Source organism: Callospermophilus lateralis, chromosome 14, assembly GCF_048772815.1.
Source record: "Callospermophilus lateralis isolate mCalLat2 chromosome 14, mCalLat2.hap1, whole genome shotgun sequence".
In the NCBI taxonomy this organism is placed as follows: domain Eukaryota; kingdom Metazoa; phylum Chordata; class Mammalia; order Rodentia; family Sciuridae; genus Callospermophilus; species Callospermophilus lateralis.
In genome coordinates this window covers 64,068,638-64,140,726 of record NC_135318.1, presented here as the reverse complement: position 1 = coordinate 64,140,726, position 72,089 = coordinate 64,068,638, and positions in this window count along the sequence as shown.

The following is a 72,089-nucleotide window of genomic DNA, read 5'->3' as shown; positions in this document are numbered from 1 at the left end:
ACAATTTGTATGTCTTATTTTGAGAAATATCTACTTAGACCATTTGTTCATTTTTAGTTAGGTTGTTTTCTTATATGGATATTGAGCCTTTATCAGGTAGTTTATAAATATTTTCTCCATCTTGTAAGTGGGCTTTCACTCTGTTGATTGCCTCGTTGGTTGTGCAGAAGGTTTTCATTTGTTTGTTTTTTAAAATTTGATCTATCCCATTTGTCTATTTGATCTTTTGTTTCTGGTGCTTTTGAGGTCTTATCCAAAAAGTCATTATTCACAACAAAGTAATGGAGTTTTCTTCTAGTAGTTTTTCAGGTTCACGTTTTATGTCTTTAATCCATTTTCAATTGAATTTTGTATATAGTATGAGTCTAATTTCACTCTTCAGCATGTGGATATCCACTTTTCCCAACACCATTTATTTCAGAAACTGTCTCTTCCCCACGTGTGTTTTGGCACCTCTGTCAAAACTGTTAATTGTAAATGTGAGACTTCATTTCTGGTTTCTTTGTTTACTTCTCTATGTTTATATATCTGTGTACATATCAGTTCATGCTGTTTGTATTACTATAGCTTTGTAGGATATTTAAAATCACAGAGAGATGCTTCTAACTTGGTTCTTTCTGCTCAAAATCACTTTGGCTATTTGGAGTACTTTGTGAGTGTTCCCTTTCTCCCTTACATCTCTATCTGTGCCCCCCTGCAAGCTACACACTGAATCAAAGAGGACAGTTTTCCCTCCCTGGTCTTTTGTTAAGGACATGAAAGTAGCTATTCTTTCCTGCTAAAGCTCCAAGCAAACCTTCAGATTCCTTTTTTCACTTGATTGTCCTCCATCTGCTGCGTGGATGCAGAGAACAGTAGTGGAGGCAGAACCAAATATCAGGGATTCCAAAGTCCCTAAACTATCACAGGAGAAAAGCCTTCTGCTGACATTTGTATTGGCCCCAAATAGAAATCCACTTAGTTTGTATTAAGATGTGAAAAATTTTTATTATATTTGTTTTATAAGTCAGCAGTTATTTCACAACTATTTCTCAAATGCTAGGAAACTTCTGACATGGCTGAGTTAATCTACAGTAATTCTACATTAAATGATAATGTTACAGGAACTCCTTGGTAGTTTCTGACTTACCTGCTGGGCCAGACAAATATCAGAAACTTAACACTCAAAGTAAGCTGAGAAGTATAGATTATTCTTGCTAAAAGTTCTTGGAATATGGAAGAAGGATCATATTTTCCTTTGTCCGAAAACTTTTTAAAAATTGCTTAGGCATGCCACTCCTGATATCTACTCTTAACATGGCAATGATCTTATCTCTCCTCTCTCTTGCTGACCCATCTCTCTTTGACTACTTTGCTGCTTGACTTTCCTTAGCCATGAGTTTCTTTTCATTTTTCTAAACCTATCCACCAGTTCTCAAGCTTGATACCATTGGAAGTTTTGACTTTTAGAGAATATAACTGAGACTGAGCTTGTAGGGTGGGTACTTCTTTGTTGTGAAGATCTATTCTGTGCATTGTAAGAGGTATATCAGCATCTCTGCCCTCTACCCACTAGAAGCCAGTGGCTCTCCCCAGTGTAACAACCAAAATGTCTATAGACATTGTCAAAATTTGCCTAGGGCACCAAATAGCCTTGGCCTATTAGGCAAAGCACTTTAGACCTCCTGCCTTCTCTCTCCTCCTTGTCAAATTACATTTCCATTCATCAAAAAGAGTTCTCATTTTTTTCAAGATGCATCTTTGTTCTGGAAATGAAAGAATCATAGATTCAAACAATCTAAAATGAAAGCTCAGTCTTCAAAACCATAATACACACACACACACACACACACACACACACACACACACACACACACGTGTATATACCTATACATACACATATTTGTGATGTTGTGATATACTTATATATCATAATAAAAATATGATATATAACAAAATAAAGTACACAAAAAATTGCTGGACATGTGAGAGTATATATAAAATTAAAGATTAATTGAAAGAAATAAGTTAAAAAGTTTACAAATACAACTTACTCAAAGAAACAAATGAAAACTCAGAAAGGCACTAATTTATAGCAAAAGAAAATTTCATCTATGACCTAGGGCCAGAAGTTACATTGTGAGGTTGGTGGTGCTGAGGTATCTTTACAGAGTTATTTTGATTCAGACAGTGGATTAGAGACAGACAGAAATAAATGATGAGAGTCAAGACAGAAACCAAAGATGCACATTTGTTTACATCACCATATAGAATGATGTAAAATAATCTATAGATAGAAATTGTTTGGATTGAAAAATTAGTAATATAAGAAAAAATACAAAGAAAAAATTTCAAGAAAAGGGAAAAAAATAAAGGAGTTGAGAAGAAAATGATGTCACTTCAATGTATCACTATATGTTGTAACCAAAACATCATTTTCCTTGGAAAACTACAAAGAAAGCATTTGAGTTCCAATCCCACACCATTTCCCTCTTCCCCCCTGCTAAGACAATTTTAAACTAAGCATGTGCTCTTTGTTTTAATTTTTCTATTTCTTTTTCTTAAATATAACAAAGGTATGTGTTTTAGTTTTTTCATTGCTGAGACCAAAAGACCTAAAATGAACAATTTTATTTAATTTTTATTTTTTTTTATTTGTTCCTTTTAGATATACATGTCAGTAGAGTGTAATTTGACATATTATACATATATGGAGTATTATTTATTCTAATGAGGATCCCATCCTTTCTATTTTACATGGTATGGAGTTTGGTTGTGTATTTACATATAAACATAGGAAAGTTATGTCTGATTCCTTCTACTGTCTTTCTTATTCCTATCCCCTGTCCCTTCCATTTATTCTCCTTTGTTTAATCCAGTAAACTTCTATTCTTCCTTACCCCCATCTTTATTGTGGGTTGGCATCCACATATCACAGAACATTTGGCCTTTGGTTTTTTGGAACTAACTTATTTCACTTAGCATAATAGTCTCCAGTTCCATCCATTTACAGGAAGGTGACATAATTTTATTCTTCTTTATAGCTGAGAATATTCCATTGTGTATATATACCACGTCTTCTTCATCCATTCATCTGTTGAAGTGCACCTAGGTTGGTTCCATAGCTTAGCTATGGAATTGAGCTACTATTAACATTGATATGGCTGTGTCACTGTAATATGTTGATTTTAAGTCTTGGGGTATATACCAAGTCATGGGATAACTGAGTCAAATACAAATGACTAAAACACATATGAAAAAATGTCCGACATCTCTAGCAATTAGGGAAATGCAAATTAAAACTACCCTGAGATTCCATCTCACTCCACTCAGAATGGCAATTATCAAGAATACTAGTACCAGTAAATGTTGGCAAGGATGTGAGGGAAAAGGTACACTTACACACTGCTAGTAGAACTGCAACTTGATGCAATCACTGTGGAAAGCAGTATGGAGATTCCTCAGAAAACAAGAACAATTTTAGAGGAAGAAAAGCTTTCTGGGGGCTCACATTTCCAGAAGTCCTCAGTCCATAGAAGGCTGAATCCATTGCTCTGGTCCTAAATGAGGAAGAATATCAGGGCAGAAGGGTATAATGGAGGAAAGCATCACAGAAATGGAGAGGTAGCTCCCCTCACAAAATGTAAATTCCAAACAATTCCCCTCCCCCAGCAATTCATCTCTCCAGCAACCTACATTTACCACCCAGTTAATCCATTCAAGTGGATTAATTCACTGATTAGATTAAGGCTTTCAGAACTCAATCTTTTTACCTCTAAACTTTCTTGCATTTTCTCACACATGACCTTTGTGTGTGTGTGAGAAAATCTAAATCATTACAGAATGACTGGGGCTAAATCATGGTAACGAGATCACTATAGTTCTTCCACATCAATAGAGTATACTTCTCCCTTGTTGGCCTTTTGCTTTTCACTCATGAGTGGACCTTTATCCCTTGCCTTTGTACCATTTTGCTGGCGTGGCTAAAGGCTAGCATATTGGTATTTACAACTGCTTATTTCTACATTTAAATCCTCCTGGGTTCTTGTATTTCCTTTTTACTATCTCCCTGGCTTTCATTTTTGACTGAGTGATTTTGAAAAAGCCAAAAAAAATTTTCCTCAGCTCTGGTTTCCTCAACCATAAAATGAGAATGATAATAAAGCTTGTTCAACAGTTTTGTTTTATCAGTCACTTATAATAATTCTTTGTAAAATACTGCCCAAATATTGGTTATTTTCAGTATGTCAGGATATCTTAGTATACTCTGCCCTGTGGTTACCAGGCACAATCACTGAGCTATTATCAATAAATTACCAACAACAATTCAGTACAGCTCTGAAGTTTCACCTGAATAGTTTTCAAATTATAAAACATTAGAATTTTAAAAGGGAGAAAAATAAAATACAGAATGATACCAACTTACTCAACTTTAGATATATATCTGCACCTCATATGAAAGCAAATCAGTTGTTACTTCAATTCCAGAGCACTTGTTTGCATTTATACATACACATTCAAGTTGCTAAAGAGTAAATATGGCATATTACCAAATATTATCTGTATGTACCATGGACAAAATTTTTGCATTTTTAAATAAGACAAGGAACCAGATTAAAGTTTTATCTAAACTACTGATGAATCTAATCTTGTGTATACCACTGATTCACTGTAGGTATGTATCTGCGTGTGTGTGTGTGTGCGCGTGCGCTAATGCAGGGGGCTAAGGGATACCTGGTGGGAGCTAAAACCACAGAAAGGGACTACCTAGCAGAAATGAATTCACAGCCCATACTCTGTTAAAAACAAAGAAAGACAATAGAAAAATCCGCATGACTTTTTCATGCCCCTCCATTTCTCCATTATCCCTTCAATGCCTCCAATATACCCAGCCTGACTGAATTCCAGAGAAAAAAGGAGCCTGGGAATTTACATCAGTGAGGGTCTGTTCCTTGTGTTAAAAAAGCAAACCAGGAGAAGAGCATGGGAAAAACAGGCCAATGGGGAATCAGAGACAACAGGGAGATGACTGACACAGGGCACAGAGGAGGTCGGAAACAGAGGCAATTTTAGTCAGCTTTTTCACTCCTGTGACCAAAAGACCTGACAAGAATAATTGCAAAGGAGGAAGAGTTTATTTGGGGACTCATGGTTCCAGAGGTATCAACCCATCGACAGCTGGCTCCATTCCTTGGGGCCCGAAGTGAGGCTGAACATCAGGGGAAGAAGAATGTGGTGGAAAGAAACAGTTGAAGACATTACATTAGGAAGCAGAGAGACTCCACTAGCCAAATATGAAATATATACACCAAGGGCACACCTTTAATGCCCACGTCCTCTACCCACACTCTACCTGTCCCCAGTTACCACTCAGTTAATCACTATTAATGGGGATTGATAAATGCATTGATTGGGTTAAGGCTTTCATAGCCCAATCGTTTCACCTTAAAACCTTCCTGCATTGTCTCACACATGAGCTTTCTGGGACCACCTCATATTTAAATCATAGCAGAGGTAGAAATAATAAATAATAAAGTGAGGGATAAGTCTATCATAGATTAAGGCTACCAGCGTACCATGAACTGAGTGACTTCAAGTATCTGAAATAAGTGATAAAAGGAATGTAATATTATAAATAATAAAATAGCAGTGAAGTGAAAACTTTATACAATAAAGGTTTTCAAATTTACCAGTGTGCTATGATACATAATTAATTATTTTAAATATGATCTGTGGGATATCTGAGAAGTAATTATTCTGCATTTTGATAAATCCACAGTATATCCATAACATCACATTATTTCTGGTGAGCATAGAATCTTCTCAAGATAAATGTAAAATTTCAGGGATTTGGATGATAAAATTAGTTTGACATTTTGAAAATATTAATCATTTCTTTAAGCAAAGAAAATATCAGAACCCAGATATTTATTTGCTTAAAGACAGAAAATGGTAAAAGATAAATACATATCTAGTGCTCAGTATTAGTCAGGCCCCACCTTGTCTGTTTACTTATTTATTTGTCTCAACAGCTCTATGAGGAATGTGCCCATAGTAGCCTATTTTACAGATGAGGAAGTTGAGGAGTGGAATGGTTTAAATATTGCCTATAGCACACTTTTAAATGGTAGATCCAGAATTCAAACTCACTCTCCATGTAAGGTGAGTTAAATACAAAATTTAACAATGGATAAGTGACTCTTGTCTTTCTAAATTTGACCTCCTCTTTGGTCCAAATTAATTGCCTTGGTCACATTCCAAAAATTCTAAGAAATAATATTCTCTCTTGGCTTAGATTGGAACCAATCTGGTTTTTATCAGTCTTTACCAGGGTCCAAAATGACTTCCCAAAGGAAGGGAAGCCCCAACCACAGTAGAGGGAGGCTCCAAACAGTTCCTACCTTAGCCTACAAGGGACACTGGGTTCAGGATAAATCAGAAAGAAACCAGAGAATATAGGTTATTTACTTCACATCCATATATCCATATATATGTCCTTTACTCTTTTCTCCATAGCCATTAAGTCCCACCAGCACCTATCTTTGTACCTTGGTATTCTATTTGTTTCCTTTATATCTATCAGATGGTATTTTCATTTTAGATGCCTTGAAGATGAGCACCAATTTGTCCCCTTGTCTGAAGGAATGAGATATGGAAACAAAGCTATCATAATTTAAAATGCCCATTACCATATATGTGTCTGAATGAGAAAAACAATAGACTAATAAGTTAAAGTCAATCAATTGTTTAAAAAGAAATTAAAATATCCACCCTTTCAGACTTTGTTAATGATTATCTGATTGTCTATGACACATCGAACTTCAGTGAATTTGGTCTTCATTCAGCTATAAATATGTTCTCTTGATTAACGTAGATTGTAGGCTGAGCTTTTCAGTAAATCTAAACTTTACTTGCTTCTATTTTGGATTATTCTAAGCAGGAAGGTAACACCCTAGTACAGAAAGATCATTCTGGAAAGAAGCATAAGATTTAGTTCTGCAACAGTTTCTCAGGAAAAAATCAACATGGTCTTCCTCTGATTTCAGGATCTCCTTCTCATGCTTTATTAAATGACAGTAATTCAGACTTTGAATTTCTTGAGGAAAATAAATTTAAATGTCAGGCTCAAGACCAGCAATTACAAAGAGGTGAGGTCAAGGTGAGGAATCTTAAATCCCCTAAAACGAATCTCTATAGAATCAAAATGTAACTGAGAATTCTGAAAGAATTGTGTTGTTTGGGGAGATTTTAAGTTGTCAAGATGATGTAAAATAGAAAACTCACAGTGCTGTTCTCCAATTCCTTTGCTTGTCAGTAGCATGGATCAAAACTGAAATGGCAGAGGTGACATTGGCAGAAAGACGGTCAGTGTGAATAAGTCTCTCAGGTGTGTGCCCAGAGAAACAGGCATCGATCTGACTGGGCACACGTGGTGCTACCATCTGAATATTTACTCGTCAAATATATATATAAATGTGTGTGAATATATATATATATATATACACATATATGTGTTGTGTGTGTATATATATATATCTTAACCCCCAATGTGAGGATATGAGGTATGAGGAGATAAGGTATTTGGGAGCCATTACCAATGGGATTAGTGTCTTTTTAAGGGACTGAAGAGACCAGAGTTTTTACTTTCTGCTATGTGAGGACACACGAAATGATACCATCCATTAGCTAGGAATGGGCTCTCACAAGCTAGTTTATCTACCAGGCTCTAGAACCATGAGAAATACATTTCTATTGTTTACAAGCTATAGAGTTTATGGTCTTCTGTTGGAGTTTATAAAGTCTGAGAGGAAATAAGGAGGGGCTAAAGAAGTTTCATCACATACAGTTGCAATTTATTCCACTTATTATCACAAAAAAATAAGTTTTCTTTCCAGTTCTTCACAAACATAACTGTTGTGTGTGATCACTGAGTTAATATTAATATTAGATTACTAAATAATTTCTTGTACACATAATATTTTCAAATAAGAAAAGGGTAAGTTAAATGTTCAACAAAGAAGCAAGTCTAAGTTTCACAGAGTAGCAGATTCCATTGAATTTGTGTTTCCACCTCTGGGATCTATTTTCCTTTCATCTGCACCATCAATCTATGCTAACAGTGTTAACACATGCTCCAGAATAGGCTCTGACAGATCTTTTTCCCATCACATAGACAACTTATCTTTAAAGTTGCTTAAATTATTTATATAATAATATATTTAATAATTATAAAATACTACTTTAAGATTACACACACCTGTGCATCCATACTCATGTACACTCATACACACACATACATATATATATGTATCTGTATAAAATGTGTTACTGTGCATTTTTTTTTACTTCATGTTATATTGTTAATATTTTTTTACAATGTCAAATGTTTCTTGAAATCATTATTTACAACTTTATTTAATATAGCAGCATATAGATATAGCACAGTGTATTTAACTGTGGCCCTAATATTGGACATGTACATTTCTTTCTGAAGTCACTTATATCTAATGGGCAACATAGAATTGCAAGAACCCTTTCTCTAATATGTAATTTGCTGTCTATTATGGATGAGTTGTTTTCCAGTTTTACATTTACCAAAGTAATTGAAGATTCCATTTGTAGGCAAAAATACAATGTGTATGTGTATTTTTTTTTTCTTTTCTTTTTAGGTCTGACTTCAGGCAATTATAAGACTTCACCTGGAAGATTTCATAGGCGAAACCTTCACTCCCTTCCTACACCAAATTCGGTGCACTGCAGGGCATGAAGATGTTCTGGAAGGAGTTGGAGTCAGGCTCAGGACTCCTTGCCTTGCTCATATGCAGATCTGCATTACTAACCCAGGATCCCCCACACAGACCTTCCTAGCAGGGTGCTGCTTTGGGGGCCAATTTAATTCAGTGCTTTTCCACTCCTGTCTACCCCCTGTTCTTACTCTGCATCTTAGCATCTTGTGTTCAGAAAAAGATGCTAGCCTTTCATTTTGTGTTCCTAGGCAATGGGACAATCTCCTCTGTGCACACGGTGTACACTGACCCTGCCAGTGCTGTTCCATGAGGAAAATGGAATATTAGGAAGCCTGCATCTATTTTTGCCTCTTGATTACATTACAATAAGTGAGTAAAGGTGCCCTTGTTACTTTCAGTTTGGCTCACGGTCTCCTCTGAAGACCTGAACACCTGGCAACTGAACCCTGACAAATATTTTCTTTTTTTCTGTCTTTCAGATTTACAGTTAAAGACGCAGCTCTGTCTCACCTTTTATTTCTTTTTCCTCCAGTCTGCGGAGGGAAGAGAGGAAAAAACAAGTAATATAAAAGTAAAAAAAGAATGGAATAAATTAATATTTGCAGAGTAACTTGTCTTTGGGAAGAACTGATCCAGTCAATTTTCAAAGTCAGTTTACATTTACCTTCTGGTGTAGCCTCCCCCTCATGTTATAGGGGACAGATGAGGCAAGTCACCAAAGATAGCAGGAAAGAGTTTTATTTGGCTGCAGCCAGGCTCAGAGGGTACAGCTTTCAGTGTAATCATTTAATCCCCTGAACCCTGAGTTCACGTCATTTCAGAACTTTATACCCAGCATGTAAGTGGAGGGGCTCAGAATTTTACAGTCTGCAGAAGTTTACATAAAAGCAGCTTTTTCTTTCACTGTTCTGAGCAAGTTAACGCTTCAAGGACAACACCTGAGAAGCAGACAGTGTCTTCTCCCCTTTCTTTCCTCCCCCTGCCAGCTGTTACCATGGAGCCCAATTGGTAAATTCTCTCATCTTAGAAATGTAGACATCTCTGTGAAGCTCCAGCTCAAGGCCAGAGGCCTTGTTAAAGGATTTGTCTCTTTATTATCACATTTTGCATTTGTAAACACACTTCTACAAACTACTATACTGGATAAATGTTTGTGAGAGACTAGTAAAGGGGCATTCAGCACCTGGAGTGCTGATTTCTTCCAGGCCAAAGACCACGTAAATTAGAACAACTGGGAAATACAAAGTTTACCTACATTGAACGTTTTTGTAGAGACTTTTTTTGCTGGTAGTCCAAAAATCAGTTATGATGAAGATTCTTAGAGAAACTTAGTTAAGATTTTCAGTGGAAGGGTGGGGGTGCCATTACAATAAGGGAGGTTTATCTATCCATTTCTCAGGTAAGAAAATTCAGATGCCATTCAAACTAATTACCTCTTAAAAATATTCAACTTTCTCTCTCTAGCAATAAAACAAACAAACAAAAATTCTATTGGTGGACAGAAAGTTTTATGCTTTTGGAATAGGTAAAGTCTATATTTCTCATATTTAAAGACAGTATGAACAAACAAATACTGAAGGTAAACACACATCTGTTTCAAGTTCAGTATGCCAAGTAAAACATCATTCACCTTGATGTTTCCTCAGAAATATGTTTTTGCCCTTGGGGAGACAAGATTTCTAAGGGAAGTAAAAGTAAAATTCTGACTTTCATTCTTAGCACTGTTCCCTCCTCTGGTTGGAAATGATTGTCAGGAGAACTTTATTTCTCCCAGGAAATAAAGCATATTTAATTCCTGCCAAGGTAAACTCCAAAGCTGGGAACTATGGAAAAGAACACTGCACAGCAATGTAAGATAGGCACCTGCTTCCCAGTCTCCTGTGAGTTGCCATTTTCAATTATTTACCCAGTAGAAAATAAAATGCCAATAAGAAGATGTAACTTTATTATGCCAGAGGGAAAAAGAAAGGCAAAATAAGACATGATTTTCATCCCATTCCCTTTAGAAAAATGCTTTAAAAAGGCAAAACAGAAATTTGGAGCTTGAGTTTTGAAGAGGCCAGTGAGAAAATATAAAATAGTTGAATTAATTATGGGCAGACATGTTTACTAGTCTGCAGCTCTAAAAAATGTTCATCTGTATGCTGCATCTTTAAGCTCATTTTTTCTATTTTAGAGATTTATATTTGGTAGCATCTCAGAAAAATGACATAGAAAATGATTTTTATAACTGTTACTAAAGGGAAATCAGTGTAGATACATAAATTAGACATGTACCCCATATTTCATTAATTGATTAAATAAGTTTCTTTGCTTATCAGTGATAGTTAGAATTTGCTTTATTTAAGTATGAGTTAGACATTTCAGGATCTTAGAGGACTAAATAATTTATCTATTTTTTTAATTTTTTGACAATCAGCATTAGCTACATATTGAGCTAACCTCTAGGATTTATCTAGCAATAAGAGTGGTAAGGAAGCCAACTTCTAGTAATTGAATTTGTATGTAAAATCAAACATTAGAGCAGATAGCAAGAAAATAAGAAATAGAAACCAATGTTTTTAACTTTTCAGAGTAGCCTGCTATGGGATAAAATATGGCAAAATCAAGAGTGTTTAGATAAGAAGAATAAAATGGGGGAAAAATAAAATAGTATGAAACAAGAAAAACCATCTTCAACACACTTTCTCAACATGTAGACATTTAGAAGACATTTATCATAAAATCTATATCTGATGCTCAAAGATAAAATGTTAGTTATATCTGTTACAAATGACATAAAACTGCTTATAGCTGAAATATCAAGGTTCATTATGTAGTACTTCAAATATGCTTACAAATGCATTGGTTGATAAAATGTATTTGAATTCTCATGAGTGCATTTGCATTACACATATTTTATACTTCATTGGAAGAACTGATGCTCAGTCAGTATGATATATGCTGATTTTCGAAATTGATAATGCTTGAATGTGATGTTGATTACTGATGTTGATTACAAAATGGTGTCAACATGAGCCTCTTTTAAAACACTAGCCCTATAGTTTGGTCTGGTGATTTTTTTCTTTTCAATACCAGGCATTTTAGAGTAATTATGAGGGGAAAATCAATTAGTATACTTTATTATTTCTTCTAATGCCCTAAAATCTCAAGGTAAAAGCTCTCATAAATTGAATGTCTTTCTCAGTCACAACTAGCAGTGATACTTCTATGGGTCTTGGCTATATTGACCTTTGATTTTTTTGTTACTTGGATTATTTTTATGTAAAAAGTGCCTGGGATTTCTGGTGGCTCTTAAGCCATCTTTGACAAAGACAGATATGCCCTGTAGCATAACCAGTCCCTGACTGACAGAAGCTTCTTTTAGGACTCCAGTAATTCAAAATAGGGTGATTGATCATATGGTTTTGACTCAAAGCCATCACATTAAAAATTGAATCCTTTTCTTCAATAGCTTATTTTTTTTTCCTGATATATAGTTGAAACAGAGAGAGGTTTGGCCTAATGCCTTACATTGAAGTAAGGATATTTTCATAGTACCAGAAATTAAAATATTTTAACATTTAAATTATACCAATCAAGACACTGTTATATTACTCAAGAGTATGTTTTATACTAACTTAACATCTGATGTCATTATAGTGGCTTATTCTATTTTATTCAGAATAAAATTCTTGTGTGTTAGGAAAATATCCAAAACATGGGCTTTCAGATTTTTGATCCCAAATCAGAAATTTCCACATATTCCTCATAAACTTCTTTGATATAAATTATTATTTAGATATAAACTATTTCTAAAATGCATTTGATTTTTTTTTCACTGCATAAGTGGACAATAAATATTAACCATAAGATGAATGAATGGTGGTAACAATTATATGACTAGTAAACAGCATGATTTTTCACAAAGAAAGTTTTAGAAAAGGATATTCTTAGAACTAAAAACAGAAATGCAGAATTTCAAAGCATCAAAACTTCTTAAGGCATCAAAGTTACTAAAATTTTGCAAGAAGAGCAGTTACAAAATTGGTAAGAGTAATTTTATTATTATTAGGTAACTTTGTAACTTTTAGATTCTTTGACAGTGCTCATATATAAAATACATTGTAATTTAGCTGTTATTGATATCAGGCTGAACATGTTTAATAAAAGACACATTAAGAAAATTTAATAAAAATGTATGTATTTTTACTTTTAGATGAAAACCAAAAATATCATTATGCGTGTCTATGCATGAGAGTTTGTGTTATCTTCCCTTTTTGAATTTTTTTTTCTCCTTTCTTAATCTTCTACATCTCTAGGAGAAAATAAAAATTTAATCTTATGTCATAATTATTCTGGGACTTCTTATTTGATCTTTAATTTTTTAACTATTATTATTAAGATTATAACTCCCATCACTTTGCCTTGGTAGTGTATTGCAAAGATTAATGATATCACGCTATCACACTTGGTAAAATTACAATTATTAAAATTTCCTATGCTCTTACAAGGTAAAAGCAATAAAAATATGTTGTTAGTCTTTCTTATTATCAACATTACTAAAATTGGAATTGAGAGGCAGACTCACTATTAAAAGAGATGTCACTTCTATGTGGATGAAATTTCTCTTGCAAAATATTACTCTAAGATAAAATTATTCTAAACTATGCAAAAACATGTCACCTAGAATCTCCTATGTTTTATTATTTTTATTACTTATATTCATTTCTGAAATGAAGATCAGCTATGTGTTTTATTTTTTATGACACTTTAGTTTATCAAGCATAATATAAATTCTAAATGTTTACTAATAATATTAATATGGACCTCTCAAAGATGAAAGTACTTTAGATCATATATTCCTGTAAGGCCATCAGTGAGTTTTATGCTACAGTGAAATAATCTTCCTGGTATGTTGCCTGAAAAGTGAACTCTCTTTTAAATCATCTCAATTTAGGTTTTCTCCCCCCCTCCCTCCCTCTGGAATGCATTTTATATCAGCAACAAATAAATAGTAATGATTTGTGCTTTTGTTGTGCATGCAAATCTTATACGTGACACAGAGAAGAAAGAATTCTAATGATTCATCACAACATATTCAGAGAGATACAAATGCTCACAACAGTCTTTCTAATCTATAGTATTGACTCACAGAGAAATCACTAGAAGAGTAAAACTTGGCTTTAAAAAAGAAGAAAGCTGAACTGTAATGCAGCGAATCACTTTGTAGTACTGATGGGAAGGAGAAGGGACAAGAGTCCATATTGAACATTTATTGAGTGACAAACAGAATCACACAGATCAATTTTAAGTATACAGTAGAGGAAAGGAAGTGTGGTGCATAATTTAAATGACAAAGCATAGCCCTATTAATGTGGAAATTCTCATCATAGAATCTTAAAGTGTGAAAAATAGCAAACATACAAAATCAGAGGATGGGAGAAGGGGCAGGAAGAAGTATCAGTACATCGATTTTATAATTTCAGGGCAAGAAGTTAGTATTGAAATAGTGGAAATGTTGGAAAGACCAGAAAAAATTGATAAAAAATTGAACCACAACAAGTCCAATATTTGAGGTACTGTAGAACCCCTCATGTCAGAATAGATTTCAAAGAAGCATTTTCTCCTAATAAACTATTGGCCTTAAATTCAGTAAAATGTCTCCTTTCATTGCAGGTCCATTTTCTTCTATTAAATCCATGTGAACATTAATACATTAAACTAAAAATGTTACAAAATACAAAAATATATTTTCACTATCTACCCATATATGTGTCTACCTTTTCTATTGGTGCATTGATACAAATATGTTGTGAACAATTTCTACCTATGGTTCATATTTCCCCTTAATATTATTACTTATTTCTATCTAAAGTAAATATAATGCCTTATTAATTAATTTGTTATTTCCTACATTTAACTGTTATTGAATACTGTACTAAAAACCATTAGGTGGTCAAATTAAAATATAATTAATTTTTAGTTACCTAAATCCCACTAGGCTGATACTTTTGACATTTCAAAGGAAGTTCTATATCTCATTTATCACTAAGAAATGCAGAAAAATAAGGCACAAATTCCTTAAAATGTTAATCATCCCAGTGAAATGGAAATATAAATTAATAAATGGATGAAAATTACTAATCATAGAAAACATGTTTAAAGATAATTATTACAGTTGTAAGATTCAGAAGAAAATAATAGAATAAACATTATCAGTGTTTTCTCCTCTTAATTAAAAGATATACATACCTGTGGCACATTCTAAAGTGTCTTTTTTTTTTTTTTCTTTTCAGTCATGGAAAATAAATCTAATATTTCTGGCTTAGTTTCATACTGACAAGATAATAGTCAAAAAATGTTTTTTTTTAAATTTGTCTCACCTTTTTTCAAGATTCCATGGCTTTTAAAGAAGGTGACCAGGTTTTCTTCCATAATTAATATTATTGAGGACAAAATGTAACATATAATAATCAACCCACTCTTGAGTGTGTTTTCAATGTGCCTATCTCCTTTTGCTGGATATAATGAGACTACCTGTGCACATTCTTCAGTAGCTGCTTCTAGAATCCTAGTAGAAAAGATCTCTGTGTATAGTCAGCTGAATGCATAAAAGGGCTTTGAACTTTTGGAGCAGAATTTTTTTGTTGTTGAGCTCCTCTCTCTTGCTTCAACTTGAAGCCATTCTGTGTACTTTTCATAGTATTAGAAAGTTTCGGTATGCTGAGGTAGAGAGTGAATTTCAGAGGCCTTCATAGAGATCACACATGATGATCCATGGAAATTCAGTTTAAGTACCAATGAACTGTAGGGCAGCTATTAAAAACCGTTGATAACTGGATGAGAAAACATCCCAGCATTTACCCCAAGCTAAGAAAGAGAGGTAGGAAGAACTATGTAACTAACCAGACAAAAAAGATTCTTTCTTAAAAGATGAAAGTATGAAAAAAATACACTAGGATGTAATCATAAAAAAAAAAAAATAAATAAGGAATGAGTAGTTTTGAGCAATATAGTGAAAAATGTTCACTGTCCACATAATATTGAGGTAAACACCCTCAGATTAACATTATTTTACTTAATCAAATGCCTTTTCAGTTGCTGCCAAGTTGGGAGAAATCAGCAGAATCCTGAGGGGCATAATGAAACCTCCAGGGTACATTAAGCAGGGATTATCTAGAAGGAGCCTGGGAACTGGATCCTTCCTATGTGGTTCAGGAAGGAAGTGAGAATGATGGAAGAGCCTCAGTTCTTTCTCCATTGGCACTCTAAACTGGCCCCACACCCGACACTTTTCTGTTTCCAAGACCCAATTGCTCTCCTTTTTTCCTGCATTTTTGCTTTCTAGTGATTAAATATTGTTTGCAATTATCTGAGATCACTTTTTCCTTCTTCCCATAAGTGCTTGGACATCTAGAAGTTTTTCAACATTTGAAACAGTGGCTGAGGAGACTCCTCCCATGGAGTGTGACAGCCAGAAAGTGACTGCATGCAAAGAGTGGTAAGACTGTTGACTACATAGCCAAAATGTTGGGGGCATGGATTGACTAGGAGGACCATAAATGCAAGGGATCTACCTTAAAAGGCAATATATCTCAATGTATTCAGGTATTTGTTTCTCCATTCATATTTATTTATCATTTTGTACCAAGAATTGAACCCAGGGGTGCTTAGCCACTGAGCCACAGGCCTTTTTAGTTTTTGAGACACAGTCTTGATATGTTGCTTACGGCCTTTCCAAACTGCTGAGGCTAGCTTTGAATGTGCCATCCTCCTGCCTCAGCCTCCAGAGCTCCTGAGATCATAGGCGTGCACTACTACCCCTTCAGGGTTTTAAATGAACAAAATTTAAAATGATTACAAGAGTTTAGCACCTGATATCATGTTCCGTAGGGACAAAAGCAATAGGTATCCTTATTCCTGCCTGTCAGACAAGAACATGGGATGTGGATAATCTGAGTGAATTTTCTGAAGGCAATGAAAATTTGAGGAGCTTAAGGTAAGATTTTCAACAAGGTATTCAGATTAATTCTCCTTTGTACCCAATGCTGTTTCATTATAACTTATCCTTCAATTACATAGTTTATTTTGAGTAGTAATTTTATAAGTTCTTTGCAGCCAAAGATAACACGCATGTTTTCTCTGTCAAAATGCCTACTGGAGAGTTCAAAGCCAGCCACAGCAAAAGCTAGGCCCTAAGCAACTCAGTGAGACCCTGTCTCTAAATAAAATACAAAAAGGGCTGGGGATGTGGCTCAGTGGTTGAGTGCCCTTGAGTTCAATTCCTGGTTTTCAAAAAAAAAAAAAAAAAAAAAATGCCTACAGGTCAAATAAATAAATAAAAGAGGTGGATTCTTAAAGATAATCCCTCAGTGCTTGTTTTTTTGCATTATCAAAACTGAAGAATCCACACATAATGAAAACATTTAAAAAGCAAAACTTTTAACAAATAATTTTTATCTTTAGTTTTATTTCCATTGTAACAATCTAGAAAAGAAAAGAATGAAAGAAAAAGCAATGCTACATTTAAGTCAGAGTGGAAGTGAAGTTAAATAAGTAAAAAAAAATGGGTTTTTATGTTTTGTTTTAATATGTTAAAACCTGTGGATCCTAGTGACTGACATAATTTCTGAGAAAGAAGAAATTGATTAGGGGCTGGGGCTGTGGCTCAGTGGTAGAGCACTTGCCTAGCACATGTGAGGCACTGGGTTCGATCCTCAGCACCTCATAAAAATAAAATAAAGGTATTGTGTTCACTTACAACTAAAAATATATACATTTTTTTTAAAAAAGAAGACATTGATTAAATCAAGATATATGTTACTTTTGAAAATTTAAACTAAAGAGTATCAAGAAATTAGAGAAATTTTTAATAAAGTAGGTCAGCACAATTATGTATATCTATATATTTTCCCTAACCCACCATAGGGATCAAAAAATAATGTCACATTTTACCTAATTTTCAATGCAAGGAAAAAAATTAAGATGGAGTTTATCATCAAAAATCAATTGGCAACAGCTAGATGAACACCAGCTACCTTGTACTGGGGAGTAATAAACAAGGCTGTGTAAAGAATGAATCATGTCAGATTAATCTAATTTCCTTATATGTCAGAGTGACTTAGGAGATCAAGGAGAAGCAATAGATTAAATATATCTTGATGTTAACAAGATTTTCAATGCTGTTCCATTTAACACCATCAATCATTAACAAACAAGGAAAAATGTGGCTGAGTTTGCATTTAATAGACAAGTTGGCACATATTTGTAAGGTGTTCAACATATATCAATGGTGACAGAGATACAAAACTGAGGTCCCACCAATTCCTACTCTACTCCATGATGGCCTAACATGATGCAGATATCTTAAATCAGTTGTTTTTTTCTTAATAGATTAATGTTGGTGTAATAATTAAAGATCATATATAATGCTCGTCACAGTGCTTGGCATATAGTAACACTGCAAGAAATGGTACCTACTACAACTGATGTTAATATTATGTCCATCAGTATGACTTGAAGGTTTTAAAACATGAGGTTTACTTGCATATTCTTTTTACTTTGTTCAGTGGGCCACCTGTGTGATGGTTCCATTTTATATGGTTCAGAAACCTCAGAGATTGGAAAAAAACTCGTCAGTATATTATTACAAATAATAACTCATAAAACTTTTATACATTTAAGGTGAATTATTTTCTATCTTTCTATATTTTCTATATTCCTGAATACTGAAATCGTTTTTTCAAAAATTAAAAAATAGGAGCTGGGGATGTGACTCAAGTGGTAGCACACCCGCCTGACATGCGTGGGGTGCTGGGTTCCGTCCTTAGCACCATATAAAAATAAAATAAAGATGTTGTGTCCACCGAAAACTAAAAATAAATATTAAAAAAAGTTCTCTCTCTCTTTAAAAAACATTAAAAAATAAAAGAGAGTTATAATTTTACATATTATTATTAAGAAAATTATATTGATTTGGTCCTAATTCTAATAGGGTTTAACAGACCTATCCTTCCTCTATTTATTAGAATTGTTTCACAGGTTTATATTTCTGGATACATGTGAAAGTTGTCAATATTTAATTTAATCTTCTTTAAGTAGTCTGATTATTTTAGTTAAATACTCTATAACATAAAATAATTTTTGTTCATAATTTGTTTGAAACTAACCCACACTCAAAAATTTTTTCTTCTTTCTGAGCCTAATTTCAACTTCAAAATCTCTTTGTAGATACATATGATAAAATGCTATTATTCATGAAGGTGAATTATTTAATATGAATTTTTTCATACTTTTATTTTTTAGTTACATATTTAAGTGAAAATAGCTATAACTTAAATATTTTCATAGATTCAGGGAAACAAAATATACAAAATTTCTTTCTATATTTTCTGTAGTGTACTTATGTCTTATTCCATTCAAGTTGCTCTAACAAAATACAACAAACTGGGTAACTTATAAATAATGGAATTTATTTCTCACTGTTCTGGAATTTGGAAGTCCAAAATCAAGGTGCCTGCAGACTTAGTGTCCAATGAAGGTCAACTTCCTTAGAGATAATAATCTTCTCACTCAAACCCAAAATGGTAGGAGGGGCGAGGGAGTTCTCTAGGACATTTCTTTATAAAGCAAAGAATTCCAGAAGGCCCCACCTCCAGAATTTAATCACCTTCAAAGGGTTGAGGACCTATTAATACCATCACTTTGGAAGTCAAGATGTCAACATATGAATTTTGGGGGTGAAACATTTAGATCATAGCACCCTCCAAGCCAGACTCTCCTACCGAAATTCAGCAAGTAATGTTTTCCTGATGATTCCTGGAAATGAAGCTCTAGTTCTACCAAGGCTTCCTCTCTATGCAGGACTTTGCCTGCCTGGGTTCAGCTGCCTTGCCACAAGTTTATCCAAAATCCTAAAATGGAATCTTCTTCCTGCCCTTAAGGAGTTCAGACCATATCTAAATCATATCAAGTTCATAAGAGCATTGAAAAGTATTTTATCCTTCCATCCTACTTTCTTTTCTTCGCATTCACTATAAAAGTCTAGAAACACTTCCTCATAAGCAGTTTCCACTCTTGCTTGCTATCCGTACCTACCTCTGTCTTAGTGGGACTTTGGCTACAAACTTCTTGCTTTATTGAATATCACACTGTCACCTGTTTATACTGAATTTCTTTTCAGTTAGAAGGAAACCTACAGAAATTATTTCATACAGGAGTGTGAATCACCAACTGAAACTTCTAAGACCTTGTTCAAGGATATTGGTATTGTGCCCTACCCCTCAATGGTTTTGATAACGGTTTGATAAATGAAGTCAGCTGAAAAGAATTTTGACTTTTTACTGCAGTTTGGAAATGTAGTTTGTGTAAGAGTATTTCTTCAGTTTATCTTCTATTTTATTCTCATCCATTGGATGAATTTAATTAACATGTATGTATGAGTCATGTTTCCTTACAATTCCTTGTCAGCTACCGATATCCTCATTTCCTCCTTTCCCTCTGATGAGTGAGTTAGACTAAACCTGTGACGATCAAACCAAGGATTTTGTCAGCTCAAAAGAAGCATGTTGCCAAAAGAGCAGTCACTGAAGTATGTTTTAAGTATGAGTTTCATTTATTTTCTCAGATGATAATAAGGGATACAGGTTGTAATTCTTGAATTCCCATTTTGACTATGAAATATATAAATTATTTGCTTTTAATGACAGAAATGACTTTAGAAATCAGTGTGGCACAGAAGAGATTATTTTTCTGATGAATAAAAATTTGTGAAGCGACTTGGCCTAAGCATCTCTATTAATGGTCAAGGGAGGTTTGGCTCCAAATCATGTTCTCTTTCCATTATGCTCTGCTAATTTCTCAGGATCATGGCAGATGATCAGTAAAAGGTAATCTATTTATGGGTAATTGGTTCCTTTAAATTCTTATAATTATTACAAAAAGAGAGTTGCTTGAAACAGCTCTGGCATTTCGGTCATTTAAAGAAAAAAAAAAAAATTGTACCACAAGCATTAAAGGCTTTCCCAACTAGGGAGAATGGTCAATGAATTGATGTAGATCTGGAAATTGTGTATCTTTATTTCAGGTCAACTCCCGCCATGCATAATCACTTTGTTAATTGGGAGGCAGATATTTTCTAAACCTAACTCCCCAATGTAGCACCTAACAGAAACTCATTTCACAATTCTCATAGAGCTGTTGTCAGGAATGGCTAATGACTGCTGAGCATTTTAGAAAAATATGCCATATAAATAGTTTATAACCAATCTCGTATTCCAAGTACATCCATAATATTTAGACCTAATAAGTACAATCCTTTCACCAGTCATTCCATGGCTACACTATGGAGCATTTGTGCCGGGAGTCAGCAGTTTTTCCAGTCCATAAGCAAAGACAAGTATTTACTGCATTTTTATATTATGTTCATTTGTTCCTTGTCAAAATTCTAAGGGAAGTTGGTCTTTAGGTTGAATAGTTGCTATTTAGTTTGAAAAATGAATACTCACTATTGCATTTTGAAAACAGGCGGAATGAGCATTCACAAAAATGGATATTTATTTGACTGTCCAGAAGCTATTCATAGCAATGGAAAGTACAATGCTAGGCTTAATAACGTAGGTATATTTCAGTCAACAGAGTTTTATTAAAATAAAATCTTTTCCAAAAATCAGAATCTCTAGAAGAAATGAACTATAAGTGACCGGTGTCATCCCCAAAACACTATCCATACTGGTCCTACTCTGTTATTTTATCAGGCCAAAAGAAGCAGCTCAGAATTATATATATTTTTGTTCACCTTTAACCCCTTTTAGTAGGAGCTGTGCCGTGTCTTCTTGCTGACACATTAGCCAAATGAACCCGCTGGCAGTTTGTCTATTTCTTCTCATTACACTAATATGGAAAATTAACTAGGAAGCATGCCTTCTCTCCTGTTAGACCAGTGACACATTTATAAGGACATCATTGAGACTGTTCCTTTTATTCCGGCCCCAGGTTCTCTCTGGGTACTTGCAGCTCTCAAACCACTTGTAATTTCTCTTCATTATCCTGCAATATGAGACTATAGAGAGTCTTTTGTTGCAAGTGGCTATAGACATGGCTGTCATTTTGTCCATTATTAGGTCAGTGGTGTGAGTTTTGAGAACAAAGGCAATGGACATAGTAGTTGGTGTGAGATATTAAAGTCACTAAATTACCACAGAGGATCCAGAGAGGAAGGAGATCATTGCCCTTATTTTAACAGATCATAAACAGATACCCAATGACTTTGCAAGGTCAAGAAAAACAACAGTAGGAAGAGAGAAGATTAAAACAACGTAAGCCTATAGCAGCATATTTTATAAGGATAGAGGGGCAAACTTCTTTCATTCTTCTTTATTCTCTAAAGATCCTCCCAGGTAGACTATGGGCTGATTTTTCTCCTCCTTTAATATCAAGTTACATTTTTAATATTGAATGCCTTATTTCCTCTTTATATGCTGACACTTCTTTTATTTCATTTCTTTAACCAGAAAACCTATTTTTCCTTGAGTTATTCTCCTTGAAAGGGGTTTTGGAGAAAACCTCCCACTACTGTTTTAAAAACTTGTTGATAAAAGAAGTGACTTAAATAATATTGTTTCTTTATTTCTTTTATTCTGAAATTAATGCATCTAATGCTTGTAAATAAGAGAGCCTTATGTTTCTGTGACCTTGGACCACAATCAAGATTTGAATGATGAGAAAGATGGGCAAGATTTCAAGACTATGCACACCATCCTTGTCCTTGTTTTTCATGATGTTTCTGGAGCCGGAGTGTCAAGCCCACACCTTAAGGCCTTGCTTGAGCTGCCTGAAATAGTATTTCTCCAGTCACCTGTTTGGTTTACTCTCACCCCCTCAGTCTTTCCTCAATCTCTTTCCAGGGCCCTGACTGCTATACTCAACACTGTACCTAACTCTGCCCTCCCACGGTCAGACCTCTATGCCTCCTGGCCCTGCCCTACCTAGTCATGAAGTCCTCAGAATTCTAACATGGTATATATTTATTGTCTGTTTACCTAGCATATTTTTATTTTATTCTCACTTCCCCAGGCTGGAGTTTGATTTCTTGAGAGTGGCATTCTGTTTTTGTTTTTTTTTTACTGAAATATCCACAATGTCTGACCAGTTGACCCGACAACCCATCGCTGAAACATAGAACACGGAACATGGGTGGTGCTCAATGAATATTTGCTAAAGGAAAGAAATATTTGGGTCTGGTTCTACCACTCTTTTGTGACTTTAAGGGAGTTCTTTTTTAACTTTTCCGATTCTAAATATTTTTCAGATAAAGTGCTACTTACTAATATTGCTATTAAGAGTAAACAGACATGGCAGTGGCACGTGCCTGTAATCCCAGTGGCCCGGGAGGATGAGGCAGGAGGATGGTGAGTTCAAAACCAGCCTCAGCAAAAAGCAAGGTGCTAAGGCATTCAGTGAGACTCTGTCTCTAAATAAAATACAAAATAGGGCTGGGGATGGGGCTCAGGGGTCGAGTGCCCCTGAGTTCAATTCCTAGTACCAAAAAAAAAAAAAAAAAAAAAAACAGTAAACAGACAGGGACTGGAGTTGTGATTTAGTGGTAGAGCACTTGCTTGCATGTGTGAGGCCCTGGGTTTAATCCTCAGCACAGCATATAAATAAATTAATTAATTAATTAAAGGTCCATTGACAAGTAAAAAAATAAAATAAAAGATGAAACAGACAACCTTCAAACACAGTGTTCAGAGGTTATGTTTTTCTTTTTGTTAATTTATAACTGCATATGATATATTTCTAAAACTTGGGCAAAAAAGGGTGTACAGTGAAAATTGCCATTTCCTCTTTCATTTGTTGGTGTTCAGTTTCACTGTGGAGACATAGGGATAAATTTTGCACATTACTTTTAGAATTAGTTCATTTTAATTTAATAATACATGAAGAAATATGTCCATGTCACAAAATGGTACAATGTTAAATACCAAGGTTGGAACTTCTTTTTCATATATTTTTATTTTTGCACTTAACAATATGTCTCAGAAATGATTTCTTAAAATACGTAGAAAGCAGAGGATCCAAGATGGTGGGGTAGAGGAAGGCTGCATTCTGTGTCACTCCATGACCTGGGATTCAAGTAGTGGGAATACTGTTTCACTGTGAGTTGTTAGAGGACCCCCAATAGCTGCTCCAGCACAGGAATCCCAACCGCTGTGCCTGCACAGGTATCCAGGCCTCAGCATCAGTGCAGGATCTCTGGGCTGCCACCCGGAGGTAGACACCCATCTACCAATATGGGGCTCCCCCAATTGCCTCCATCTTGGAACACTTCAACCACTGCCATACTCCACTATACATGGTAGCCTGCACCTGGGGACACTGCACAGGGTTTGGAGACACCTTCTAGTTACACATTGCACAGAGCTGCAAATCTGAATACACCACCCAATGCTACTACCAGGCCCCCCTGACCCGACATCTCATCACTGAAAGCAGTTGCCTCCATCTTGGAACACTTTTGTCGCCATCTTTAGTTGGGGCAAATCCCAGCTTGGGACACCAGCTGAGGTCTAGAAGCAATATCAAGGTACCTGTTGAAAGGAAAGTGAGAACGTGAGAGACAGGCAAGTGAGAAATGAAGGACAGTGACCAGGCAGAAATCCACACAAAGGTTTATTTGTCAAAGTTGACAAATAAAGGCCATACTTCTGTAGAGTGGAGAGAGGTGCCCACAATGTTCGGGAATCCAGCTGTTTTGGGGTAGGGGTTGGGAGTTATAGTTGTAGCCCTAGAGTACTTGTGTCAGAACTAGGCGGGTGGGGAATAGCATGAGGTTGGCTTATGTCGATGGCATCATGGGGCTTTCCAGAGTCAAGAAGTCATGTCCTTCTGGAATTGGCTTAGGATTATGGTGCCATGGGGTAGGTCACTAATGGGGGTGGGGGAGTTCAGGTTAGAGGAAGTACAGGAAAGCAAAACTTATAAGGTGGCAGTTAACATTTAAGATGGCTGCTCAGATGTTAAATCAAGACCCTATACCTACAGTCCCCAATTCCCCCCTTTCCCTGTCAGCCACTAACCCGGCACACTGCTTTATGCAGCCAGCCTGTAGCTTGTAAAGCCTGGTCCCGAACTGTCCAATACTAAACAGCTCTCCACGAGATGTGCAGCCCCCAAAGCACAACCCACAAGACCTCCATAGAGAGAAAGATTCCTGATTCCTAAGTAGAAAGGGATGATATGAGTGAGATACAGTTTAGACTAAATTAGAGACCAGGAATTTTGAGGTCTATAGGCAATATAAGGAGATAAGATCAGGCTCCCACATCACATGAGAGAACCCCAAAGGAGATCCTTGGGGTTCAGTCTACCATTGGGGACCAGCAAGTGCCATACCCACCTCCAGTAGCTCTGCCCCCAAAACCAACCCTCCCACCCTAATGACATTCACCATCCTGAGGGTGAAGATACCAGCAAACAACAGACAACCCTACCTACTGGATGAAAAGGGAAGCAGGAAAGATACTGATCTCAAAAAAAAACAAAACAAAAAAAAAAAAAAACACAAAACAACAACAATAACAAAAACCAACCAACAATCCTTGTATTTTCCGTCAAGATTTTTTGTTTTCTCTTTTCTCTCTCTTGCTCTCTTCTCTGGTCCTCACATCCCCAACATTTGTGAAACTAAGTACTTTTCATGAATAGGCTACTAAAGTCTGGGATATCTGAATTGTATATTACAATTGTGTTGTATACTCCTTTTTCTCTTCATTTTACATTTTTAAATTTTTCTTAATATTTATGTGTTTTTTTTCTTGTACTCTATTGTCTTCCCACTTACTTGTGTCCCCAAAATCACTTTCTTTCTCATCTCTTGCTACTAACCAACTTCTTCAGTTTCCTCTTTCATGCTTTCTAAGATCTAATAACTCTACATCCTCAACTCCCACCTTTTTAACCTCGTTCCTGGTTCTCTGTTTGTCCACCATCAGAAACTGTACACTCTTTTGAAAACATATTGTTTATATTGTAGATAATAATTGAACTCACCATTTCTGTATATTGTGACAAAACCATAAATGCCTTAATAGCAGCTATTCGGTTTAAGGCTGTATATTGTTTGTATTTGGATCAGTTAATAGTATCTTCACTCTTAAAGAAGAGATATTGGAACACAGCAGGGACACTATAAGCCTATAGGATAATACCTTGGATCCACAGAGCTAAAAGGAAAAACACATGAATAACATAAAAAAACAAGGGAGGAAAATGCCCCCAACAAACCAAAATACTGCATTATTAAAATCCATGGCCAGCACAACAGAGAAATGACAGAGAAGAAACAGGTTCAGGATGTACATAATTAAAATGATCTGTGAACTAAAAGATGATATAAGAGAGCAAATACAGGCAGCAAGATATCATTTCAATAAACAGCTACATAAGCAAATACAGGAAGCAAAAGATTACTTCAATAAGGAGATAGAGGTTCTGGGGGGAAAAAACAGAAATTCTTGAAATGAAAGAAACAATAAACCAAAATAAAAACTCAATAGAAAGCACCACCAACAGATTAGATCACTTGGAAGACAGGACCTCAGACAATGATCACAAAATATATAATCTTGAAAAGAACATTGACCACACAGTAACGATAGTAAGAAACCATGATCAAAACATTCAAGAGTCATGGGATAACACAGAAAGACCAAATTTGAAAATTATTGGGATAGAGTAAGGCATAGTGTTATAAACCAAAGGAATGAACAATCTATTCAATGAAATATTATCAGAAAATGTTCAAAACCTAAAACAAATAAATTGGAAAATCAAATACAAGAGTCTTACAAGTCACCAAATGTGCAAAATCACAACAGATCCACACCAAGGCACATTATGATGACAATGCTTGGCATACAGAATAAAGAGAGAATTTTAAAGCCACAATGTAAAGAAATCAGATTATATGTATGGGGAAATCAACTGGGATATCTGCAGATTTTTCAACCCAAACCTGAAAACTAGAAGACCCTGGAACAACATACATCAAACTCTGAAAGAATATGGATGCCAACGAAGAATCTTATATCCAACAAAATTAAGCTTTAGATTTGATGTCAAAATAAAAACCTTTCATGATAAACAAAAGTTAAAAGAATTGACAACTAGAAAGCCTGCACTACAGAACATCCTTAGCAAAAATATTACATGAGAAGGAAATAAAAAACAACATGCAAAATCATCAAAGGGATGTATTACAATAAAGAAAAAAACAATCAAAGGAGAAACCCAGTCAAATTAAATACAAAAATATAAACAAAAATGACTGGGAATACAAATCATGTCTTAATAGTAACTTTGAATGTTAATGCCCTAAACTCACCAATCAAAAGACATACACTGGCAGATTGCATTAAAAAGAAAAGACCAAATACATGCTGCCTTCAAGACTCATCTCATAGGCAAAGACACCCACAGACTGAAGGTGAAAAGTTTGGAAAAAACATACCACTCACACGAACTTCAGAAACCAGCAGAAGTTTCCATCCTCATATCAAATAAAGTAGACTTCAAACCAAAGTTACTCAAATGGGATAAAGAAGGATATTTCATACTACTTAAGGGAACGATATACCAACAAGTCAGAACAATCATATATACCCCAATCAATGGAGCATCTATGTTCATCAAACAAACTCTTCTCAAGTTGAAGAATTAAATAGACCACAATACAATAATTATGGATGACTTTAACATACCTCTTTCACCCCAGGATAGATCTTCCAAACAAAAGCTAAACAAAGAAACTATAGAACTCAGTAATACAATCAATAACTTAGACTTAACAGACATATATAGAATATGTATACATCAACAAGTGAATACACTTTCTTCTCAGCAACACATAGACCCTTCCCTAAAATAGACCATATGTTATATCACAAAGCATCTCCTGGAAAATACAAAAAAGTAGAGATATTACCCTGCATTTTACCAGATCATAATGGAATGAAATTAGAAATCAATTATAAAATAAAAAATTAGAAACTATTCAAACATCTGGAGACTAAATAATATGCTGCTGAATGAACAATGGGTTGCAAAACACATCAAAGAGGATATTAAAAATTCTTGGAGGTAAATGAGAACACTGATACAACATATCAAAGTCTCTGGGACACTAAGAAGGCAGAACTAATAGGAAAGTTCATTGCATGGAGTTTATTCCTTAAAAGAATAAAAAGTCAAGAAATAAATGACTTAACATTATATCTCAAAGATCTAGAAAAAGAAGAACAAATCAATACCAAAAGCAGAAGACAGGAAATAATTAAAATCAGAGCTGAAATCAATGAAAGTGAAACAAAAGAAACATTGAAAAAATTGACAAAATAAAAGTTGGTTCTTTGAAAAAATAAACAAAATTGATAAACCCTTAGTCATGCTAATGAAGGGAAGAGAAACTTAAATTACTAACATCCGTTATGAAAAAGGAAATATCACAACAGACACTACAGAAATACAGAAGATAATTAGAAATTATTTTGAAAATTTGCACTCCAAGAAAATAGAAAATACTGAAGGCATCAACAAATTTCTAGAGTCATATGATTTTCCCAAACTGAATCATAATGATACACACAAGTTAAACAGATAAATTTCAAGCAATGAAATAGAAGATACTATCAGAAGCATACCAACCAAGAAATCCCAGGACCAGATAGATACACAGCTGAGTTCTATAAGACCTCCAAAAAATAACTAATACCAATACTCCTCAAATAGTTCATGAAATAGAAGAAGAGGGAGCACTTCTAAACTCATTCTACTAAGCTAATATGAGGCCAGAAGCAGACAAGGACATATTAAGAAAAGAAAATTACAGACCAATATCTCTAATGAACACAGATGCAAAAATTATCAATAAAATTCTGGCAAATTGAATACAAAAACATATCAAAAAGAGAGTACATCATGATCAAGTGGGGTTCATTTCAGGAATGGAAGGTTGATTCAACATATAGAAATCAATAAATGTAATTCATCACATCATTAGACTTAAAGATAAGAACCATATAATCATCTCAATAGATTCAGAAAAAGAATCTGACAATATACAGCACCCCTTCATGTTCAAACAATAACATATCTCAACATCATAAAAGCTACCTATGCTAACTCCCAGGTCAACATCATTCTAAATGGAGAAAAATTGAAAGCTTTCCCTCTAAAAACTACTTCTATTTAACATAGTTCTTGAAACTCTAGCCTGAGTAGTTAGACAAATAAAAGAAATTAAAGGATATAGATAGGAAAAGAAGAACTTAAACTATCACTATTTGCTGACGACATGATTCTATAACTGGAAGATCAAAAAAAAAAATCCCACAAGAAAACTTCTAGAACTAATAAATGAATGCAGCAAAGTAGCAGGATATAAAATCAACACCCATGAATGGAAGGCATTTCTGTACATCAGTGACAAATCCTCTGAAAGAGAAACTAGGAAAACTACCCTGTTTACAGTAGCCTAATAATAATAATAATAATAATAATAATAATAATAATAATAAAATACTTGGAAATCAACTTAACAAAAGAGTTAAAAGACCTCTACAATGAAAACTACAGAACGTCAAAGAAAAAAAATAAAGAAGACCTTAGAAGATGGAAAGATCTCCCTTGTTCTTGGACAGACAGAATTAATATTGTTAAAATGATCATACTAGCAAAAGCACTATACAGACTTAATATAATTCAAATCAAAATCCCAATGATATTCCTCATAGAAATAGAAAAACCAGTCATGAAATTTATCTGGAAAAATAAGAGACCCAGAATAGTCAAAGCAATACTTAGCAAGAAGAGTGAAACAGGTGGCATCACATACCAGACCTTAAACTGAATTACAGAGCAATATAAAAAAAAATGGCATGGTATTGACACCAAAATAAACTTGTATTCCAATTTTTACAGAATAGAGGACACAGAGACAAACCCACATAAATACCATTATCTCATATTAGACAAAGATGCCAAAAATATATATTTGAGAAAAGACAGCCTCTTCAACAAATGGTACTGGGAAAACTGGAAATCACATGCAGCAAAATGAAATTAAACCCCTAACTCTCATTATGCACAAAACTCAACTCTAAGTGGATCAAGGACCTAAGAATTAAACCAGAGACCCTGTGCCTAAGAGAAGGAAAATGTAGGCCCAAACCTTTATCATGTTGGATTAGGCCCTGACTTCCTTAATAAGATTCCTATAGTGCAAGAAATAAAATCAAGAATCAGTAAGTAGGATGGATTCAATCTAAAAAGCTTCTTCTCAGCAAAAGAAGAAACCAGTGACATCAATAGAGAGCCTACAGAATGGGAGCAAATGTTTACCACATGCACATCAGATAGAACACTAGTCTGTAGGATATATAAAGAACTCAAAAATCTTAACACCAAAAAAACAAATAACCCAATTAATAAATGGGCTAAGGAACTGAATAGATACTTCTCAGAAGAGGACCTACAATCAATCAACAAAAATATGAAAAAATATTCAACATCGCTAGCAATTAGAGAAATGCAAATCAAAACTACTCTAAGATTTCATCTCATGGAAGCTATTAAGAATAGAAACAACAATAAGTGTTGGAGAGGATGTGGGGGAAAGCCACACTCATACATTGCTGGTGGGACTGCAAATTGCAATCTTGAAAGCAGTATGGAAATTTTTTGGAGAACTTGGAATGCAGCCACCATTTGACCCAGCTATCCCACTCCTCAAAGGACTTTAAATACCCAAAGGACTTAAAAACAGCATACTACAGTGACACAGCCACATCAATGTTTATAGCAGCACAGTTCAAATAGCTAAACTATGAAATCTACCTAGATGCCCTTCACTAGATTAATGGATAAAGAAAACACACACACACACACACACACACACACACACACACACACAGGAATATCTCTCAGCATTAAAAGAGAATTAAAATCATGGCATTTGCAGGTAAATGGATGGAGATGGAAGAGTATGCTAAGTGAAGTATGCCAATTTCAAAAAATCAAATGGTGAATGTTTTCTGTGATATGTGGATGCTGATCCATAATGGAGATGGTGAGGGGAACATAGGAGGAATGAAGGAACTTTAGATAGGGCAAAGGGGAGGGAGGGAAAGGGAGGGGTCATGAGGGTAGGAAAGATGGTGGAATGAGATGGACATTACTACTCTGAGTACATGTATGAAGATACGCATGATGTGACTCTACTTTGTGGACAGCCAGAGACATGAAAAGTCATGCTGCATATGTGTAGTATGAATTGAAATGCATTCTCCTGTAATGTATAACAAATTAGAATAAATTTTTTAAAAATTACCTATAAGCACTGAATTAATGAATTCTGAACTAGTGATCCAAATGCTCCAAATATGGGAACTTTGAAAAATAAGTATAGACTATAATCACTTTCATGGGTCAGGAATAAAATTCAGCATGTTTGATGTTGACATATTTTCAGTGTGGACACCAACTTAATGCAATATTATCTGGATTGCTAAGGGGAAGCAAGAAAAATAATCTGCAGAGGAAGTTCAGGTTGATTCATGAATGCTCTCTGACTAGCAGAAATGTAATTTTTTTCTTTAAGTAATAATAGTTATTACTTAATGCTATAGAATGAAACATATTCTTTAAAGCATGAGGAGTACAAATAGTTAATTGATGATAACCTGCATTTCCAACAATTAGAAAATAAATGATTAAAAGTGAAAAACTACTTAGAAAGCATACTCATTTATTATAAAGTACTTAAGGCAAAAATAGAAAAATATAATAACAAAGTACAAAGTACAAAGATTAAAGAAATGTACACCTAAGATTTACTACATGATGTAAGAAATTGAATACTGTTGATAAAAATAAAAATCCTGTCAAATAAATAAAATCCTCTGACTGAAAATCTTATCGTGTATTTATACACTTTTCCAGAGGGGAAATCAAAGACCCTTGTGAATTTTATATTTGGCATTTCTCTATTTTTTTTTTTTTTTTGCACTGAACAATATATGCCTTACCCTTAAAGTTACATCCATATTTTAAAATTTTATGTAACTAAGGTTATAACATGCATAGTGTTGTGTGACTTTTTATAAATTATTTTATTTCTGGTTTCATTAAAGTTTATGTGAAATTATTTCAAGTATTGGTCTGCCGCATTGTGTCCTGTTGTGGAAAACAAGTTGTTTATTGGTTCTCCTGTTTAATGGATGTTTACATTGTCTCTATTTTTTTTTTTTTTTTTTTGGTGTTCAAGCATGGCTACAGTCTTCACCATATGAATGCTACTTAGTGCACATATAAAAGACTTTCTCTGGACTATATTCTTAGGAAGTGAAGTGCAGAGATTTTATGATATACATGACTTCAATTTTATTAGACAATACCCAGTTTCTATAGCTATAATAAAGGTTTACATATCCTCCAGAAGTAGATAGGAATTCTAGATTAGTGTAAGACCTTCTCCAAACTTAGTGAACTTTTCATATTTGCCAGCCTGCTTTCGCTTCAGTGGAATGTTTACGTGGATTTAAATGTCTGGATTTCATGAATTCTAATCGTATTTTATGTGTTTCCATCTTTATTGGCCAATTTGTGAAATAATACCTACCCATATCTTCTGCTCACTTTCTACTAAATTGCTTTCCTTTTTTTTTCCTTAAAAAATAGTGGAGGTTTTGTTTTTTTATTTTTAAAAATATACTGTCATTTTAACATTTTTTTTTCCCAATATGTGGGGCTCATGTTTCTTATTTCAGCTTAGGGTTCCTATGAACAATTCTTTGAAATGTCTTGACATTTAAAACTTTGAGGTTTTTTTTTTTTTAATTAACTTACTTACTTATAGGGTTTATATTTTGTATGATTTGATTAATAATTCTGTGTGGATTCAAATTTATAAGATATTCCTAGTTTTTATAACTTCTGGATTCAATCTAGAGTTATTATATATCATTGTAAGAAATATTCCAATTTTTCCCTAATATTGCATATTCTCTATTACATATAACTCTTCTAAAATCATATAGGTATTTATATACTATAGGAATGCATGTTTACATAAAACATTAAATTTACCTTCAGGGCTCTCAACTCTATTATTCTGGTCTGCAGGAATCTCTATTTCCTCCATAAAAATCCATAGAAGTTTTGCTTATCCATATACATTTTAGAAGTAACTTGTCAAGTTCCAGTTTAAAAAAAAAAAAAAGACTTTCATTGTATTTTTGGTAGAAACTTTATTGATTCAATATAGCAATTTGGTGCAAACCAATATATTTAAAATATAGGTGTCATTTTATTCTGTATCATAATATAACTTTCTTCTTAATAATCTGGTCCAGGGATATAGCTCAGTAGTAGGATGTTTGTCTAACATGTGTGAAACTGTGGGTTTGACCCCCAACACCATGAAAACAAAAACAACAGAAAATTCTTAGCACAGTAAAGGGTAAGTTAGTAAGTAGTAGATCTCTAGTAAAGTGCTTAATGGGATGGTGTTAGTAGCATTCTTGCCTTAGTCTTTATTTTAAGAAGAATGCTTCTAACACTTTCACTAAATATGATTTGCTATAGGTTATGATAAATATCTTTGATCAGGCAATGGAAATTCTGTACTATTGTTTCTTTTTTTTTTTTTTAAATCAGAAATTGGTGTATAGTCTTACCAAAAAAAGAAAAAACATTTCTTTTTTACATTGCTAAGATGATCATTTGGCTTTTCTTTTTTGATATAAGAATTTCTAATATTACCCTCCTTCTTTGCATTTACTCTATGTGGTTACATATATTGTATTTTTAAATCTTTGATATATTTACTTTTATCAATATTGTAGGTAAAAATTAATCATAGATGCTTAAATTAATTAATCATAGAACAAGTAACTTGAATCCATTTAAACCAACATGATATTATTTTCTTCCAGTTTAATACTGGAGTGTTACTATGATTTTGAGAAATCAATTGTATTTCCTTAATCTTTGTTAACTTTTGTACAGCACATATACATGCACATGGATTAAAGTGTATGGGAACCTGCATCATGTTTCTATAACTAGATAGAATAAGTAAAGTCTTTATTGTTATTTAGTTGTATTCATTTAGATAAGTTTTTTGTAAGTAGTTTTCAGGAAATTACTCAACCCCTTGAAATAAAATTTCTTCTTCTGGACTTTGTTATGCCTTTGTGATATGAGCATTTTGAAGATTAAATCATATATTTGTGTCTAATAAATAGTAATATATTTTTGTCTTTCCTTCACTCCATCTGCATAAGCAATAACTGAGATTTATAATTTTAAAACTTTGGCAACGATTATGGAATTGCACATGCGAGTATTCAATTAATGAAGACCAGTCTACGGAGACATGTCTCAACTTAAAGTACTTTGACTTAAATTAGTGTGAAATTAAAAAGCTTCTAAATTAGAAATTTTAAAAAGCAAGCCCTTCATTCATCTCTTATTTTGGAATTAATTCCTCTGAAAGTTCACTCAGGTCAAGTTTAATCAGTTGCCATCTGGGATGCTTATATTATAACAGAAGGCCATCTTGTGATTTTATGTTTGTGGAATTACACCAAGTGGATGTCCCACCTCCAGGGATAGTATTCCCAGATGTGACTTCTTCCTCTGTGTCTCCATGGTGCATTGTTTGTAACCCTAACCATGGAGCTAAGTTTGTGCTGTGATTTTTATTCCTTTTCTTATTCATAACTTCTTTGGTTGGGATGTCTCATCTGTATTGCTTTGCTTGGTGGTTTTGTTGTTGTTGTTGTTGTTGTTGTTGTTTGCAGTTCTCAAAGCCTGTTGAGTGATAATAATTGCTAATGCTGATATACCATTTTCCCTGAATCATTTACTCCTTCAGATCTTCATATTATTAATTCACTAAAAATTCTTAACAATTCTACAAGGTATTATTGGTATCTTATTTTTTTACAAATGAATAATTAATGAGCAAGTGTATGATCAATGCCATTCTTATTTGCTGTACTTTTTTCATAAGCACTAATGTGTAGAAAATAGGGTCATAAGTGTGGTTCTCCTTGCCTGGGTGGTTAATAACTATCTATTGAAAATAATTCTGCAATACTTTTCCTTTTTCAACATGTGCTGTGTCCCTAAACATGATGGTTTATGTTGTTTTGACACCTTTTTATGTCCTCTTCATTTCTATGCAAGGCCATCTGTGCATTCTTAAAAAGCCCTAGTCAGTTTCTCCAAAACGACTACAACTTATTTGGTTTGTTGTAGCTCTTGGATACCCCCACTCTCCAAAGTTTGCTATCACTTCCCCAAAATCTACCTCACCTCACTCTAAATTGCTTAATACCCTCCTTTCATAGGAATCAACCTGCCCTCAATTTTGTCAGCCTCTGAGTATATAATCTTTGACCTCTTGGAAATCTTGTACTTTATCTCTATTCTTTAGGCCCTGTGCAGAACAGACCTATATCTCAGATTCATCTCAAGTAGAAGGGGATAGGATAATATGCATGATAGCAGGCAGCCCTGCAGGTTCCAACTATGATGGGAAATGTTTCATCAGCTGACACAGAAGTTCCATTCAAGCCCTTACTTCTAAACTTGTTTGTATATGGAGTTAGAACAGATCTTGGGATTCATTTTACACTTTTGCATAACTATTGCCCCTTTCTTCCTTATACCTCCATTATAGCCCATTCTTACTCTTGAGAATTTTTCTAATAGTAAACCAGATAAATGTTTTCTTTGATGCTTAAAATTTGTATATGAGAGATTGAACATAAAATTCAACAATGGCTAGATCATATATGGTGACAGATCTCTGACTTACAACCCCCACAGAAATAAGACCAGAATAATCAGGACTTGGTCAATAACTGTTAATTTTGTTGTTATTGTTGTTGTTGCTGTTATTGTTGTTTTGTTTTGTTGGTTGGTTTGACCCCATCACTAATTCAGAACTGACTAGAGGATTAAGATATTCTCCAAACTAATTATGTAAAATCTAATAATATGTAAAATCTAACTAATTATGAAAGGGGCAATAGTTATGCAAAAGTGTAAAATGAATGCCAAGATCTGTTCTAACTCCATATACAAACAAGTTTAGAAGTAAGGGCTTGAATGGAACTTCTGTGTCAGCTGTTGAAACATTTCCCATCATAGTTGGAACCTGCAGGGCTGCCTGCTATCATACATATTATCCTATCCCCTTCTACTTGAGATGAATCTGAGGCTGCCTCCATCACCCCCATGCAAACAATTTCCAATTACAGCCTGATGGTAGCATTCCCTTGTCTTATTGATAAAGCTTTCCCACTCTTCTACCTGCCTTTGAGTTTCTACTAGATGCATGTGATAGCTGCTAACTCCACAAGCTCCAAATAAATAGACTCTGTTTGGTCTGGTTTTGGTTGACTTCAGTTATTTCCACATCTTTATGAAAAACCCTTAGGATCCCTGTCTTTAGATAAATTAGAAAGTTATATTGTTTCCAGCCTAGAAAAAGACATGGAAAATTGGTATTTTATCCCTTGAAGATGGCATAATCTTCCTTATGCCTCTGAGACATATAATTGTTAAGCTCACCTGTCCCAAAAGACCCATTAGCATTTTTCATATTTTTTGAAATGTCCAGAGTTGAAATCTCATTATTATTCAATTCTGCCTTTCCATTTGGAAACAAGAGTTAAATAAGCTGCCTTAATTTTCCTAACATTAGAAACCTTTAAAAAAGAGGAGATAATTTCCATTCTCGTTGCAGATGAAGATATTATTGTAATGTTCTAATTCTATCCTTGCTATTCTAACAAATTTTTCTGCTTTGGCATGTTCTAGCTCTATTGTCTCTTGTTCCCCTGGTCTGTCTAGTATCTATGGTGAGGTTGAGAGGAAAATATTAGATACAGTAGTTAAAAATCTCACTGTGGAATCCAACATGCCACCAGTGTATAATGTTCATTTTGGCTAGGTGCTAGCTGTTTGATATTTGGCAAATTCTTTGTCAAATTACTTGCACTTTCTCTGCATCCTCAGCTTCAAAAATGAAAATAAGAATCTCATCTAAAGAATATGGTTGTGAGCCAGCTGCAGTGGTGCATGCCTGTAGTCTCAGTGACTGGGGATACTGAGGCAAGGAGGATTGCAAGGTCAAAGACGAGCGTCAACAACTTAGGAAGATCCTGTATCGAAATAAAAATAAAAAGGGCTCAGAATATAGCTCAGTGGGGAAAAAAAAAAAAAAAAAGAACAGAAAGAAAACAAAGAATATGGTCCTGGTGAGAATTAAATATGCAAATTTATGTGAATATTTGAAAAGACAGGCTTTCAAATAAGCCCTAAGTGAGTTTGATGATAACAATGATGATGCTTTTTATTCCTGGTTAGGGTCAATTATAGCAATGGAATAAAAGTCACCAAACATCAGAAAAGATATGCTGAAGTAGCTGGCACCCCAGGTAGCAATGTCTGATTGCTATAATCTACAAATTTTGAGACAAAATAGAAGTATGTTGTCTTTGTCAATTTGACCTCAATATTTATTTATGTGACCCCCATATAAGTGTTATCAGTCTACAAAATATTTATGAAAGATGTGCTCTAGGTGCTGCATACATGGAATAGCCGCCTGTGGCTCATATGACATCATCCTTTGTTGAGAGCGCTGTCCTGCTGTGTAGACTTATTTAGTAAGGATCAATTTCTGATGTGAATACCCCCCTTCTGATTTTTTGATGTAATTGATGTTGACACTGGCAAACAGACCCAACTGCCTTTTTCTCTCTTCTAGTTCAAAGACCATGAGATCATGTGATTAGCAAAGAGGACAATACCTGTCTTTCTGTTTGCTTTAGCAAATAGATCAGCATTTAATTGGTCTAATCGCTTTTAAACAATGTGAGATAATGAGTAAAGGAAGGACAGTCTTAGCATCGCCCAGAATAGCAATTTATCTGCCATACCAACTTGCCTAATTTTTTTTCCAGTAATGTTTGGATCTGGACTTTGCTTGGAATATAAGCATTGCATTAATATTAATGTACATCAAAATTACATTTTGGGGAATTGTGCAATATGTTGACTTTTTAAATTATATTTAGAGGGACTATTAATAGGCAAATCTTCTAGTTTATGCATGATTCCTTATGTTTGCACCCAATTCCTCAAGGCTTTAACATCAATGTTCTGTTTTCTGTTTGTTTGTTTGTTTGCTTTGGTCCTTGTTCCTTTTACCTGCATTTCTTTTTGCTCTACCCAGGCTTCTTGTCAGATTCATTTGCTTTCATATTTTGAGAATTTGTCTATGGGAAATGACTGGAAGATTTTCTTTGCCCTCAACATGAATAGTATTTTTCAGCGTTAACATTCACAGCATTCTAAAGAAAAATATAGTAGTGATTTTTATAAAACAAATAAAAGGACAGTAATGATAACTTGATAATAATAATAATAATAATAATAACTATTATATACTGAAAGTAGTGATTTTAAAAACTAAATACCTGACTATGGCAACAACCGTGATTCGAGCTACCATCACTATGGAGCAGACACCATATTTTAAATGCTTTGCAAGGATTTTTTTAAATTGAATGCATAATACAGTTTAGAGAATGTGATATAATTCTCACTTTAAACATAAAGAAACTGAGGCATAGTAAGGATAAATAACCTGTTTGACCAGGGATTGGAAAACTAAAGCCCTTAGACCAAATATATCATAAATAGTGTTTTTATACAGACTGTGATTTTTACATGTGTAAAAGGTTATAGCATACATTATAAAGAAAACATGACAGAAACCGTTTTTAGTTCACAAAGCTTAAAATATTTCCACAAAGCTTAAAATATTTCCTATCTGTTTCTGTGTTATAAAACTTTGTGGATCCTTCCTTAGACCACCAAGTTGGTGATAAATTAAACTGGTCTTTTGTTCAGGTCATTTACACTACAAAGTCATGCCCTTGACCATTACACAATACCTAACTTCAAAATTATTATATTAGCATTATCCACATATTCTCACTTTCTCACTACAACCACACATCTATTAAATTAAATTAAACTTGGAGCTGGGCACGGTGCACGCCTGTAATCCCAGTGGCTTGGAGGCTGAGACTGGAGAATTTCAAGTTCAAAACCAGCTTTAGCAAAAGCCAGGTGCGAAGTAACTCAGTGAGAACCTGTCTCTAAACAAAATACAAAATAGGGCTGGGGATGTGGCTCAGTGGTTGAGTGCCCTGAGTTTAATACCCAGGACTCCCTAAAAAAAAAAAAAAAAAAAAAAAAAAAAAAAAAAAAAACAAAATTGGATTCAATATTTAGTTATTTAGCATTACACTATTTTTACTTTTACTCTTATGACTTTAGGAAAGTACACTCTCAAATTTTGATTAAGAGCCACATATTGTCTTTGGTAAACCTACTCAATTTACAATCCTTTTACACTTTATATAATCTGAGATTATTTTCAGGCAAAAGAATCTTCTTTGCAGTTTGAAAGAAATTTACTAATCATCTAGTCTGCCTATACATTAGGTTGTCCCTGTGTTCTGAATCTCTGTGGGGATTCATTTTACTTGATTGTTTAATGTAAATGTAATTAGGGTTCCTTGAATTTGTCCCACCGCTCTTTGATATCTATTTTTCTCATAACCTTGATTGCCTATTAGCTTGGTGTATAAATGCCTTCTGTAGGAAATAGGCTGCCATTTACAATGAGTTACAGATCCCTGGGAAGGCGTGCTCATGGTTACTTACATGAGTTCCATTCCAGGACATTAATGTCCATTTGTATTGAGAACAGCTCCTTTCACCTTCCTTTTTATAAGTATTTAAAGTAATTAAATTCTGCAAAGTTATTATTCTAAGCTAATGACTTACATGTAGTGCTCCTTTCTGGGCTTGCCAAGGAGCAAAAGACTCCAGGATCCCACTGCATCAGTTATCAGGCAATGATGTCCACTGTGAGCCAGCAGAACTTCCCTGTTCATGCGCAGCTCTGGCACTTAATTGCTATTGTTAGCTTGCTCCTGTCACTAAAAAAGTGTGCCTTCTTACTGAACTTGCCACAGATTTGTATCCCAGACTCCTCTTATCTGCATAAAATCTCCATTAAAAAAAAAAAAGAATTATGATGCAATAAAAACTACAAAAGCAAACAAAACAAAACAAAGTGGGCTTTCTGGGAAAGAATCATCATTACAAGTGGAGGTAAAACACAGAACATCAAAGAAAAATACATGATAAATTTTAAAAGGTAATAGTAAGCCTCCTTTCTCATATTTTCATTCTCTCACTCTCTCTCCGTTCCTCTCCCATCAGATCTAAGACCATCTATTCTCATCATGAGACTATCACCTTGCTTCTTGTAAAGGTTATTAGGTCCTATGTGATTCTTTACTCAATATAATTTTAAAATATTGAGCTAGCTGTTATCTAGGATTCTATAAAATTTTAGTAGGTCTGCATATTGTACCCACACATCCTCAAGCAACCACTTATTGGCACAGTAGATTCAAAGAAAGATATACAAAGGAGTAATTTCATTTTGTTTATTCCTGCAGAGCAGAGTTTCTCAATTTTTTTATTATATCACTCAAGAAGCCTTTTTTTTTTCCTAATGGCTCTTCCATTAAATTTATTACCAGAAATATACTGTGTATCTCTTTATGTAGTGTATGCATAACAATGTTTTATGTATGAACAAGTAGAGTATTTTTTAGCTCAAAAAAACAATTTTTATCCCTGTGGATACTGAAAATGCAAACTCTATCCAGAAAATAGTGTTCTGGTGATTGAGAGTAGACTACAAATACCCAGAATACTGGACTGAATAGTATTGCCAGCATCTTACTCTTTAAAAATATGTATATTCTTTGTAAATATGTTCTCTGTACCTCAATTTATCTCAAATTTGATAGGGAATATATTTCCCAGAGATAAATCAGAATAACTAGAGTGCTTTACCAACTCACACAATGCAGACACATATACTCACACACACACACACACACACACACACCCACAAACATCATGTTATGTATATTAAATATATACAATAAAAAGTCACAATGTCTCATGCCTACCTACTACAACAAGGGTTATTAGGCCATTTTTGCGTGCGTGTTTGTAATATCTCTGAGTTTAATATTTAAGACAAGGGAGAACTAACTGTAGTGTATGTGAGAGTGTATGTAGGGGTGTATGTATGTGTTAAAAAAAACCCGAAAATCTCTTTAATATATGTATGTGGATCTACTAGAGGGTTGTCTATTCTATTCTGTTGATCTATGTGTCTATCCTCCACCAATACCACACTGTCTTTATGACTGACTGTTATTGTACAATAAATCTTGAAATTGGGTAAATTGATCCTTTTTACTTTGTTCTCATTTTTCAAATGTTTTTCACTATTATAGCTAGTTTACCTTTACATATAAAGTTTATAATTCTCTTGTCTATAACTGCAAAAATCTTGTGTGGTGTATGATAGAAATTGTATTAAAATGGAGTATTAATATTGGAAGAATCAATATCTTTATGTGTTTCTAATCCATGAATATATTATGTTTCTCCATTTTATACAGATTTTCTTTAAATTGTTTCAAAAGCAGTTTGCAGTTGCTAGTATGTAAATACTCTAAATGTGTAGTAGACTTTATACCAAAATGCTGCTTTTTAACTGTATATTTAATTTGACTACTCACATGTTAATTTACAGTGTATAGAAAGGCAATTTAGTTTGGGATTTTTACATTCTATCTGATGATGTTGCTGAAATCACTTATTCTAGTAGGTTTTTTTTTTTTTTTTTTTGGTAGATTCTCTGGGAGTTTCTATGTAAGTGATCATTTCATATACAAATAGGGACAGATTGATTCCTTCCATTACAATTTTATTTTGTTTTGCTGTCTTATTGCACTGGTTAGAACTTCAGTAATTATACTGAATAAAAGTGATGGTGTCTTAATATTAGGTATCTTAATATTACTCTAATATTACTCCTAATTAGGGGAAAAGATTCTGCTCTTTCACCATTAAGTATAATGTTGCCAGTAGGCTTTTGTGATATTTAATAAACAGAGAAATTCCTCTTTTATTCTTATTTTGTCAAAAATTTATATCATGCTGTATTTTGTCAAAAATATTTTTCTACATTGATATAATATTGTTTTTCTTCTTCATATAGTTGTACTACACTGTTTACCTTCTAATATTAAAGTGACCCGAATCACGGCAGTATAACCCACTTTGTCATGGGTTTTATGTGCGCACATATGTATGCAATTCTATTTTGTTAAGGATTTTTACATCTATATTCATGAGGGACATGGGTCTTCCATTTTCTTGTATTATATTATTGTCTACTTTGGGGCAAAGCAGCATATCATAGATTAAATTCAATTGTTTAGAGGAGTTATATTGAATCAATGTACTTTTTTTTTAATGACTGATAGAATTAATACCAAAATAGCCAACTGGTATTAGGGATGATTTTTCCCCCCCTGTGGAATTTTTTGAATGGAATATTATTTAATTATTTCATATTTGAGTCTCCATAATGAAGAGTTAAAAATATACAATACCTTTAATTAACTCTACCTCATAAAATTCTGGTGTGTCACCTCCCCCATCAACGATTTCACTGAGTCCCACAGATAAATTGAATCCAAACAAAATTAATTTCCTTTATTTCTCCCTAGGGATAAATTTAGGAACAGAATATTGACAAAACATCTCATCTCCCTCATTTTTTACTAATTAGACTTAGCCCTAATTAAAAGGATCTCACTGGGATCACAGAGGGGATGCAAATTGCTCTCCAGGGTAGCCCTCTTCAGTAACTGATATATATCTTTAAAGATCATTCCAGTCTTCTAAAGTTCCTGAATAATAACAGAAAACATTCCAAGCATACAGCTCTTAAATACTGCTTTCCCACACAAATTCATGCTCCCAATATATAATTTTATAAAACATTGAAGTACACTAATATTATCAGATTTACAGCCAACGTTAGGTTATTTGGGATCAAAAAAAAAATAGACTGAATAAATATGAGAAAAGAAGGAAAAGTGTGTTTGTTTTTAACTTGACCAGGTAAGATAATCCATGCTGGTTCAGTCAAAGATCAATACCTAGGAACATAACACTCAACAGGAAGTAGTCTATCAAAAGAGGAATTTGACACTATGCTTCTGAAATTCTGTGGGGAAAAAAAAATACACCAGTTAGACTGTCTCTTCTTTATAAGACAGAGCATGTCAGCTGCATCTCAGGTTTTTTGTTGTTTTGTTGTTGTTGTTCTTTTTGCATTTTATTGTTTCTGTGTTTGCTTTGTAAAACTTATAAATTAAAAATTTTATGCCCTATCACCTAAGTATTTATAGAAATCACTTCCTTTTTTCCAATATTTGTGTCTAAAATTTAAAACCACCACTTTCTTTCAAAACTTTCAGTTGATCCCTGTGTTTCTCAGACCTTAATGTTGAATAATGAACTTCAGCTAGTGAAACAATATTCATTCTCTATGCAGATAGGATTTCATATAGAAATGCCTTATAGAAATTACAATTCATACCAGTCATAGGCAGTTCTTCAAGCAAATGTCTTAATACTAAATAGTTCACAGTCCCTGTTTCTGCCCTTATCTCAGTATTTTTTCCTTCTCTAGAAATAGTGCAGAGACTATAGTCTCTGTGCCTTCATGTTCCCCTTGTAGGTTACTATTTCTGCATCCACTCCTGGAATTCTTTGAGTCTCAGGATCCTGTCTTTAAGCTTATTGTATCTCTATTCTCTCAGTTCTCCAAAAGATAGCTGAATGGGAACTATTGGTTCTATAAGAGAAAATATCATTGAGTTGGAATACTAAAAAATCCTATATCCTGTACCACGTGCTCCTTCTTCAAACCATCTTTGAGAACTTTGGAATTCTTCAACCCATAAAAAATCCTTCTCTTGCTGCTCTTTCTTTTCTGTGGTTCATTTCCATCTTTCTTTTAATGCCACCAAATATTTTTCAAATTAGTTCAAATTAATCTCATTCCTTTTCTATTATATGTTGGTATTCACTTTGTTAAGGAAATTGTTGTTCTTTTTTCTTCCTAATTTCATTTAAGTTTCAACATCAGAAATCCCTTTAATCCAATCCTATTTCTCTCTGGTTTTCTCATGTCCAAACCCCAGGGAACTATTATCATGACATACCTAATCTTGAAGTCTTTCTTATCTTTTCACTGCTATTTTTCCCCTTGTTTCTTACCCAGAGTGTGCCCAAATTCTTAAAATGTGAATGTTTTCAAATTCCTAAAAGTTTATTAGTTCTCTCTCTGAATTGTTTCATGCCCATTTAGATCTATTTTTTTTCTCTGCAATTCAAGAAGAGAAAACATCCTCTATCCACTCATGCTATACAAGGAAGGAAACAATCTTATTCCTTTTTAGTTCCCTGCTCACAAAGTCACTAGAGTCAAGCAATATCCCAAGTTTTCATAATTCAAAACTGCTACAAGTATTCAGTCCCTTGACAATTTTAAGTCTTACATACAATACAAGGTAAAGAAGGAAAGAGAATTTGTGCTGCAAACCAAAATGTTCAGCCCACTGGCACCTTGTTATCTTGGTGAATGCCCACCTAGGCTCTAGGAATGAATGTTTGCTTGCCCAAGGCTCTGATGGAACTGCAGGAGCTGCACCTCCTCTACTTGAACACTGGCCTATGCAAAATTTGCCATCTAACTAGCAGGTTGTGTTCTCCCCCGGAGCACCCTCTGGCCACACAAATGAAGTAGATTAAATTCAAAAGATGATGTGGATTTGCAGGAAGAAGCCAGAAAAAGTTCAGCCAGAACACTATAGAGATGGAGTACAGAGTACACTAGTACACTAGTACACTATGGAGAAAGGAGTACAGAGATTTTTTTATTGTTATTTATTTTGGAAATGGGTTAATAAAGGAAAAGTGTCCCTTAGAGATATAAAGAATTTGCTCATTGATAGGAAGTTGATAGGGACTTATATTAGGAATTCTTACAGGAAGCAAAGTCTAGACCATACTAACTTTGGATTATACCCCAAAGGAGAGACAGAGATAGGTATGCAGGCATTTTAATTTAAAATCATTCAAGAGGTTAAGAATGTGGAATATGTGTGAGAGGAGAAGGAGGAAGGTGAAAGGGCCAATATAAGGTCACTTCAGAAGTCTAAAGAAAATTGCAGTATTATTATAAAATGGATGTGATATATCCCCCAAAAGCTCATTACAATGCAAGAAGGTTTAGAGGAGAAATGATTGGGTTATGAAAGTCTTCTCCCAAGTAGTGAACTAATCGCTTGATGTAATTACTTGAGTAATAATTAAAGGCAGGTGTGGGTATGGCTGGAGAAGGTGAAGCATTGAGGGTGTGGCTTTGGAGTATACATTTGTACCTGGCAACTGGAGATCTCTTTCTCTGCTTTTTTTTTTCTTTTTTTCTTTTCATTCCTTTATGATTTTATGGTGCATCTGTCAGAATGTGAGCTGCATCCATCTTACAGAAATGTATTTTTATTGATTTATTAATATATGACAGCGGAATGCATTACAATTCATATTACACTTATAGAGCACATTTTTTCATATCTCTGGTTTTATATAAATGAATTCACACCAATCCATGTCTTCATACATGTACTTTGGATAATGATGTTCATTACATTTCACCATCATTTCTAACCCCATGGCCCCTCCCCTCCCCTCCCATCCCTTTGCCGGATATCTAGAGTTCCATCTATTCCTCCCATGTTCCCCCTCCCTATCCCATTATGGCTTTCTGATCATCATGTGAGCTGTTTCCCCTTCTGTCACACTCTTCTGCCATGATGTTCTGCCTCACCTCAAGCCCTGTGGAAAGCAGCCAACTGTCCATGGACTGAGACCTATGAAACTGGGAGCCTCCAAATAAACTTGTCCTCTTCTAAAATTGTTCTGGTCAGATCTTTTTGTCACAGCAGTGAAAAAATCTGACTAAAACAGGTAAGATCCCTGCTGGGATCTTTTGAAGAATATTCAGGGAGGTTCTCAAAAAATTATTTTCTCAAGAATGAGCCAAGACCTGTATTCTCTACCTGAGGTCCATTCCCTACTGTTGTTGATTGTTCCTGATACCACAGTCATCAACTTCAAGACCCCACATTAAGGATTGGTATATTTGCTTGATATTAATTCAATTTTGGTACACTTAAGAAATCCAGAGGCAGGAAATGTCAAGAGGGGTAAGCAAAGAGCTGAAGCTCACATGGAAAGTGTCTACCCCACTCTGGCTGAAATGAGAGCCAGGCTGAGAGAATGTGACCTCAGTTCTATGTCTACATGACTATAAGTTTGACTTAAATTTTGTTACAAAATTCAAGATCAAGCTGAATGTGGTGGTGCACACTTGTAATCTTAGCGACTCAAGAGGCTGAGGCAGAAATGTCTTCTTTAATTTAAGGAGAGCAACTAGGAACTGAGCAGGGAGGAAGAGCATGAGGAAAAGATTAACATTAAACAGAGACGAGGGGTGGGAGGCAAAGGGAGAGAGAAGGGAAATTGCAGGAAACGGAAGGAAATCCTCAATGTTATATGAAATCACATATAAGGGGCTGTGAGGGGAAAGGGGGGGAAAAACAAGGGAGAGAACTGAACAACAACAGATGAGGTAGAGAGGGAAGATGGGAGGGGAGGGGAGGGGGGATAGTAGGGGATAGGAAAGGCAGCAGAATACAACAGTCACAAATACGGCATTATGTAAAAATGTGAATGTGTAACTGATGTGATTCTGCAATTTGTATTTGGGGTAAAAATGGGAGTTCATAACTCACTTGAATCAAATGTATGAAAGATGATATGTCATGAGCTTTGTAATGTTTTGAACAATCAATAAAACAAACAAACAAACAAAAAAAAAGAGGCTGAGGCAGGAGGATCAAGAGTTCAAAGCCAGCCTCAGCAACTGAGCAAGGCTGTAAGCAACTCAGCGAGGCCCTGTCTCTAAATCAAATATAAAATAATAAAGGGCTGGGGATATGGCTTAGTGGTTAAGTGCCCCTGAGTTTAATCCTTGGTACAAAACAAAAATCAATAGCACTGGTTTAGGGATCCTTATATCTATAGTAAAAATATCATCTCTATATGTAGAGGGGGGATTGGCATCAAGCTAAAGCTTAGAAGAAGGGAGCATCTCTTATTAATAGATGGTAGTGTTTTAGAGCCTATTGAGAGATCCAAAGCTCCAGTGCTGCCTCATTTAATCCCTCATTTAATACCTCCTTCTATTTTCCTACTGGTCATGTCATTGTTCTAGATGACATCAGAGAATGAACAGCATTGATAGTGACAGGCCTGGAATATAAACTACATCAAGATCTAGAATTTGTTATAGATCTGGATGAAAAGTTCATATTCATGCAACTCATTCCATTCATGCAATAGGTTAGCAAAGGCAAACAGAGGCAAAAAAAAAAAAACAGATTAGCTCTGGGTGGATCCCTCAGTAATATGGGACCTGGCTGGTATTTAGGAAACAATACTGCCTATTTCTTCTGGACCAAGAAATCCTAGAATTTCTTTTTAATCCCAAGCCTCTCACTGACTCTAAAAAAAGAAAGTATTTGTTGGAAAACCACTTAGTATTTTGCATTTGTGTAGTGGAAACAGCAGACTTTTGGCATCAGCATACCTGAATTTAAAACTGCTTTAACATTCCTGAATTATGTAATCTCCTGAGATTTAGTGTTTAAACTCTTAGATTCTTATTTTATTCAGCTATAAATAGGAAAAAACTATCATATCATTTCTACTCCCTTCCAGATTGTTGCAAAGTAAAATCCTAGAACACACATAGAAACGTTTTATAAAGTATCCAAGAAAATGATGGTGTTCAGAGAGGCATTTTTGTCTGTTATCTCATGTGATAACATGGGCAGTAATTCATGTTTGCCACATATATGCTTTAGGTGCATGTGATTGTGTCTCAGTTGACATTTCATTTACTAACATTTAGTTTTGTCAGATATTATTTGACAAGCAAAGTATAATAAAAGGGAGAGCCAGCGAGACAGTTGCCAAGACAGCTTTTCTATAAACTATATTGAAGTGCGTCCAGGGAACCAAAATATCACCAGAAATGTAATTAGTAGGAAAGCACAATATTGAAAAATATACCTTTTTGGATGAACACTGGATGTACCTAAAGGTAACACTTTCTGGGAGATAAGTTAGGAGAGGGATGCCCCAGCACTTTGTGTACTTCATTTAATGTTTTCTTTTTTTTCTTTTTAGACTGCCATAATACCTTTCAGAGATTCAAACTGTTCACTCATGTTTTTAATAATAATATGTTGCTCATTATTGTCTGAGCATGGCCACAGGTTGCTTCCAAGCCGATCCTCTGTTATTTTAGCACTGCCATCAAACATCTCACAGTTATTCTTGTTTCTGGCATTATCAGGATATTCTAAGTTTGTGTGATGTTTCCTGGGCAGAGATGTGGAATCACCTATTGTCAATATGTCAAGATCAGTACCTAGGGACCAACGAAATCACCACAGCAAGTGAGCAACTGCTGCTGCTGCTGCTACTGCTGCTTAGTGGCTTTGGTGACAGAACTAGAAAAAGATATTCTTTTTTTAGTAATATAATTTTACTTTCTACCTGTCAATCATTTTTATCTTTCTAGTCTAAATAATCAAATTACTACACCTTATTTTTCTTATGATAGAAGGATTTGGCAACAACTGAAATATTTACTATTCTGACAAACAAGACCGTAGGTAAATATTAATTTTTGCCTACCAAGGACAAGTCTTTGGTAATGGGTTATGTTATGATTTTCACAACTAAAAATTGAATTCTCCTTCTGTGCTGTGACTAAGATTTCTTTTCAATTATAATGAAAATTATTGTACTATACTAACATAATTTCAAGACTGATAATAATATAAGGGAGTAGGAAAGGATGCAATTTTTGCCTTAGAAAGGTAATTTAGAGGCATATGCAATGTAAATCCAGCTAAGATAGGAAATGAGATATAAATGAGTGAGATAATTGCCAACATCCTAATTAAAAACCAACTTTGTTTGCAATTTTAATAGATTTCTTTGACTTTCAAAATGAAGCAAGTCCCAAAAAGGGAGAGCAACTGAAAGAACAGAGCACCCACATATATTTCAGAAAACTCCTTGTTTTGCACAAGTAAAAACAAATGCAAAAAAAGACTGTAGAGTTAATGAGAATAGTTTAAATGATATTTAATTTAAATAAAAAAGAGGCAGCTCCTGACAGATATTTTCCTTAATTTTTCTTTGCTCATCTTTTATTACTAGGAAGATTTGCATGAAAATAGAATCTTTGCTGCTGGAGGCTTTTGTTTTATTATAATGACCTGATAAAAATAAAAGTTATAATAGGTACAACATTATCTGATTCACCACATAAAGCCATGCTGTTTAAAAATAGGACAAGAGGAGATGATTTTTTTCTTTTTTACTTGAAGCAAGGCACCTTATTTTACCTTGCTGGGAAATCTAATCTGATAATTCCCTATTGTGTGAAATACCCTGTTTTGTTTGTTCTGGATAATACTGCATCTATTTCCCCCGTCAGGGGGATACCTAGTGTTCATTATTTTGATTAAACTATTGATGTTTAGATTTTGCAGGAGAAGGAAAAGAATGAATGATAAATATCATTTATTTTAGTTTAAAATGAAATAAACCAATATACAAATGAGGCTATTCATATTTGATTTATATTCCATTATCATTTGATAAGAAAAAAATTTAAATTAAAAATCTGTGTGGACATGGTTTTTATTATTTTATTATCATTTTTCCAAGTTTGTTTGGGACATGCCAGGTGAAGGCATGATCTACATAACATATCACTTTACTCATTTTTCCACTGTGAAGGGCTTACCTCTTTTAAGAAACCAAAATAAATATAAGCATATAAACACAATATTAGGCTCCTAATGCTTCTTTGCTTATAATAAGGAAAAAAGAAACAATAAATTTATAGAAATTTGACCAGTATCACCAAATTCAAACAACAGAATAATTTATATCTATAATATTTTCCCCATATAATCACCAGTTTATATGACCATGATTTATATTTTTTTTATAAAGGAAACAAAGATAAATTGGTCTTTTCTCTAATATCAGATTTCACTAAAATCTGATAGTACAAAAAGGTTTGTTTTAGTTTGTTTCATACTCTTTACAGTAGTGTTATTGAAACTTTTAGGATTGCTTTCAAGTAGCAAAACTTCTGTCAAATAGCAAAACTTCTGTCAAGGTTCTTTTATATGTGAGCTATAAGATTTCAAGAAATTTTAAGTTTCCTTGGGCAATGACTAACTTGGACTAGTTCAGAATTGATTGTGTTCATTTGCAGTTTATCACTTCTGCTCTCATATCATAGGTTGGGGAAGAGTTGGTCCTGAGGGCAGTAAGCTTTCTCATACCAAGACAGTTTGCAATAACTTAATTATATAAAGACGTATCTGCAAACCATATGTAAATGTGCCAATAAACCTACTGCAAATTTTTCTATTAGCCGTATATTCCCAAGTCAACTTCCCATTAACTAGATCCCCAAATTGCCCATAGCCATTCCCAAACTAGAATATAGGAGACGGTACACAACAGGTAAGAGAGGAAAGGTCTAAATAAATCACAGCTAACATGTCTCATTTTGAAATGACCATCTAAAAAAAAAAAAAAAAAAAAAAAAAAAGATTTTAAGTTCCCTAAAAAGGATCTGGGAGTGAAAGTAAGTGAAAGGTCTTGAAATTTAAGCTTCATTAGAATTAAGATAAATTTTCTTTCTTTTACTTTTCTCCTTTATATTATTGTTGTTGTTGTTATTTTACCTCAGGTTGAAAAGTTTGAGAATTATAGATATTGAAAAGGCAAGGCTTGAACTGTGATCTGATAAGTTGCTTTAAATGTTACCTATCCATAAACAGGAGAAACAATATTGCATTGTTTATGGAATAAATATAAGAAAAATAAGTCTGCATATGTTCAGGAAAAAACACATATTTTTTCTGAGTATTTTCAAACCTTAGTTGCTAAGTATCTGGAACCCATGGATATAGAAGATCAATTATACTCTATAAATATCTAAGCTGAAAAATTGAATTAATTATAATAAGAAGAAATTAGAATGGGACTTTTCTTTATCCCAAATATTAAACATAATTACAGGAATATAACACTTGAAAATAACATTATTGTAATACAGTATCACTGTACTCAATAAAGGTTACTTTCATATGTAAATATAATTTAATATATGCAGGAGTTCATGGGATATAGCACCTATCTAGCATTCCTGAAGACTAATCACTTTAGCTTTAAACTCAGTTCAAGGGCTGGGTTGTAGCTCTGTGGTAGAGTGCTTACCTAGCAGGAAAAAGGAAGGCCCTGTGTTCAATTTCCACATCTGCAAAAACAAAGCAAAATACAACCAAAGGGCATTTAAATTACAAATAATTTTAAATACTAGCTGCAAGTGATAATACAGTGTTAATATAAATAACTAGTATATTTTAAACATAATTAGAATTATTGTTTTTAAAATACTGTATTTAATATAGTAAGTCCAGTAATTCAACTCTTGAGAAAGCAACATGTAATTTTTCATGATTTAAGTACAGATTTCATAAGGTCTGTATGTAAGTTCATCAAGAGTAGTTTAATTTACACATTACAAAATGTCTGAATGGGTTTTAAAACAATTAAATAAAGGGATAGAATGTAATATGAGTTTATTTCAATAGCCATTATCTAAAAACTTTCAGGGCCAACATTTATAAAAATAAGTAGTTATTTATAATCACAGAGCACAGGATGTGTCCATATTTTTTTTTTTTTTTTACTCAGAGTAATCTCATGAAAATCGACAGCTAATTTTTTAAAGAAATTTAAAAAAAATGTTAAAGATGAAAACATGCATGTGTTCAAGTAATTATTATTGATCTATTAAATACAAGTCAGTCAGAGGGGCTCCAGAAGCCCTCTACATACTTTCCCTCTGCTTTAGATTTAGGATGACTGAGCATAGAGAAAGCTTCAAGTATTCTCTTTTCAGGGTCAGTTGGGGACTGCGAGGATCTGATAAAATGCACAATTTGTCACACCTTAGGTTGGTGGTGCTCTGATTCTCCATAAAGGTGGAGCATTTAAAATTAAGCCAAACTGGCCACAGAGGGGAGATTTTCTGAGCCAGTGGAGCTATCCACTCTTCCTTCAAAGTGCTTTGGTACCTCTTCAAGAGATGTTAATGAAGTTCTCCTCTTGGGTTTGGGAATGGGGAAGAACAACAACAGCCCAAAGTCAAGAAAGGATACATTTTTTTGGCACTCAGATTCTAGTCACTCCAGAAGCATCTTTCAGGCTCAGATGCTCAACGAAGCTGAACTCAGAGCAGAATCCTGTGCTGCTATTTTACTTGGATCATGCCACTAATGAATCAGGATTAAAAAGGATTCATGATATTAGATATGGTGATAAATTGTGCTTACAAAAGGAAAATGGGGGTTCCTATGTCCAATGGGCATTTAAAAGACCATATGGAGACATGGTGGGCTGCACCAGCAATCCCAATCAACTTCATGGCAGACCAAGGCTACACGGCATGGTCAAGAACTCCTATGTTAAAAGGAGATTAAATGGTTTTATCACCAAATCAATTACAAAACCTTCTTGGGTAAGTAATAGATATCTCAGTCAATGGGGGCAATTCTTGGAAAGATAACAAGAATTCATATATCTGAGGAGAGGCTGAAAGATGAGGTTTGAAAATGATCATCAACCAATGAAGCTTCTGAAGCTATGAAAGAAATGCAATGACTCTCTGTTAGATGCCTGGGCAGAGGTTTATATCAGCCATGTGACTAGAAGAGTGACAGCCTTCACTGTCAGAGGTGCAGCTGTGCCCTACATTCAAACCATACAAAATTGGTAATTGTTCAGAACTTGAAATTGTAAAATAAATATGAAGATCTTTAAAATGACAAATATAGAGTCATTTTATAAGGATCAGTAGCCAGCTGAGGAATGTGAGATGTGGAGATGGAAACTCATGAGTGTTCAGAAGCTGCGTGAGGACATGCATAAGTCAGTGTCTTTGGCTCATTTTTTTAGGCTGTTATAAAAATATTTTTCCTTCCAAAATACAGTAAAAATGTTAAAATGATCCTTCTCCTTTGTGAAAATAAAGATTGTTTGTTTCACTAGTTTGACAAATTTTTACCAAGCTTGATTTGCTAAGTGCAGGATCCTGTTGACTTGCTCCTGAGTTTTGCTGAGGCTGATGACCTAGAGTCAAGCAGCATGTCCTCTATAAAGTCACCAGTTGACAAGCACCAAATCAGGTTTAACTTCAGGACTTATGAGCCCATGTTCTTATTAGAACCAGGTTAGAGTTACAGAGAAATAATAACTTTGACATTGTGTACGTTAGTGCTGTTAGGTTCTGGAATCAAATTGCCTGTGTTCAAATCTCCTCTTTATCCTTATTAATTAAACAACTTTGGACAACCTTTCTTGGTTACATAACCTGTGAAATAAAGAATATGGTGGCTCCCACTTAAATGGTTCATGTGAAGTTTGAGTTGGTCTTACAGGAAGACCTTAAAACTGCATTCAACATGATGTCACACTCAGTGTTAACCAGGCTTATTACAAATATCTATTTAAAAGTTTAGCTACCTTACTTCATTATGTTTTATTGGGTTCCCCACAATTTAAGTAGAAATTATAAGATACCATCGTCCGGTTGACATGTAATTGAGGAACACAATAAGAATTTTTTTAGGAACCTTAGTTAATTTATTTTTTCAAAACACAGATAACAAGTTAGTCTTTTCTACCCTTTAGTCATTGTGCTGATCATTTTCTTCTGCTTTTGGTACAGTTATTTTATTTTCCAAATCTCCTTGGCTTACTCAAATCTCTCATTACCCTTCCTCTGTACTTACACCCACAAGAAATATGTGCATATACAATTCATAGACATAATGTACAATGAAGAGAAGCTATTTAAAACTTTTAAATATTGAAGGAAATTGCATATATGACATTTTTATATTATATTTCATAGAGGAAGGGAGGGTTATATAAGTCTAAGCATTTTGGTGGTGTTCCTGAATACTGACATTACATATATATATATATATATATATATATATATATATATATATATATAATATAATATAAATATTACTTGTGTCACATTGAGGTTTACAAGCACCACACTGATGCAGCATGATCATACTATGTACAAGATCTGTGGACAAGTTAGGTACAGTGGCATATGCATATACAGTGGCATATCCCAGTGGCTCATGAGGCTGAGGCAGGAGGATCCTGAGTTCAAAGCAAGCCTCAATGGCGCAATGCTAAGCAACTCAGTGAGACCCTGTTGCTAAATAAAATACAAAATAGGGCTGGAAATGTGGTTCAGTAGTCGAGTGCCCTTGAGTTCAATCCCTAGAAGCAAAAAAAAAAAAAAAAAAAAAAAGGTCAATCTTTGGGCAAAAGAGACAAAAGAGAGCTCATCAATAAGATGTGCTGCTTAAGAAACATGATCTTTACCAATTGGTATTAAACCAATCTGAATGCAAGCATTCCAGGCATGTGCACTCTGTCTGACCAGAGTTTGTAATAGAAGCACACATTTTCTTAGTTTAGGTTCTGCTGAGTGACATTCACCAGCATTCTCATCTTCTGTAAAATATTATTTGTCTTTCTAACATAGAAAATGTGAGGATGAACCACTGATCAGGTAAAATCTTTCATAATCTCACTTTTCCATATCTAGTAAAGTTAAATTATTATGAATAAGTGCTAAGTGTCTGGAGATCATTAAGTCAAAATAGTATGTGATTCAATACTTAATACTTTTGAAGAATCCAGAGTAAAGAATTAACACATGCTATTTGTGCGATTCAGTTAAGCAAGATTATGTCCTATTTGACTTTATTTCTGCTGCTGAAGAGTGTCAATTAGTGAAACACAAAAGAAAATTGTTTCTACCTGAAAGCAGTGTCTCAAACACAAGATCATGGCCTTTCACTTAAAATCTGAAAGCATTGTTGGGATGCAAAGATTTGAAATCTGATGCTCTTCTGATGTGGAAATATACCAACCAATGATTCTTTTGATGTTTGCTAAACTAATTTTTAAAAATTTCTTTAATATCTACATTACTCAATATTTACCTTAGACTTATTTGGAAAGACTCTCTTCACTATTTTGTTCAGGCAGGGACCCTCTCTGCATTTAGGAAAGAAAATCAGAGCTTTTAACTCTGTAGTACTGCTTAAAAGATAGACTTATTTGTGAACACTGGAGTAATGAAGACAATGTAAATGCTGATTCACCCCCCCACACACACACACATACTTCAAATTCATGTTCATTGTGCTTCTCATTATCCACTTCACCAGGCTAGAACTATTTGGTAATTACACTCCTCCTACAACTCCTTTGTTAGTGCTAAATGACAAATAGGAGTGACTGCTACAATAGAACTCCTTTATGAAATGTTCAATAAAGAAAATGATACTGATATAATAAAAAGAGGGAGGAAAGCTGCTTTTGAAGCCTATCTAACCACTCCCTCTTTGAAGGTGGTTTAAAAATCCATTGACCGTAAAATGTGGCATGCTTTCTTTTTCATTTGTAGCTGATAAGGGGATTTATGGGATAGTTCAATGAGAGTTAAAAATTTCAAAAAGAGTCATCCACATGCATTTAAAATGAAAACAATCAGGCCTGGTTCAAAATAGCATCTAATTAGCAGCCCTTAATGATATGATTAATTATCACTGTCTACAAACTCAAAAGTTCAGAAATTTTTCTTTTGTTTTACTTACTTATTCATTGAGAACTTAGCCTCATTTCCAACACGCACTCTTAAAGGAATGACAAAGACTTTATTTTGGATAGTTTTATTCCTTCCTCTCTTTTTTGCCCAACATGTCAAATTCTTGACATATACCCACAGATTGAGAGTATGGGGTAAGGACAAGATATTGGGGGAGGCATTTGATTATTGGTATCACCTTCCTTTTTGGTATCTATCAAAATAGCTACTGTCTCACCTGCTATTTTGCTTGGATTCACATATAGATTCTTCTATATTCCAGTACACAATATCCCTTCAAGTTCAGTGATCAGAAATTTTGTGGCATTTTCACATAAAAATGATTCTGCTACTTGTATACCATGCAATGTCAAGGCAACATATAAAGCTCTCCATGTCCCTCTCGTCTATAAATAGTGGATGCAACCCTTTATTTCTGGAAGACTTTTTGCTTTAGCAGTCAATCCGTGATAGAAATTCCCTCTGAGTTCCATTCTTTAAACTCCAGCTTGACCAAGGAGCAGGGTTCAGTGATCCCTTTGAAGGCCCAAACACACCTCACAACTCTGATGTTGCCTCTGTCCATGGCCTTGGAAGTCATTTTCCATTTTGAGGGAGGTCAAAGGGGGTCGGTAATGGCATACTTGTGCTCCCTCATCTAGTCTTTCCATGACTTCTTTATACTTTATGTTTTGGCCTCTTAGACTCAAAAGGCAGGAATACACTCCTTTCTTTCTTGAGTTTTTCTCTTGTCATTTACCTCTCCTAAGATATTGTTCATTTCCTGCATTATGGGTTCAGACAGAGAGAGAAACATTATTGTAGAAATCAAGAGTTGGCTGTGGCTATATTATTATAGTAAAGGTGTAAGTATAGAAATGGATAATTTAAATCTGTGTGTAACTTCTCATTTAAAACTTTATCAAATATAATTTTGTTATTTGATTTTATTGGTGACAAAATAGGTTTATTGAAGTGGAATTTCTTTAAAATTGAAGAACAACTGAAGTTAAATTGTAGGGCATTATAAACCACATTTATCTGATTCTCTACTCCCATATGACTAACTTCTAACTGTACAGTTCCACAAGCATTTTAACATAAATGTGCGTGTGCCGCAGTCTGGCTGGGCACAAAATCACGAGCCACTCACCGCCTTGTAGATTCAAACAGCAATTCTTTATTCCCGAACTCACACCGGCCCTCTACAAACACGTTCTGGGGAAAATCCACACTCTCCACCGGGCTCTGAATCCCGAATACTCTCTGAATCCTGCAAGAACTCAACGGGAACTCAAGGAGCGGGCGCGCCTGAGGCAGCAGGATAGGCCCTATTCCCAGCAGGGTACACCTTAAACCTGGAACCGCCCTAGTCCTTGAGCAAGGTCACCTTTCACACAATGTCACTGCAAATGACCTGGGTCATGCCATGCGTCATACCTACTTGGCAATGGCTCTCAGCATGCGTGTACATGTGCATGTATGTATACACATGTATATGCTACAATAATTTCTATTAACCTATATATTAGAATAATATCTACATTAGATTAACATTTCCATGCAATGGCTTTAAGATATCAAGGGTTACATCTATCATCTATGCAAGCTTGGTCTGGAACCTAATAGACTCTAATAAAATTCCATAAATTAACTGGGAGAGAAATACCAACAATTTTCAGACAAGACCCAATGTCTCTTCCTAGTTTCCTTGCATGGTGTTGTGAAAAAAAAAAGGAACCTAGAAAAATTTTGAAATTTTTCATATGTTTCTAGGACCAATCTGAAGTTTTTTAATATTGCCCTTATACCATTGGTTTGGCTTTCTCCTGCCAATTAACAAACATGTTATTTCATCTTTTAAATAACAAAGCCAAAAAATACTATCAACTATTTGTGAGTACCACTTCTATGTGATAGAGGGGATACAGCCATGTGCCCTTGAATAATGAATGCTTCAGCCATAAATATTTTGAGATAGAAACACTTTTATCTATCTGCTCATTAAAAATACTTACCCCCTTTTCAAAATAACTGAGCATTTTTTAACAAATGACTTATTTATATTTGCATCTTTTCTTTCTGTAAAGCACATCATTGTGTAATTAATTTGATGAATTAATTAGTGTTTTATTTTTAAAGAAATGAGAGACAAAAATATATTTTGTTGAATTTGTTGCTAAACTGTATTTTTATTAAAGCAACCAGAGTCAGCCTAAAGTTAAATGTCCCTACTGGGAATTCCCATAATGGTTTTCCCTTGCTCATCCTCAAAGATAGCTTACTTTTAAGGACCAGGTGAATATGTTCTCTAGTCTTTGGATTTATGAGTAATTAATAGGAAATCCTAAATTAGCAATGTAACATTATAAGAGAATATAAATGGAAATATTTTGTACTTAAAATAAAGATCCTTTGGACCTTATGCTTATTTGTTAATAATTTTCTTTATATAAGAAATGCAATCACAGAAGCACAAATAATTGAAAAAGAATATTATCCAAATGTCAGACTGTTCGAAAAATTATTGTATTTACCTTTGCTCAGCACACAGTCATAAGCAAAACAGAATGGAGTCAGTCAGCATAGAAAGGAACCACAGAGGGAAGCAATTTCAAAATTGGATTGTGTATGTCTTCCTGGATGCTTTGCTCATCAATTTGCTTTAAACTTCTGGGTCATGGAGTCTGCATCAAGTCCATAGCTCAGGATCCTCTGGTTCTAGTAATAGAGCAGAAAGTGTGGAATCACATAAAAAAGTCATAAGTAAATTTTGGAGACAAATAAGGTGTATGGAGAAGACAACTAATGATTTGAAAATAAAAAAAATGCACATAAACAAGATTAATGAAATAAAGATAAATAAATACAACTCTCAGGATATTGAATAAGAACATAATTTCGAGAACAAATTATTTCAGGAGGCTAATATATTTTAAACTCTATCTGCTTTAATTCCATATAGAAATGAAAACTAAGCCTAAAAATGATTTAAAGTACTTTTACAAATCAATGGATATATTTAATTTTTGAAATACTGGATACATGAGATTTTTAAATTAATCATGTAAACCAGCAGAACAAAATTACCATATATTGTGAAATATTAAGCCAATAAAATCCATAGATTCAAAAAATGTATATGTAAAGTTTAAATTGAACTATTTTCTTTATTTTAAATATAATCAATTCAATAAGTACTGTTTATATGCATGTTGATAATTTCAGAAATATAAATTCAATTACCTTTTTTTCTGCTGTACAAATAGTTGTTTAAAGAACATCAATTAACTTTTTATGGTAGAATTTATAATCATTACAATTAGAATTAAAATAATAATAATAAAAAAACTTGTGTTTCTCAATAGAGAATAAAGAGAACTCGAATGAATGTAGATGAAATGACAATAAGATAACATGGAATTTCTATGTTCGGTATTCAGCCAATGTTTACGATGTAATAAGTCTCTTAGCTCCATTCTAAGATGCTATTGTCTGTCTTATACAATTGGTAAATATTTTAAATATTATGTCAGTTATTATAATTACTATTTTTTTTCTAGTAGTAGGTGGACAGATGCCTTTATTTTATTTGTTTATTTTTATGTGATGCTGAGGATTGAACCCAGTGCCTCATGCATGATTGGCAAGCATTCTGCCACTGAGCTACAGCCCCAGCCCTATTATAATTATTGAAATGGATTAAAATTTACCAAAACACAAAAATGAGAGGTTAAGATGCAAGTAAAAAACAAAAATTAAAATAAAACAAGAGTTCAGCATTTCCAATTAAAGAGAATTAACAAAAAAGGATAACAGAAAAAAAAATTCTAAAACTCAGTAACTTTCTCAGACAGAAGTACAAAAGGACAAAGTAAAATAAGGGGAAAACAAACATAAGAAAGTTTGATGATAATTGTAGATGATTAATAGTTGAATAATAGCTGATCAATAGAAACTGGGAAAAGAAATTATTAAAAATTAGCTGCCAAAATATTTGTCAGAATTGAAGAATATGAGTTCTTTTAGATTGGAATACCCACATGACCCACACATTAAGTGAATAATGAGCCTACTCCATAAATATAATAGTGAAACTTTCAAAGCACCAGGAATTGAATTAACTAAAATTTCTGAAAAGAAGATGATAACAACATCATAGCAAGACATCAATGGATCCACCCATTTAGAAATTTTAAGGAAAAATTATTATTTTTTTTTAAGAGAGAGAGAGAGAGAGAGAGAGAGAGAGAGAGAATTTCAATATTTATTTTTCAGTTTTCGGCGGACACAACATCTTTGTCTGTATGTGGTGCTAAGGATCGAACCCGAGCCGCACGCATGCCAGGCAAGCGCGCTACCGCTTGAGCCACATTCCCAGCCCCAAAGGGAAAATTATTACTTAATCATTGTCCACATGGTTGAACTCAACCTCCAGCCTTCTCTCTCCCTGGAGGTCAGGTTGTTATCATGTGGTACCTATCCTAATATTCTCAACGTTGCTGTAAAAAAAAAAAAAAAAAAAATGATGGCCTAAAACAAACCCAAACACAAAATTATTCTCTGAATTTCTGAGGGTAGGAGTCTAAAATGAAGGCATTTGTAGGGTTGGTTACAATGAATCTCTCAACTTCCTCCCAGCAAATTAATAGCACTCTTAGGCCTTCCTTGGCTCATGGCAACCTATCTCCAGTCTCTAACTCAGTCTTGACATTTTCTTCTGTGTCTCTCCTTTTACAGTCCAACTAGCAGTGTTTCTGAAGTACATGGCTTGTTATATCAATAACTAACACAGTCAATTTCAACAGCAAAATTTGTCCATCTACACCCTTGCCCCTGACTTAAAACTATGTTATCTATATGCTCAGGATTGATTTTTTTTCAAATCACTAAGTGCTAGTTCATTGTTGCTTAGCATATCCTTCTTCAATTTATCTCTTTCTTTCATTTTTTTTAACATAAACAGTAAGAAGAAACCAGGAAACTCCCATACTTTGCTATGAGTCTCCTCAACTAAATATTTAAAATTATTGGCATAGAAACTGTAGTTTTCATCTGACAGAAGAATGGAACTCAACCAAGTCTTCTGAAGCTTTGTAATAAGGGTCACTTTCCTCCATAATGTGTTCCTCATTTCCTTCTAAGATTTCATCTTAACAAAGACTTCATTTTCAAGTAAGCCAGAGTTACAAGCATGGAGTACTTTATTCACCTCCTACACGTCCTGTTGAAAGAGGGATCTCCCACTCTAAACAGTACAAGATACAAGCACAGAACACCCAAACACCAACCATGGATGGACATGATCTATAGCAGTTTATTAGTGACAGACACTCAGCCTGCAAGCCATCCATCAGCACATAGGGGTTTTGGCATGCAGGGTGAGAGTAAAGAAACTCATAATTAGGCCTTTGAGGTACTACGAGGCATTTGGGTCAAGACAGCACATTAAATTTTAAGTACTTAAGGACTTTAACCTGTGTTTTTGGATGAAACAGTTCAACTTATAATATAAGCCAGAATGCAAACCTCAATCAATTGTTTTCAAAAGTTATTGTCTAAGTTAAATTAGAGAGCAAAAATAGATTTTTAATAAATTTGTAGACTATTCTACTATTTTAAAAAATAGGGTAGAATTGTTCTCTTATGAAACTGAGAGTTCAAGAAAAGCGTGATGTTGATTAAAAAAAAAATTAGGCAAATACATAAAAACAGAACAGAATACAGAACACAGAAATAGACCTAAAACTATATATAGTCAACAGGTCTTTGGCAAGATTCAAACACAATTCCATGTGTAAAGCACCGTCTTTTCAATAAATGGAGCTGGAATAACTGGATACATGCAAAAAATTAATCTAGATTTGAACCATACACATTATATAAAAACCAACTCACAATGAACCATGGATATAAACATAAAATATAAAACTACAAAATTTCTTGAAGATAGCAGGAGAAAATGTACATGATATTAAATTTGGTAATGAGTTTTTAGGCCCAACATCAAATGTGATTTGTAAAAGATAAAACGGAAGTTCAACTTTATTAAAATTAAAAAAAAATCAATCTTCTATACCATGAAAGACAACCTTAAGAGAGAGAAATGGCAAGTCACAGATCAGAGGAAAATATTTGAAAAACACATATTTAATAAAATCTTTGTGTTCAAAACACAGAACTCTCTAACATTCAACAATAACAAAAGAAATAGTCCAATTAAAAATGGGCAAAAGATCTGAACAGATATCAAAGAAGACAGACAGGTGATGCTATGCTTTGTATGTGGTTGGTTTTCCAAGCATTCCTGAACTGAAAGCTTGGTCCCCAGCGTAGTGATGTGAGAGGTGAACCCTTCAAAAGATGGGGCTAGTGGAAGGTAAAAGTCACTGAAGGTGCTAACCCCAGCAAAGCTTAATACTGGTCTCACAAATTGAATCATTTACCACAAGAGTGAGTTGTTATAAAAGAGCAATACTGGCCCCTCCCCAGTGTCTGGCGTCCTGTTTTGTCAGTGATTGCTTTCATACACATCCCAGCTATGGTGCAGTCTACCATGCTATGACCCAGCCTAGGAAAAGCTCACCAGAACAAAGCAGATACTACTTTTATGCTGTTAAATATCTAAAACAGTCAGCTAAATAAACCTCTTTCTTTTTTTTTTAAGTACCAGCCTCCAGTAGTTTGCTATAACAATGGCAAACAGATTAATATAGGTGACAAGTAAGCATATGAAAACAAGTTCAACATCAGAAGTCACAGGGAACAAGAAAAAAATGAGATGCCATGATCCACTTGTCAGAACAGCTGAAATTCAAAATATGGACAATATCAACTACTGGAAGAGATGCACAGAAAAGAGAACTCCTAGTCATTGGTAGTGATTCATAAAATAATACAACCACTTTATGCACAACCCAGCAATTTTTTAGAAAGCTAAATATGGTTTGAATATAAAATCCAGTCATTATAGCATCTAAATATTTACCCAAATGAATGGAAAACTTATGTCCACACAAAAATTTGTACACTAATAGTTATAGCAGCTCTATTATTATTGTCAAAAACTGGAAGCAAGATATCCTTTAACAGGTGAATAAATGATTCATAGTGTATTCATACAATGAAATAGTATTTCATAATGAAACAAAATGAGCTATAAATCCACCAAAATATATTAGGAAAGCATAAATTAGTATGACCAAGTGAAATAAGTAGTTGAAAAGGCCACATAGTGTATAGTAGCCTGGAAAAGTCAAAATTATAGGGATAATAAAAAGAGGAGGAAGGATAACTAGATGAAGCACAGGATTTTTATGACCATGAAACTATTGTACATGATATTGTAAAAGTATATATATATATATATATATATATATATATATAATATTTGTTAAAATCCACCACACAAATTGCAGACTGTAGTTATTAACAATGTATTAGTAATGATTTATTAGTGGAAATAAATATATCATACTTATGATGTTATTCTGAGAAAAAAAGGAACTCTTGGTACTATTCGCTTCATTTTTATATAAACCTAAACTCCTCTCAAAAATGAGCACTACTTTAAAAAAATTAGATATTGTATCAGAATTACAAATATCCTTGGAGTCAAGAAAGAACCAAATTTATAGTCACTATTTTTTTGCTACTACATCTCAGTCTTTATTTATTAATAGAGAAATTTGCAGACTTTGTATTTTATTAAAAATAATTACTTAACATTCAACTTTCAAAAATACTTGAATAAAAACAAAGCAAAAACAAAGTAGGATAATGTATTAATATATGTAAATTATGTTAATATAAACAAAAGGAAAAATTAGTAAACTAAAAGTGAAAAATATTTATAATATTCCAAGTACATTATCTTTGAAATATTGGCTAAAAGAGAAGTGTACTAAAATATCTAATCAAGTATAAAGGAGAAGAATTATAGATACCTACTAGGGATGATATTGTGATTAAATCACAAATACAAAGATTAGAATATTATGAGATATGTTATTATGTGCAAGAAAATGTTAAAATTTAAACCCAGTTATTCTAGATGCTTGCCAAAATCAAAATCAAAATCTTTGAATGTAAGATTACTCTGTTGTTCTTTTAGATAAAAAGAGGTGGAACAAAAATTATAGGACATTGAGAGACATAGAAAATACACCAAGGGAATTTTTTAATATCCCTATATTATTGTGTTTCAGACAAATAAAATTATGTATACTTGTGATTTATAACCTGCTACTTTGATAAATGTATACATTGTAGAATGACTAAAACATACCTTTACTTCACACATTTACATCTCTGTGGTGAGAACATTCAAAATCCACTTTGTTGGAAATTCACAAGTTCATAATACTTTGCCATTAACTATAGTCACTACGGTATACAATAGATATCCTGAACTTAATTCTCCTAATTAAAATTTTATATCTTTAGATGAACATCTTTCCATTTATCACCACAGCCCAGCCCTGGTAACCACCATAATATTTTATATACCCATGAGTTCAAGTTTTTAGATTCCTTGTAAAAATTGAAAGCAGACTACTTTCTTATTTTGTATACTACAGTGTCTTCCAGGTTAATTTATGTGGTCGCAGGTGACATACTTTCATTTTTTAAGGGCTGAATAATATTTCACTTTATATGTGTACCACTCTTTTTAACCATTCATCAACTGACATTTAGGTTGTTTCCAACATACTGGTTATTATGAATAATGCTGCAGAGAACACGGGCGTACACATATTCATTTTACATATTGATTTCATTTTCCTTGGATATATACTTAGTCATGGGATTGCTGGATCATATGGTAGTTCTATTTTTAATATTCAAGGAAACTCTATACAGTTTTCTGTAACAGCTTAACAGTTTATATTCACACCAACAGTATATAAATATTAGCTTTCCCCCCCACATTCTTGGTAGCATTTGATACCCCTTGTCTTTTTGATAAAGATCATCCCAATAAGTATGAGGGAATCAGTGATACTGAGAATTTTCTTCTAACTTTTGTACATTTGTAGGTATTATTTTAAAGACTTTTCAGATCCTTTACCTATTTTTTAAATTAGGGTTTTTATTCTATTGCTTTGAATTATTTATATATTTTGTATATTAACCTCATAAGAGTTACAGAGTTTGCATATTTTCTTCCAGTGTGAGCGGTGCTTCTCTGCTCTTTTGATTCTTTCTTATTATTTTGATCTTAACCTATTTGTCTATTTTTTGTTTTTCTTGTCTGTGCTTTTGGGGTCATATACAAAATTTTTTTACCCAAACCAATGTCAAAAAGATCTTCTTTTATATTTTCTGCTAACAGTTTTATAGCTTAAGACCTTACCTGTAAGTCTTTAATCTGTTAATCTCTACATTCTCTATCAAAATAATTGTTCCAGTAATTATTCATGCATAACAAATTATCTCAAAATTTAGTCACTTGAAATAACCATTTTATTCCAAAAACATCATTGGAATCCCCATAGAGAATTTGAAAAGAACTTCTAGGCACACATTCTCTTGCAATCTTTGTGTCATTGCTGTCATATGTCTACTGGAGTTATCTTTGAAAAATTCCATGGGTTAGATTTCCAACATGGCTCCCTAACATGATGGGCACATGATGCTGGTGGTCACCAGGAAAGGGAACTAAGGATTCCATCAGAGTTGCCACTATCTCAAACATGGAGGACTCTAGGTAATTATACCTCTTATGTGGCAGCTGGATTACCCCAGAGGTTGCATGTTCAGAAACCACTCAGAAGCTGCTTCTTCTTTATCAGTTCAGCCTCAGAGGTATTGCAACATCACTTCTGCTGCATACTATTCTTTATGAACCAGTCACTAAGGCCAGCCTAGATTTAAAAAGAGGGGCATTAATGGCTGCAATAAAATTACGAAAGATTCAGAGACAGCCACAGACAATTTTACTTCAGTTTGTGAGATCAGTTATATTCATGAGCTGTTAAATATGTATTTTTGGAAGGGAATTTAAACCCAAAGAATTTCCCTGCATGTGCATCTTTCTTCCTCCCAAACAGCAGAGATGTCATGGCCTATTTATGTACTCTACTGAGGAATAAAAGAGACCATGGTAACATCAATCATTACACTATTACCTCTGTGAAGGCAGATTTGATGGGCAGGCAGTCAAATTTATTAGCAAATTTATTAGGAATAACAGCAGCAACTTGACACAATTTTTGGACAAAAGAAATATATAGGAACTTTGCTTAAGTTATGAATTATATTTTTCATTGCAATAATGTGGAATGAATCTTTTTCAGAAGTGAATACATAGATCTCACTGAAATTTATATGGAAAAAGGTTAATCACTATTTGTTACCTATTTTTGTTCTTAAAAAAAAGGTAAGAGTATATATATTTTAAAGAAGTTTGAGGCATGTAAATACCAAGGAATCTAAACAACAAGCAAAGAAAAAAAATAGATAATGTACTCAAAAATTTTGTTAGGGAAAATAAATTCTTAATATTTACTAAGATGAAGTTAAAATACTGCATATAGATAAATATAGAAAAACAATGTGGGGGTTTTTGTAAAACCATTTCTGAAAAGATAATAAAAAGTATTTTATGTGTAATTTCCTTTAACTTCTTAAAAAATAAATATTAATGTTATACTCCAGAGATTATAAAAATTTGAATTCCTTACTTTGTACTATAACTAAATTTTGATATTAGAAACTAAAAAAAAAGAAAATTACAAATATAAGTCACTATGCCTAAATAAAATCAGGTAAAGTAAAAATAGATCATATAACCCTGTTATTCCTGTTTGCATCCCAGCTCCAAAACATACTCTCTGTGTGAAGATGGGCAAATCACTGAACCTTTCTCTGCCCCAGTTCTCCCATCTGTAAAATGAGAGTATTAATACCACCTACTTATACATTAATTAATATATGAATATCACTTTCGTTACTTTTATTGTTCACATATATCCTACTTTACTTAAAACTGAACTCTTAAAATCTTTAAGTTTTTCTTTTAACCCATAGCCAAAAACATGCCTTGCCAGCCACTCAAGAGGCTGAGAAAAAAGAATTGTAAGTTCAAGACTAGCTTGGGTTACTTAGCAAGAATCTATCTAAAAAAAAAAAAAAAAAAGACTAGGGTAAAGTGGTAAAGTGCCCCTAGGTTCAATCCTCAGTACCAAGGGGAAAAAAATTGCCTTAATCTTGCATACTAGTGTTACTGCTTTTGCACATCTTCCATTAAATAAATTATTTAGTGAAATAGAATATAAATGTTTCAGTTTTTGCTATATTGTTTTAAATTAATTCCTATTTAACAGTTGATATTTTTCTTTCTTTCTTTCTTTTTTTTTTTTTTTAACCAGGGAATGAACCCAGAGACACTTAACCACTGAGCCACATCCCCAGCCTTTTTTTATTTTGAGGCAGGTCTCAGTAAGTTGCTTGGGGCCTTGCTACATTGCTGAGGTTGTCTTTGAACTCATGATCCTTCTGCCTCAGCCTCCTGAACCTCAGGGATTACAGACCTGTGCCACAATGCCTAGCTCTGCTTTCCTTTTATGTTTTAATTTTGTACTGATATGATAAGACTATATAACATGTTGCATTCATTTTGGTTTCTTAGACTGCAGACTAGTAAATTTATTCTTCAAAAATGTTTAATTTTTAAAATTTATTTTTTAGGTGCTGTTTTATTTCCTAATGGCATGCTTGAATTTTTAATTTTTTTCTTCAATGTATGTGAGAGCTCATCAAACACGATTGAAATGAAGTCTAGTTCTTTGTCATGTACATTAAAAATAGTTTGCCTATTTTTTAAAAACATTTTAGTGTTAATATTGAATTTTAGTATAGATATTTTGACTTTTCTATTTTTTATATAATAATTTTTACTTTAAGCATTAATTACAGAAGATATGCAATTAAAAAGTGACATAAAATGTCCTCTGTATTTTCTAATAAATATTTTTGGTTTTGTGTCAATATATTTAATTTACAAACCTGATTTTGGAATACGGTGGGAGATAAATTTTATATTTTTATTATTTTCCCAAAAATAGTACCATTTTTTTTCTTTCTGATTTGATATTTGGCATTTATTAAGTGTTTCTTAATCTATTGGGATGTATCTGGAGCTATTACTCTGATCCATTTACTCAATGGTTTTTTCATAAACTTTATAAATATTCTTGTTTTCATTTTTATTTTTTTCTAGTCATTTTAAGCATCATTTTCTTGGTTATACTTTTATAGAAACATCCTATTAAAGGCTATAATTTACATTTGTAAAGTAATAATTGAAGTTGTTGCCATTTTATTTTTTGTCTATAAACATGGTATCTCTCTGAATTTATTCTACTCTATTCATGTCTCTCAAAGAGGTTTTAAATTTTCCATGTAGGTGTTTGCTCACTTCATTTATTTCTAGATAATTTTGCTTCTGTTCATATTAAGAGTGAAGCCATTATCTTATCCTTTATTTTTTTCTATTAGGTCTGATTAATAAAATACATATTGCTCCTTAATATGTTTTACTACAGACGAATTACTGTGGACTCTCCACATCCAAAAATTAAACAGCATATCTTCAGGGTCCAATCAAAAACATTAGTAAGCATATGAATTTGACCTTAACAATCATGGGAACTGGTTAAGCACAATCTGGAAAGTTGACTTCTCAGATCTTAAGCTGTAGCTTGGGATCTACAGGATGACAGTCCAGAAGGAAATATAGTTGTAAATTGTAGAAATGCAAAAGTAACCTGAACCCACAAACTAATGTGGCCTGTGTTATATAGAAAAAAATCTCTCTCCGTTCTTGTTGCCTCTGACCTTGATGGTAGGGTGTCTTGCAGAAGCCAAGATTCTTCATCATTACTCCTGACCCAGACACAAGAGAAGGTGTTCAAGGGAAAAGAGAGCAGTTACATGCCCAACAAGATGAGTCAGAGAAAAATACCATCATGTATGAATTACAAAATATCTGATACCGTTTCCTCTATATCTGTCACAAAAATCTCTTGTGAGCTAGGAGTGTTTGCATGTGCCTGTAGTGCTATCTACTCTGGAGACTAAAGCTTGAGAGTCTCATGAACGCAGAACTTCAAGACAAGTATGGACACGTAAGGATACCAGGTCTAAAAATTTTCTTAAAATATTTTTAAATAAAAAAATTCAATGTCAACACAATGTCTTCATTTCTATTATTTCTTTCTTTTCTTCTTATGACCTTGTTTAGAAAGAATTTAAAAAACAATGCTGGATTATTTTGCTCTTATGTAATTTGAAAACCCACATTCCTTCTGTTAATAGCACCTATTAGTTCAAACTAACTTTTTATCAATATTATTCCTCTTATAACTGATGCACAAATTCATGAAATATTTTTCAGCATTTTTAAACATGATTATTTTCCCCTTAATGCCTTTGTTTGATTACATTTATTAATAATTACTTTCATTGATGCAGTTTCAAACTTTGATCTTCCTTTTCTTTCTATAATAACCCTGTTTGTGGAAGCAAACTTTTCTTAGATTGAAACTAAATTTCTTTCGCTATTGTTTTATTTTTATTACAGTGAGAATAAGATACCTTCATACCTGTTGTGCATTATTTCAAGTTTTGTTATCAAGATTATTCGGAATAAAGCAAATTGAGAAAATTAATATGGAATAGGTTAAATACACTTATTTTAAAAATAATTATTTGCTAACTATGTATCAAGTATGAGTTAGCATATATTTTGGTAACAATTTTTAGTAAAACCAGGGTAGCAGAGATACTACTGTGCATTCTATCAGATCATAATGAAATGAAATTAGAAATCAATGATAAAATTTAAAATCAGGAGCTACTCCAACACCTGGAGACTAAATAATATGCTACTGAATAAACAGTGAGTTGCAGAAGACATCAAAGAGGAGATTAAAAAATTTTTAGAGATGAATGAGAACACAGATACAACATATAAGAATCTCTGGGACACTATGAAGGCAGTTCTAAGAGGAAAGTTCATTGCATGGAGTTCATTTTTGAAAAGAAGAAAAAGTCTTCTTTGATGTAAACATTGCATCTCAAAGCCCTAGAAAAAGAAAAACAAATAAACACAAAAAAGCAGTAGGAGACAAAAAATAATTAAAATCAGAGCTGAAATTAATAAAATTGAGACAAAAAACCCTGAAAGAATCTACAAAAGTTGGTTTATTGAAAAAATAAATAAAATTGACAGACCCTTAGTCATGCTAACCAAGAGAAAAAACTCAAATTACTAACATACGTGATGAAAAAGAAAATATCACAACAGACAGTAAGAAATACAGAAGATAATCAGAAATTATTTTGAAAACTTGTACTCCAATAAAATAGAAAATATCAAAGGCATCAACAAATTTCTAGAGTCATATGATTTGCCCAACTTGAATCAGGATGATATACACAATTTAAACAGATCAATTTCAAGCAATGAAATAGAAGTTGCCATCAGAAGTCTACCAACCAAGAAAAGCCCAGGACCAGATGGATATACAGTTCAGTTCTACAAGACCTTACAAGAAGAACTAATACCAATACTATTCAATTTATTTTAGGAAATAGAAAAAGAGGAAGCACTTCCAAATTTATTATATGAGGCCAACATCACTCTGTTTCAAAACCAGGAAAAAACACCTCAAAGAAAAAAAAAAAGATCTTTAGACCAATATCTCTAATGAACACAGATGCAAAAATTCTCAATAAAATTCTGGCAAATTGAATACAAAAACATATCAAAAAGATAGTGCATCATGTTCAAGTGGGGTTCATTCCAGGGATGCAAGGTATGTTCAACATGCAGAAATCAATAAATGTAATTCATCACATCAATAGACTTAAAGATGAGAACCATATGATCATCTCAATAGATGCAGAAAAAGCATTTGACAAATACAGCACCCCTTTACTTTCAAAACACTAAAAAAACTAGGGATAAGAGGAACATATCTCAACACTGTAAAAGCTATCTATGCTAATCCCCAGGCCAACATAATTTTTAATGGAAAAAAAATTGAAAGCATTTCCTCTAAAAACTGGAACAAGATAGGGATGCCATCTTTCACCACTTGTATTTAACATAGTTCTTGAAACACTGGTCAGAGCAATTAGAAAAGAAAATAAAGGAATACAGATAGGTAAATAAGAACTCAAATTAGCACTATTTGCCAACGATATGATTCTATACATAGAAGACTCAAAAAATTAGACCAGAAAACTTTTAAAACTAGTAAATGAATTTAGCAAAGTAGCAGGATACAAAATGAACACAATCAAAGGCATTTCTGTATATCAGTGATAAATCCTCCGAAAGGGAAACAAGGAAAACTAACCCCATTTAAAATAGCATTAAAAAAAAGAAAAGAAAAAAAAAAAAAAACCTTGGGAATCAACAAAAGAGGTGAAAGACCTCTAAACTGAAAACTATAGAACACTAAAGAAAACGTGATGTAAAATTTTTGATAACATTAAAGAAGAACTTAGAAGATGGAAATATCTTCCTTGTTCTTGGATAGGCAGAATTAACATTGTCAAAATGACCATACTAGCAAAAGCACTATACATATTTAATGCAATTCCAATCAAAATCCCAATGACATTCCTCATAGAAATAGAAAAAGCAGTCATGAAATTCATCTGGAAAAATAAGAGACCCAGAATAGCCAAAGCAACCCTTAGCAAGAAAAGTGAAGCAAGCGGCATCACTATTCCACACCTTAAATTATACTACAGAGTAACAATAACAAAAACAGCATGGTATTGGCACCAAAGTAGACTTGTAGGCTAATGATACAGAATAGAGGACACAGAGACTAACCCACTTAATTACATTTATCTTATATTTGACAAAGGTGCTAAAAACATGCATTGGAGAAAAGATAGTCTCTTCAACAAATGGTGCTGGGAAAACTGGAAATCCATATGCAACAAAATAAAATTAAACCCCTGTCTCTCACCATGCACAAAACTCAACCCAAAGTGGATCAAGGACCTAGGAATTAAACCAGAGACACTGTATCTATTAGAAGAAAAAGTAGGCCCAAATCTCCATCATGTCTAATTAGGTACCAAATTCCTAATAAGATTTCTGTAGCACAAGAATTAATATCAGGAATCAAAAAATGGCTTGGATTCAAATGATTCAAAAATATTAAAAATATTTTTTCTCAGCAAAAAAATAACAATCAGTGAGGTGAATAGAAAGCCTACTAATTTGGAAAAATCCTTACAACACACACATTAGATAGAGCACTAATCTCCAGTCAGAATGGCTGCTATTATGAAGACAAACAACAATAAGTGTAGGTGAGTATATGGGGGAAAAGGCACACTCATCCATTATTGGTGAGACTGCAAATTGGTGTAAACAATCTGGAAAGGAGTATGGAGATTCC